The following is a 72,089-nucleotide window of genomic DNA, read 5'->3' as shown; positions in this document are numbered from 1 at the left end:
ATTTTTCCGTCATTGATAAAAAAAATCAGTCAATGACAGAGAATTTTCAGTTAACGCGACCTCTGATCGTGATATATAAGCTTGCAATTGAGAGATCAGAATTCTAATATATAAGCTAAGAACTGTGAAATAAAACGCACAATTTTGAAGAAAAAGCAATTGTGAGATATAAATTCACAATTGTGAGAAAAAATTCTGAATTTTGAGATTTTTCAATTGAGAAAAAAGTCAGAATTCTGAGAACTAAGATGAGAATTGTGAGATATAAACTCGCAATTGCAAGGGAAAGTCAGAATTTTGAGATGTAGGCTGAGAACTGAGATAAAAGTCAGAATTCTAATATATAAGCTGAGAACTGTAAAATAAAACTCGCAATTTTGAAGAAAAAACTCGCAACTGTGAGAAAATATTTTTAAATTGAGAAAAAATCAGAATTCTGAGATTTAAGATAAGAACTGATATAAAACTTCTAAAAAAAAAACATAATCGTGAGATATAAACTCCCAATTGTGAGGAAAAAGTCAGAATTCTGAGGTATAAGCTGAGAATGTGAAATAAACTCACAATTCTGAAGAAAAAAACGTAATTGTGAGATATAAACTCGCAATTATGAGAAAAAAAATCTAAATTTTGAGATTTAAAAAAAAATTGCAATTCTGAAGAAAAAATTGGAACGGTGATATATAAGCTTGCAATTGAGAGATAAAAGTCAGAATTCTAATATATAAACTAAAAACTGTGAAATAAAACTCACAATTTTGAAGAAAAAAACAATTGTGAGATATAAATTCACAATTGTGAGGGGAAAAAAATCAGAAATTTTAGATTTTTAAATTGAGAAAAAAGTCAGAATTCTGAGATTTAAGCTGAGAACTGAGATAAAACTTGCAATTCTAAAAAAAACAGAATTGTGAGATATAAACTCGCAATTGTGAGAAAATGTCAGAATTTTGAGATGTAAGCTGAGAACTGAGATAAGTCACAATTCTAATATATAAGCTGAGAACTGTAAAATAAAACTCGCAATTTTGAAGAAAAAACAGATATAAACTCACAACTGTGAGAAAATATTTTTAAATTGAGAAAAAAGTCAGAATTCTGAGATTTAAGCTGAGAACTGAGATAAAACTTGCAATTCTAAAAAAAAAAAAACTGAACTGTGAGATATAAACTGGCAATTGTGAGAAAACGTCAGAATTTTGAGATGTAAGCTGAGAACTGAGATAAAAGTCACAATCCTAATATATAAGCTGAAAACTGAATTCTGAAAAATCTGAATTTTGTGATTTTAAAATTGAGAAAAAAGTCAGAATTTGTCAATCAAGATCAAGATGAGAACTGTGAGATAAAACTGTCAATTCTAAAAAAAAAAAAACCTGAATTGTAAGATATAAACTCCCAATTGTGAGAAAAAAAAAATCTGAATCTGATTTTTAAATTGAGAAAAAAAGTCAGAATTATGAGGTATAAGCTAAGAATTGTAAAATAACACTCACAATTCTAAAAAAAAAAAAACGTAATTGTGAGATATAAACTCCCAATTGTGAGAGAAAAGTTATAATTTTGAGATATAAGATGAGAACTGAGATAAAATGTCCAATTCTGAAGAAAAAATTGGAATTGTGATATATAAGCTCGCAATTGTGAGAAAAAAGTCAGAATTTTGAGATTAAAAAGCCACAATTACCGTTTTTACATTTTTAATTCCATGACAGAAACAACTAAAAGAATTGCAAGATGTTAGAATTGCAAAAAAAATTCAGAATTGCAAGACAAAAAGTAAATTAAGGTTGTAAATTCCCATTGCAGAAACAGACTTCCATGGTAAAGACTGTTTGTGAAACTGTTTCATACATATACATGATATTTGCTGTCTCTGATTCATTGCAGCGTGAACATATTTGAATGTTCCGTTGTGATCGCACTAATCAAAGGTTTAATAGACATAGCCAAATTATTACAGAGTAATTGTGCTGCTCTAATCTGAGCATGAAGTGTAGTGATTTGTTCTTATTCTTTTGTTTTTCCAAAATTTCCTTCATAATTTAATTAAACCATTACTTGTTTTAAGGATGAGGATTGAAATTCATTTCTCTTATTTCTCTCTCTCTCTCTCTCTCTGTCTGTGTTTGACTGAGGGATGTTGGGGGGTGGGGCAGGGAAAGGTAATTGGACATATTGGTTTTTTCACTGTGGATCCGTCAAAGTCCGGGAGGATTTTAGGCTGTCAGAGATGGTTCCGTGTTGGGTTTTAATTATCCTCCTTGGAGCTTTGTCAGGGACAACAGTGTCAGCAGCCCAAACTGTTTTCCAAACAGAGCTTTAAGATCTCAGAGTCCATCTAGCTCAGACAGGGTCATCTGCCATCACAGCCACTGGCTTGTTTGGTATTCATACACACCACCAGAGACACTCGCTAGTCTGGAAATCAAACCCTGCAGATAAAGGATACAGTTTAATGTGGAATTCTCCTCACTGCTCACTTCATAGTTTGAAAACCCCCAAAATTGGTCAGAACTGGACTTTTGTGGCTTTTAGTCCCTGTCTATTAAGTTTGAGGCTCTGTGTTCCTCATTAAGTTTTTTGGATAACAGCGTCTGCTAAATAAATATGTAAATCTGTATTCTAGTGTTCTAGTCCCCCTAAAAATTGACAAAATTGATTTGTTCTTTCATATGCCAGTCTTTTTGCTTCATTAGGGAAATTTTATTGTTCACATGTCTTCATGGGGATTAGACATTTTGAGATTTTGAATGAGTTTAATTGCTACAATCACAGGTGCCGTGTCATGCTATTATAACATATTGTTATCAGCTGATATTAAAGTTTTTTTTTATTTTTGTAATTTATATACCATCCGTTTATATTAGATATTTCATTGTTGCATCCCCATTTCCCTTAGTTTTACATTTACACTACCTTATTACATTATTTGCAATAATCAGAAATTTAATCTTTAAAAATAGTAATATTTTAATAAGACTGTTAGATGTAATCTCAGAATAAATATACATTCTTATTACTGTACATTGTGATATTGTGATGCATAAATTCACTTGTTATTTTAAAATAGTTTATTTTAATTAATTTATTATTTATTAAAGAAATACTTTTATTAAATTGATCAAGTGACATAAAAAACTTTTACCTTATTTTACATAGTAAAAAAAGTCATAATTTTTAATAAAACAGATTATTTGTGAGTTTCACATGAAAATGCTATTTTACGTTTTTCTCCTTAACTGTTTTCAACATTGGTAATAATACAATATTTTTCTTGAGCAGCAAATCAGCATATTAGAATGATTTCTAAAGAATCATGTGACACTAAAGACTGGAGTAATGATCCTGAAAAATCAGCTTTGCATCACAGGAATAAAATACATTTTACATTACATTGAAATAGAAAACAGTTATTTTATATTGTAAAAATATTTCACAGTATTACTGTTTTTACTGTATTTCTGATCAAAAAAGTACAGCATTGGTGAGTGTAAGAGTGCTCTGTGTTCTGCTATATATAGTGTAGATGGTATATGTGTTTGTGTCAGTGACACCAGTCATTATATCTGCTGCATGAGGGACCTATATTTATCTTTACTCGAACCTTCTCACGCTCTTAGTTTTCTTTGACCTTGATATGCCCAAATGTGTGTGTATCTGATGTGCATGAGCCGCTTGTAGATATTCACACACATGCACTGATCTAGTAAGAACAATACACTTCCTCAACTCTTTTTCTCTCTTTCCTCTCTAGAGCAAAAACTCTTATTATAGCCTATTTATCTTATTATAATGCACACAGACCTAATTATTTATTATGCAATCTGACACTAATTATCTTTAGGGATAGTGCACCCAAAAATGAAATTCACCCATCATCTACTCACCCTCATGTCATTCCAAACCAATATGACCTCACTTAACTTTTACAATATAATGGAACTGAAATGCATACCAAAAGCAAGATTCCTCACGGGATTTCTGCATCACTTTCACTAATAAAAACTTTGTATTTGCTCTCCTTCGTTTTCTGATACAACCAGTCAATAAGCTCTTTGCTTTAGTATTCCATGTGTTAAATTTGTGTCATTTACATGTTGTTGATGTTTTAAAATTCACATTTTTTTAACCATTTGGCCTGCCGTATGTGTGACGTGTCATGCTAATATAACGCTCGAGTTTAAATTTTTAAACTTGCACAGAAAAGGTTTGAGGTTAATATCATATGCTGGTGGCAATCATGTTGCCCAATTCACGTCATTCGCGTCTATTCGTGTCTTTGCATTGGCTTTTTGTGCACACCAAAAACAAAATGAATATTTGCTACTCTAGATTCTTTGTTGAACCTTTCCTGATTCACTTGTCCTTGCGCGACAACACGTCATGCACATTCCCGTTCAAGTTGAAATTGTTCAGATTGTTCAACTGTTGCACAGAAGAGATGCAAGTCTCAATTGTGTCACCCAGTTTGCGTCATTTGCATCTATTTGCGTCTAATCGTATCTATTCGCGTCTTTGCATTGACTTTTGGTGTGTGCACACTAAAATCAAAGCGAATATTTGCTACTCACTCACTCTAGATTCCTTGCAGGATGTTTTCCACGTCACTCGCATAAATTAAAACATTGCACATGCTCTCCTCTATTTTCTGATACAACCAGACAGGTCAATAAGCTCTTTGCTGATTTGCTCATCTTGTGCAACAACGCATTGTAAATTTCAACTTGTTCGGTAGAGGCAAATATCGCACGTTTGTAGCAATCGGGTCACCCAATTTGCGTCATTCATGTCTATTCACATCTTTGCATTTACTTTTGGTCTGTGCACACCAAAATCAAAGCGAATATTTGCTACTCTAGATTCTAGCTCCTCGCTGATTCACTTGTCCTTGCGTGACAATGCATCAAGCAAATTTCCTGCTTAAGTTGAAATTGATCAACTTGCACAGAAGTGGCATTTGAGGCCAATATCACATTTGCGCCTATTGCAATGCTCCATTTGAATCATTCGCATCTATTCACTTTTGATGTGTGCACACTAAAAGTGTCCATGCACGACAACACATCATGTGAATTTCCAGATCTAGAAATTGTTTAATTTCTGCGGAAGAGGCGTTTGAGGTGAATATCACTTAGCAATACCGTCACCCAATTCGCATCATTTTGCATCTTTCCAATGACATTTTGTGCGTGTGCACCAAAAGCAAAGCAAATATTTGCTATTAGCTCTAGATTCATAGCAGGATGTTTTCTGCGTCACTCGCTTGAGCTCTTCTTCATTTTTTGTTACAACTGGATGTGTCAAATCGGACGTGTCAATAAGCTCTTCGCTGATTCGCTTGTCCTTGCACGAAAACGTGTCATGTGAATTTCCTGCTCAAGTTTAAATGGTTCAACTTGCGCAGAAGAGGCATTTGAGGCGAATATCACACGTTTGCGGCAATAGCATCACCCAGTTCGCATCAGTTTGCGTCTTTGCATTGACTTTTGTTGTGTGCACACCAGAAGTAACGTAAATATTTGCTACAAGCTCTAGATTCTTTGTGTTTTATTGATGTTTTCCACGTCAATAAGCTCCTCGCTGATTCGCTTATCCTTGTGTGGCATCATGCAAATTTCCCGCTTGAGTTGAAATTGTTCAACTTGCATGGCGTTTGACTCAAATATTGCATGTTTGCGCCAATCACGTTGCCCAATTCGTGCTATTTCCATCTTTGCATTGACTTTTGGTGTATGCACTCCAAAAGCAAAGCAAATTTTTGCTAATCGCTCTAGATTCATCCCGGGATGTTTTCCGTGTCACTCGCGCAAGCTCTCCTTTGTTTTCTGATACAACTGGATGTCTCAAACCAGATGTGTCAATGAGTTCTTTGCTAATTTGCTTATCCTCACACGACACTGTGTCATGCAAATTTCCCTCTTGAGTTTAAATTGATTAACTTCCGCGGAATAGGCGTTTGAGACAAAAGTGCATTTGTGGCAAATGTGTTGCCCAATTTGCATCATTCGCGTATATTTGCACCACAAATTCTCATCTGTTTGCGTCTTTGCACTGGCCTTTGGTGTGTGCACCAAAAGCGAAGCGAATATTTGCTACTACTAGATTCCTCGCGGGATGTTTGCCACGTCACTTGCACATAAAATCATTGTGTGTCCTCTCCATTTTCAACCCGATGTGTCAGAAAGCTCCTTGATGATCTGTCGTTCTTGCAACGCATCATGCAAATTTCCTACTCGAGTTGAAATTGTTGAAAAATCACATTTGAGGCAAATATCGTGTATTTGCAATCACGTCACCCAATTTGTGAATTTGCATTGACTTTGTGTGTAATCTAGTCGAGCTAATAATTTAAATTCACTTTTGGTATGCACAAGCATGAGAATATGAATATGAAGCTCTTTTTTTTACAGCTGAATCATGTGATGTCCTGTTATTGGTGTGATACTCTCACTCTTACGATATATAAGATAAAATCTGAAGATGGATTTAGAGCTCGGTGAACTTCAGCTGAAATACTGGCTCGAATCTTGTTTGTGATCCGCAATAAGTAGCACAACATGCCAGTATTATGAATGTCCTGTAGCTATAACGGCTCTCAGAAATGAACAATACAGATTGATTTTGCCTCTCCTCCTCCGGTCCGCAGGCCTACGATCGTCCAATTCCTTTTACTAGCACTGCTAGATAAATGATACACAATGTATTCCCTCAGCATTTTTATCAATTTGTATTGAATTTCGTCCTAGAGACTCTCTTTCTCTCTTTCTCTCCCAGTAATGACACCCATGGGTCCCGTACAACACTCTGTGTGTCATATTTCAGTTGAGACTTCTTATTCATTACAAAATATACAGTGTTGTGCTTTAAAACCGTATTTAAGATTCACAGTGTTTCTCATCAAAAGATGCAGACTCTTTATGATCAGGCATGGTTTATTCCTACTCCCAAAAATTCTGACAAGGCTATTTTTATCGTCATGCCAGATCTCTCATACGCATATTCGCATACCGACGCCTAGAAAGAGAAAAATACGAGAGCGAGGAAGTAGGATGAGGTTTTCTGGGCCAACACACCAGAGTGACTAGGACAAAGCGGAGCAGCGTATTTAAACTCACAAAGCATTCGAGGGAAACTCAGGACAGCTTTAAAGATTCCTTAAGATCCAGTCAAACAATTTTAGCTTCGGCCCCATGAGTGCGTGGAACAAACCTCCAGTCAAGCCTGATGTTTTTTATGTCTCAATGCTTCTTGAAGAAGAAGATCTGATGGCAGCGGTTTGCGGGGACCGACGCAGGGCATCGTATGTATGAGGAGCGACCACGTCTGAAGTGAGAGGATGACCTTTCATAGTGGTGCAATTTTATTTAGTGTTTGCATAATTAGCTCATAAACTGTGCACTTGGGTTTTGTACAGACCCATAAATTCATATCAAGCGTTCATATTTACACTGGTCCACCTGTGAGAGGATTTGTGTCAATATAATGTCTGCAGTCTGTGAAGATTTATAGTTTGAATTTGTAGTATGGGATTATTTTCTTTGGTTAGCTTTTATTGCATTTTATATATAATTAGTTGAATTATATTTTATTTATTTTGTAACAATATTAGTAGTTAACTAAAAATGTTAATCATTTTAAATAAAATTTAAAAATAAATATAAAAAAGCAGTTTTATTTTTTAAATGATTTTTATATATTTATATTTTGTCAAATACACACAAATGTCTATAATAGTGTAATTAAAAATATGTAAATATAAATAAAAAATATATGTTATAATTTTATATTTTTACAGTATTATTATATTTTATAGTATTATTAATGTTAAAATGTTAATAGTAATGTGAAAATATATAATTAAAAATATAAAATATGTAAATATAAAATAAGAAATCATATATTTTATAATAAAATAAAAATCTAAATATTGTTATATTTGATTTTTAAAAATGATATAATTTTGTTATTATATTGATATATCATATCATTGATACTTTGATAATTCACTCTGAATTGTTGACCACACCACTTTCTTACAAAATATATGTATCACAATAAAATAATAAATTCTATAAGTATAAAATTTGTGTGTATATATAATATTTAAGTATAAAATAAGCACTATTTTAAAATAGAAGTATAAATATTTTTTTAAATATAAAACATGTAAATATAACATAAGAAATAATATATTTTATAATAAAATAAAAATATAAATATTTATGTATTTTATTTTAAGAAAATTATATAATTTTCTTATTATATTGATAAATTATACTGTGATAATTAATTCTGAACGGTTGACCACACTCCACTTTCTTAAAAAAAAAAAAAATGTATCACAATAAAATAATTATATGAATATAACATTAAAAAATATTTTTTATCATTATGTATATCATAACATATATTAAAATATATTTTGTAATAAACACAGTAGTTAGAATTGTTAACAATAATGTTAAAATACATAATAAAAAATATAAAATATGCTAATATAAAATAAGAAATAATATATTTTATATTAAAATTCTATTTTTAAAAAATGATATTTTCTTTTTATACTGATATATTATACTGTGATAATTCATTCTCAATGGCTGACCACACTCCACTTTCTTTCCTAAAAAAAAAAAAAATATATTACAATAAAATAATTATATAAATTTAAAATAAAAAATATATTTGTTATCATTATATATCAAAATATATATTGTTCTTTTTTTGTAATAAACACACAATAGTTAGAAATGTTAATAATAATGTTAACACATATAATTAAAAATATATATAATATATAAAATATATATAAAAATAAGTAAATATAAAATAAGAATTAATATATTTTATAGTCAAATAAAAAGATAAGAAAATGTATTTATATTTTACTTTAAAAAAGATCTATTTTTTTTATATATATTTTATACTTTTATGGTTCATTCTTAACAGTTGACCACACTCCACTTTCTTACAAAAAATGTAAATCACAATAAAGTAATATTATAATACAATATAATAAAATATAACAAACATAATACATATATATATATATATATATATATATATATATATATATATATTAATAATATTAATATTAATTATAATAATAATATGACATTATATATATATACATATATATATATATATATAATGTCATATTATTATTATAATTAATATTAATATTTATAATAATATTTATAATTTATATATTTTTTGTTTTTATATATATATATATGTATATATATATATATATATATATATATATATATATATATATATATATGATATCATTTTATTAATATATTATTACTATTATACTGTGATTCTATTGACCACACCCCCACTTCCCTAAAGCCAATGGCTGCTTCTCTGACTATTAGACCTTTGTGAATTAGTTCTACAGTGAAATATATATTTAATTATAAAAACGCTGTGGTCGGCTGACATCTTTTCCAGCAGAGAGACGAATCCACCATAAACGTTTGTGACATGTTATGCATGTCTAATTAGATGAGCGCGATGCGTTTGGAAATCTCTTCACGTCGTCTGGTCCTGAGGACAGTATCGTGGGTGAAAGGTGACTGATGTTGAGTGATGTGTCCGTCGTGGTCGCCCTGTGAACGGACTGAACAGGTGGCGTCTTGGACAGGGTTCCTCGTGATGAATGACATCCGTTCAGGGGCACAAGAAAAAGATTTTGTTTAGTCACATAAAGAGGGAAAAAAATGGTGTGGCTCTTGGCCTTGGTCTGCAGTTGGATGAGAAACTGACCCTGTACAAATCCTCTGAGCCCTGGATCACGATTCACAACATGTTACTCAGTGACCTCTGAAGCTGAGCGCGCACAAGAGCTGATAGAAGCGGATTAGTTCTTTCTAAATGTCTTTATTTATCACATCCGTAAATATTTGCGGATGATTTGTGAAATAAGGTTAGAGTAAATCCTCTCACTTTATAAACAACTTCATAAATAGAGGAAAAACTATGTATGGAAATGTAGTATACTATAAGATGCCAGACTCATATATATATATATATATATATACACACACATTTTTTTTTACAGTGCATTATGTTCACATTAAAAAATATTTTTAACATAATTGTGAATTTTCGTAACAATTACTCATAATTTTTTTGCATGATTAATTACTGAGTTTTGGTTAATTATTACTATTATTATTATTATTAATTATGATTATCATTATATTATTGTTCCTGAAATTCAGTACATTGTTACAATATTACAGAAGAAATACTGAAAAGCAGTGTTTTTTTTAATAGCTTTTTTATATACATATATTTCATAATATTTGGGGAAAAACTGAAGTTGATGATATTTTTAGGGCCGTCTTTTTTATTTTGTGCTTATGTCTTTAAAAAGTGTCAATACAAAAGAAAAACTAAAGAAAAAATTTAATGGTTCTAAAAATAAACTTTATTGTCTCTTCATATTTGAGGGAAAAAAAGAAGAGCGTATTTGTCATGTTAATAGTAATGTTAAAATATATAATTAAAACTATAAAATATTTAAATATAAAATAAGCAATAATCAATTTTATAATAAAATAAAATTTTGTATATTTTACTTAAATTATATAATTTTGTACTGTGATAATGCACTCTGAACTGACCACACTCCACTTTCTTACAAAAAATAAGTATCAATAAAATAATTATATATATATATATATATATAATATTTAAATATTAATATCTTTAATAATATTTATTGTTTATACATGTAATTATATGTTAAATAAAAATAAAAAAATTTATTTTGTATTTTAAAACATGACATCATTTTATTAATGTACATTATATTATATTAATTAATTACGACTATTTTTATAACACTTATGCATACTTCACTGGATTTTTCTGGACAATATATGTTTGAGTTTTGATTATTATAATATTATTATTATTATTATTATTAATTATGATTATCATTAGATTATTTTTCCTAAAACATTTTTTTTATTATTATTTTTTTTCTTATAAAGAACTGCAAGACTTTTTTTCATATTGCATAATATTTGGGAAAAATTGAAGTTCTTTTTTTTAATATATTTTTAGGGCCAGTTTTCATTTATTTATTTTTGTTTTTTAATTTCTTTTTTATTTTGGGAATTGTAGTGCTTATGTCATTAAAATGACATTACAGAATATTTGAAGAAAAACAGAAGATATAATTTATTTTATAATAAAATACAAATATAAAAATGCTGTAATGCACTGTTTTTATATAAATAAAGAATTTTAAGGGTTTTTTTTTTTAATATTGCAAAATATTTGGAGAAAAACAAGTTCTTTAAAAATGAAGCCTATTTCAGGGCCTTTTGTTGTTTTTGTTATTACTGAAAAATTTAGGAATATGTCATCAAAATGTGTCAATACACCAACAACAATTACAGAATATTTGAAGAAAAAAGGAAAATAATTTATGGTCCTAAAAAATGTTGTCTCTTCATATTTGAGGGAAAAAGAAGGACTTATTTGTCAAAGGAAAAAAAACCTTCATTGTCGTTGCACCAAAAAAAAAAAACAAAAAACAAAAAAAAACAGAATATGGTCCTAAATGGACTATTTGAGCATATTAATTTTTTAATGGCTTTGAATTTTTTTCTTTTAATTTAGAAGTGTATAAGCGGAAAAGGAAAGTGAAATAAAGAGGAAGAAAGAGGGTGAGCTCATTATAAAAGGCTGTCTTTATGTCAGGGATCTTTATGGTTGGTGAATGTTTTACACAGAGCTTTGACTCCTGTTTGACCCCTCACTGATTGGCCCGGTCACACACGCACTTCCAATGAAATAAAACTTGATGCATGAATAGAAATGTGTGCAATTGTTTCACATCAACTTGGAGAGAGCAATGCATATACTCCACCAAACATCCGTCTCGATTACTGAGATGCGTCCAGTACCTCTTTGACATTATTAAAGGACTGAATTCATCTGGAGTGATTCATTTTGGTTCATTCACAGCTGCAGAGGCCAGAGCTCCATCTGGAGTGTGTGAGCGAGTCCTCCATCTGACCTTCACCATCCACCATCAAAATTTTAATCTAAGAAGGACCACATAAAGCCCAAACAGACTCACCGGACTTGGAGAAACAAACATCTTCCATTTGAGTTTGATAGAAGGTAAAAACATTTACTAGCATACAGGAACCGTTTATAAACTCTGGTGTTTGGAGATTCACTCAGTCCTGCAATGAAACTTTCATACGCTCCTAAAAATAAAGGTTTCAAAAGGTAATTTCCAAACCATTTTTTTCCGATTTTGAACCATTCTTTCTTAGTGTGAAGAACATTTAGAAAAAAATCTAAAGACCCTTATTCCACAGTATAGAACCTTTTGTGTGATGTAAAGGTTGAAAGGGATGCAAAAATCACTTTTAAACAAAACCACCTTACACCTTTTTTATTCGCCAAAAAACCTAAACAGTCTCAATTAAAAAAAGCGTTTTGATTTTTGTTTCGATGATGTCATATTTCCCGCCCACCGCCAGTTGTACGCGGTCTGCCATTTTCTCCGCGCTCGAACAGCTGTGGTGACAACAAAGTCTCATAAGCAATACAGGTGTTTTATAATAAAAGTGAACATAAGAGTCTTCACTTTCTCCCGACATCAGAGCCACTGAGGACGCAGTGGATTAGTTTTGTTTCTGATGATAATGCGTCGCCGAATATACAAAAAACGGACGAGAGAGGGTGGAGTGAGCAGTAGCTCATTATCATTTAAAGAGACATGCACCAAAATGGAACGCTGTATGAACAGAGCTGTTTCTGACCAGGTAAGAAAGTGTTGTTTTACATGACCACTGAGGGATTTTAACCAAAGTATGTTACAGACCTATAATGAAGACCTTAAAGAATTATATTAACTTGTGGACCTTTATGAAAATTAATCATGGTTTTATTATAGTAAAAGTGTAGTAACCGTGGTTTTGATTACCGTTTGTGTAACCACCACGGTTAAACCAAAGCCAATAGAAGGCAAGCCTGCATATCGGCTAAAGCTAACGCTTCCGGTTTGCCGGTTTCCAGCTTTTTAGATGAAACAGCTTATCATTTAATGAATTGACTGCCTATCGGCTAATTTTCAACGTGTTTTACACTAATAAATACTTTTGGATTTAACTATTTTTAGAGTTTACGCTGAAAAAAATGTTGTTTTATAAGAGAACTCACTGACTTTTTAAGACAGGTGGGATTCAACTTACAGCAACTAATTATTTCTGTAAATGGTGATTGAGTGTCGCAAAACTAACATTAAGGCTGTAATGTGATTGGTTATCAATTCCAGGGTTGCCAGGTTTTCAGAACAAAACCTGCCCAAATGCTACTCAAAACTAGCCCAATTACATTAAAATTTGCATTCTGAGGGATAAACTACAAGTTTTTTGTTTTAGTTCCCCTGTTAAATTTGCATTTCAGGGGCTAAATATCACGTTATTGGGGTCGATTCAACCTGTGGACATCAAAAACAACCTGCGGCAATTAGTATTAAAGTAGCCCGGTTTTTGGCAACACTGATCAAGGCACACATGATCCAAGTTGACTGTATTCTCCAATAGCAAGTAATACAGACCCTTTCATCTCCCATTAGTAAGAAAATCTCTGGTTAAACTATGGTTAGTGTAGCAAAACCATGGTTAATTTGTAGATGTCATGGTTTAACTATAGTAACCATCGTATTTGTAGTAAAACCATGGTTCATTTTCATAATTTTCTTTATAGGTTCCTTGTGGAACCATCAACACTAATCAAGAAGAATCTTAATTTTAAGAGTGTAGCATTGAAATTGTGAGTGAAATTAAACTTAAGTATAGACAGCAATGCAACTGACACGTTCAAGGCCCAGAAAGGTAGTAACGACATCATTAAAATAATCCATTTGACATTAGTGTTTCAGCTGTAATGTTATAAAGCTATGAGAATACTTTTTGTGCACAAAAAAATAAATAAATAAATAACTTTATTCAACAATCAAGAACCTTCATTTTTAAGTGTAGCATTGAAATTGTGAGTGAAATTGAACTTGAGTATGGGTTTTTTTGTGAATGATTCATCAGTGCATGTTTCAAACCTAGATCACACTGTGGCCTCCACTAATCAATTCCCGCTGGATAAAATCCCTGTAAAATGGGTTGCGTATCCATAAATGCATCACAAGCTAAAGACCAAATCAGGAACAGCAGGTGAACCAGAAGGAAGGCCTAACTAACACTAATCACACACTCTTAGAAAAAAGGTACAAAGCTATCATTGGGGGTGTTTCCTAAGGTGCAAAAGCTAAAAGGTACATATTTTTATCCCAAAATGACTTTTCATGCACTTCTTTTTTGATTTTCAAGGACTTCAATCAGAGATCTCACTTATCAAACAATGTCTTCTATTTCAAATTCAAAAAAAGGACAGGAAAGGACGTGACATGTGACCCATACTCAGAATTTGTGCTCTGCATTTAACCCATCCAAGTGCACACACACACACACAGTAGTGAGTAGTGAACAAACACACAGTGGGCAGTGGGCAGCGATGCTGCTATTGCTGCGGTGCCCGGGGAGCAGCTGGGGGGGATCGGTGTCTTGCTCAAGGGACTCACCTCAGTCGTGGTATTGAGGGTGGAGAGAGCATTGTTTATTCACTCCCACCACCTTCAATCCCTGCCGGATCTAGGACTCAAACCCGCAACCTTCCGGTTACAAGCCAGACTCCCTAACCATTAGGCCACGGCTGCCCCTTAATGGTTAGATATTTTCTATTGTTTAAAAAAATAAATCAGAAAAAAAGATTCACGAAATCGCTCCGAAATCCTGATCTGAAACAAACGATTCGCGACCCGTGTTCCGAAGTTCCGATCTAAAGCAAAAGATTCGCTATCTACGCTCAGAAGAACCACATTTCAGATTAGGACTCCGAGTGTAGAATGCGAATCATTTGACTTAGATCAAAACTTTGTGTATTGTGAATCATTTCATTTAGATCGGGACATCAAATCACGAATAATTTGATTTGAATCATTCAATTCGCAAAATGATTCATGAACCCATTCCGATCTAGATCAAATGATTAGCGAAACGCTCTGAAGTCCTGATCTAAATCAAATGATTCACAATACGCAATTTAAAGTCCTGACCTGAATCAAATGATTCACAGTACGCAATCCAATTGGAGAGCTTCGAAAGAGTGAATCATTTTGCGACACGATGGTTTAAATGATTCAGAGTTTCGAAAAAGCTCTGTTTCACCCATCACTACGTGCTTTTAAAAATCATTGAAGATGAATGGCTCTTTTAATTTGATCTGGTTTTTGCAAGTGAATCACTTGAAATGAATGATCAAGTCACAAGTTTGAATCAACCAAAGTGGTTCCAGCGTAAACAACTTAATTTATTCGGTTTGCCTGTTCCTTGTTTCACGTCTTCAGCCATGATTAGACAACTCTGGCAATACTACTACTGACCTTGCTTGATTGTTTTCTGACATTAACTAATATAAGTGAAAAAGGTGTGATGTTTTTTTGTACATTTTGGGTGAAAAGATATGTTCTCATTGACAAAAATAAACACTTATTTCTAATATACATGTCTTTCAATAATTTAAGCACTTTTCAAGTGCCTCTTCATGAATATTGCTATTTTTTTAAGGGTTTTCCAGACCTTAAATTTCCAAAAGTCAAATTCAAGTACTTCAAGGACTTTAAGCAGCTTGTATGAACCCTGATATTAGTATCTTAAAGGGACAGTTCACCCAGAAATGAAAATTCTGTCATTAATTACCCTCATGTCGTTCTAAACCCTTTGGAACACAAATTAAGATATTTTTGATAAAATTCAAGAGCTTTCTGACCCTGTAATTACCATATTCAAGGCCCAGAAGGGTAGCTAGGACATGGTTAAAATAGTCCATGTGACATCAGTGATTCAACCGTAATTTTGGAATGTTGAAAACTTACACGGAAGAGAAGAAACTGTTGAATAAAGTAATTATTTCTGTGTTCTTTTCATGCAAAAAGTATTCTCGTAGCTTCATAAATTTAAGGTTGAACCACTGATGTCACATGGACTATTTTAACGATGTCCTTACTACCTTTCTGGGCCTTGAACATGTCAGTTGCGTTTCTGTTTATGCAGGGTCAGAAAGCTCTCAGATTTAATCAAAAATGTCTAAATTTGTGTGCTGCAGATGAACAAAAGTCTTACAGGTTTGGAACGACATGAAGGTGAGTAATTAATGACAGAATTTTCATTTTTGGACAAACTATCCCTTTAAAACTACAGCTCTTTCACTAATTTATGGTTTCACAGAGATAACCCCCTACTAGTAAACCAATGAAATTTTGAAATATTTTTAAATAGTTATGACGTAACAAAGCCAAAATGTAACCCTGGGCCACAAAACCAGTCAGAAGGGTCATTTTTTGACACTGAGATTTATACATCATCTGAAAGCTGCATAAATAAGCTTTCTATTGTTATGATAGGACAATACTTGGCTGAGATTCAACAATTTGAAAATCTGGAATCTGAGGGTGCAAAAAAATCTAAATATTGAGAAAATCACCTTTAAAGTTGCCCAAATGAAGTTCTTAGCAATGCATATTACTAATCAAAAATTAAGTTTTTATATTTTTACAAAATATCTTCATGAAACATGATCTTTACTTAATATCCTAATGATTTTTGGCATTAAAAAAGTATCATTTTGACCCATACAGTGTATTTTTGGCTATTGCTACAAATATACCCGTGCTACTTATGACTGGTTTTGTGGCCTTTGTCACAAATCATGTTGAATCACTGGTTCGAATCAAATGATTCATAAAGGTTTCGAAGCTTCACAAAGCACATAAGAACACAGACCAGTTTCTTAATTAATATGCATATACAAACGGAATCATTGATAAAGCAAGGAAAATGCACAAATCTGATCAAATTTCCATTTAATGGAAAATGTGTTTGAATGGTTGTAGATGTGAATGAGAATTACAGCAGCAGGACAGGAAAAGAAAAATAATCCTTGGATAATAATTCATCACACACATTCCCTGCCATCCCAACCTGGAGATGAGAGTGACACAGATACATAACGCTCACCTGATGCTCTTTCATATTAAAACAAAACGAAAAAAAGAAATCCATTACCATATTTACACTAAAAATAAGATGCAATATTATTTATCACATTCTGGAAATCTCTGAAGATAGATACACATTTACATATTAACACCCATACTCTGCATAGTGCTCTAAATATCACAAGAAACATATTCCTTCTCGGTCTAGTACGTCTGTGTGCAATAAAAGATGCCGGCTAACATTACACACCGAAAACAAAAAAAAAACAGGGTTTTTGACACCCTGACACTGCAGACTAAAAGTAAAACGCTGAAGCGATTCTGGAATATAATTTCACGGCAAGCCATTACCACCAAAGGTATATTGTTTTGTTTTATGTCCCTAATTCATAATTAGCACTCACAAACAGTCAGGGAATAAATATCTGCGGCGATTTAGCAGATATATAGAGATTTAGCAGAGATTTAGCAACACAAAAGGATCATTTTGGTCAGGTTACACTGGATGATGAAGATGATGATGATGAAATTTGGGCTAATGCTTCATGATGTGCAACTCATTCAGGCATCTTTGAATAACAAATATCGTAGTTACGTTATTGCACATATAGCCGATTATGTCAGGTTACATATTAGAAAACATCTCACAGGCTTCTTTGATGGCCACAGACATAGAAAGACACACGGTAAACTCCTCGGTAGCTTCGTTTCCTCGGTACATCTTTCCTCTGTGATGAAGTGCTTCTTTTCTTTCTCCGGGCCTTTTTATTTTATTTTTTATTTTTTTGGTTCTTTCTTGATTTTTGGATTGCAGGGCAAAGAGTTCTGCCTTCAAACCCACATCTACAGACTAATGATGAGGGGTGTTTGAGCAGGTCTGTCTGCTTGCCCTGGGCCCAAAGGAAAATTATGCATAAAAAAAAAAAAAAAAAAGGAAGAAAGGAAGAGGAATAGCAGAGGGGGACGAGATAGACCGTCTGGAGGAGGTGCGTATGTCCTAATCGGCGTATATAATAAAACCAGAGAAGGTGCTGTACTTGTTGTTGTTGCCCCCGTGGGCTTTACCCCCGTCTAGTTTGATGTAGACTTCGTCTCCGGGCTCCAGATGAAGAACGGCGCTGTTGCTGGCGTAGTCGTAGTTTTGATCTGCGTCCTGGGCGATGGCGCTGGCACGGACCTGCGGGAGGAGACGAACATTTAGTGCAATGTTTCAGCTGTCAGATGGAGGAATTGCATAAGATATACAAGCTTTCCATGCATATATTAGGTCTCAAAAAAGAATTGAGTCTTTACTCAAGAAATATATCAATTGTTATCACATTATGGTAACAACTGTATATATAAGTTAATATTTAATGGATAACACATTACATAAAAACATACATTTGTATTATCATAGTGGCCACACCCACAAACCTTTTGTATCAATGAAAAGTGAAGACTTGTTTCTTTAAGAGACACCAGGACATAAAACAGTGGCATGTTTCGTAATGGTATTGCAACTATTGTGCTTTATTGCAATGTATGAATTATTTATAGTATGTAAATGCATAATTTGTATGTATGTGTATATAAAGTATTTATATAATGTATATGATGGCATGATTTATAAGAAAATTATTTATTATATATCTTAGACATATATATATATATATATATATATAGTGATGTATTTAATGCAAACATATATGCCCAAATTATGTATTTACAGGAAAAATAAATCTATATATATATATATATATATATATATATATATATATGGTGGTTTAAGTATGACAAAAATGTAGATTTATATAGGGAGAGATATATATTATTTTTCATATGAGCAAAAACTCTAACCTGCAGTTTCAGCAACGTTTACCTTTTAATGAGACTTAAAATCTAATTAATTTAATGCTCTTAATATATGTCATGCTGGATACTGGTGTTGCATGAAACATGAAAAATTGCTTTGACTCACTCAAGCTGTTGCATCTGTTAACACAGTTTATTTAAGTTTTCAATTTAGGTGTGAATTCATTCAAGTCATTAATTTTCACCTTGTGAAACTGCATCCAACACAAAATAAATTTTTAAGCGCTCTATCCAAATTTCTACTTGAACTATTTGAAGTTACTTAATACTATTTAATGGGAAAAAATAGATGTAAATCTGTAATTTGATTAGACAAATTCACTATATATATATATATATATATATATATATATATACATACAATTAAATTAGTAAAAGGTGCTGACTATTTGAAAAATTTTTCCACAAGCACAACATCTGGGGAAAAATATTTTTTGGTGTAAAATTACATTTTTCAAACATTTAATTAGAATATGAAAAAAATGTAATATAATTTAAGCGAATAATAATGATACTGAAAATGTATTACAATTTGTATTACTTCCTGCCTGAACAATAATACAAAGAGGAATAATGAATAAATAATAAGTAATAACTTTCATTGATTTCTTTTTCATGGTTTGATGGTGTGATCATTTTATCCTATATATATATAAATTTGTATATTTGTAGCAACAGCCAAAAATACATTGTACGGGTCAACATTGTCAATAGTTCTTTTATCCCAAAAAATTAAAAAAAAAAGGATATTAAGTAAAGATCATGTACTGTACTGTAAATTTCCTACCATAAACATATCAAAACTTCATTTGCACAACTTTAAAGCGATTTTCTCACTATTTGGATTTTTTGCAACCTCAGATTGCAGATTTTCAAATAGTTGCATCTCGGCCAAACATCATCATGTCCTAACAAACCATATATCAATGGAAATCTTATTCATTCAGCTTTCTGATGATGTCTGAAAGCTTATGACTGTTTTTGTGGTCCAGGGTCACATATATTACACCCAGATACGATGAGATGCTATGTTTATAAAAATCGTTCATTTGGAACTCAACAGAAAGTGTCTGACTGGAAACAAACTTTTACGCGTGATCTTGTCAATAAATCTTTTATGTTTAAAATATAGGTTGCTAGGTTTAAAACAATATTTTTATATGTTTTATGTCAAATGCAGATGTAGAGTATTTTAGTGCTTCGAGCTGAGTTTGTGTGTCACCTGATTGTTCTTGCACAGATCAGCCCACATGCTGGTTCCGTCTCCTCCTCGCATGAGCACATGGTACGTAAAGAAGTATATTCCCGGTATGGAGCAGGTGAATTTGCCCGTGGAGGGGTCGTAATGATTCCCGAGATTCGTGACCACGTCGTCAAACTTGAGCAGCTCGTAGCCCTCGTGTTGCTTTTTGAGCCCTGCGTAAAAGGCGATTTTGGGTACGGTGCTGTAGGTGGCCGCGCTGATGGCACCGGTTGCCATGTTTGGTCCCGGCTGCCCGGGTAATCCAGGTCGTCCCGGTTCCCCCTTCTCTCCGGGAGGTCCAGGAGGTCCGGGTGGTCCGGGTTCACCGGGAGGCCCCCTCGGCCCCACTTTCCCCGGGCGTCCCGGTTCACCTTTCGGACCTTGTATAAAAGTTGGCAAAGACTGCATAAGGTTGCTGTCCCGGACCGGGTCTGCTGAGACCGTGCTGGTCGGGGATTTGGTACCGTAAGGATCGCAAACCATCCTGCAGGTGCCGAGCATCTCGTAGTGCGCGGCGGATGTCCCGGCAGAGCTCACCAAAACCGGGATGAGGATCACCAGCACCAGGACCATGACCACACCGAGCACCCCAGCCGCGATCAGCCGCTTCCTGCCGACGAGTCGCGTCAGCACCGGCCGATCCTCCTGTCTGCTTTTGGGCGAAATTTTGAAGGTTGGTGAGGCACCTCTACAGATGAGAAAAAAAAGTCCGATTGGTTTTTGTTAATGAACTTCTGGCTCGGGCCCCAACAGCTTTTCTTTTTTTCTTCTTCCCCCTCTTGTATTCTTCTCTCACTTAACTTCTTTTCTGCTGATGTTGGCTCACTCACAGCCCTGCTTCAGCATCAGCATCTCTCCAGATGCGTCTCTCCACATGTGGACGCGCAAAGGAAAAACTCCACTGATGGACGAGAAAAGCTGCCTGAGATCCTCGAGCACACCCTGATATCCTTGCCCTCGCTTTTAAAGTCTTTCCTCTGTGCACAGAAGACGGGATGAGCTGGATAAAGCTGGATGTCATGAAGATCTGGAGAACTGAGACGCTCTGCCTGAGTGTGAGCGCAGCGCAGCGCAGGACACGAGAGAGAAAGAGGGAGGGAGAGATCCAGCGCTCCTATAACACACCAAAATCACACATCAAACATCTACACAGGACAGACGCAGACAAAAAACAGCATTTTAACCCAAATATAGACTGTTCAACACACTTGGAGTATAACGGGACAAGCTGTCGCACTCTTTAGGGAACCTGGTGTTCAATAACGGTGATTTGAGATGAATAGCTTTTTTAAAACATGACACAGACCTACTTTCTCAAGTTAAAAATCCATTAAATCTAATTCAAACGATTTATTTGAAACTACTATTTATTATCACAAGATTTAATCATCAAACCGTATTTATATATTTAAATAAATACAGTATTCTAATCGTAATTTTAAAAAGTTACAATAAGGTGTCATTTGTTAACATTAGTTATTGTACTAAACAATAAACAATATCTTTATTACAGTATTTATTAATCTTTAATGTAAGTTAATAAAAATCACAGTGCATTAACTAATGTTAACAAACACAACTTGTGATTTTAATAATGCAAATGTTAAAATTAATATTAACTAAGATTAATAAAAGTGGTAGAAGTACTGTTTATTCTTAGTTCTTGTTAACTAATGTAGTTAACTAATGTTAACTAATGAACCTTATTGTAAACCAAAAAATGAATAAAATGTAATAAAATATCAAAATAACGTTTGGGTAACATACATTTTAATCAATGAAGAGTATAAATCAAATATATAACTTATTGTACATGCTGAATGTATTATTTGGAAGTGTGTGTATATATATATATAAAATTATATTATTATATAGTTATATACTTAAATACACATTTGATGAAGATTATAAATCAAATATATAACCTTTATATGTCATTGTGCTATAATATGAGGTTGTGCATTATTTATTTATATGCTCACCAAGACTGCATTTATTTGATCCGCAGAACCACAAAAACAGTAAAATTCTGAAATATTTTTACTATTTAAAATAACTGTTTTCTATTGAAATATATTTAAAAATTAATTTATTCCTGTGATTTCAAATTTGTAGCATCATTACTCCAGTCACACAATCCTTCAGAAATCATTTTAATATTCAGATTTGTTGCTCAAAAAACATTTATAATTATTATTATTATTATTAAGTTGAAAACAGCTGAGTAGATTTTTTTCAGGTTTCTTTGAGGAATATAAAGTTCAGAAGAACTGCATTTATCTGAAATAGATTTTTTTGTAACATTATAAATGTGTATCATCACTTGTAATTAATTTAAAGCATCCTTGCTAAATAAAAGTATTAATTTCTAAATATTTACAAAAAAATAAAAAAATAAATTATACTGACTCCAAGCTTTTAAACAATATAGTGTAATTTTACAAAAGCTTTTCTTTGAAAATTCTCTTCTTTGCTGATATTTGGATCTTTCTATTCATCGAAGAATCCTGAAAAAAATGTACTCAACTGTTTTAAATAGTGATAATAATAATAAGAAAAAAAATGTTTCTTGAACAGCAAATCATCATATTAGAATGATTTCTGAAGGATCATGTGACACTGAAGACTGGAGTAATGCTGAAAATTTTGCTTTGAACACAGGAATAAATTACATTTTAAAATATATTCAAATAGAAAGCAGTTATTTAAAATAGTAAAAATATTTCACAATATTACTGCTTTTGCTGTATTTTGGATCAAATAAATGCAGGCTTGGTGAGCAGAAGAGAATTATACAAATTACAAATATAATTTGTATGTATGTATATATAAAATGTTATGCTCTGTTAAAAATATTTTTGAATTTTAATCATTTTACTTTGATAATTTTTTAATGCACATGGACTTTTGAATATTTTTACATCATTGAAATGTTTTGTTTTTTAACTTTTAGACATGCAACCAAACTTCTGCATTCGAACAGTCCCCTTTTTAGTCAAGCTGATGTTCTAGGTCACTGCACAGTGAAAAATTAAGCTATTGGAAATGTTTATTCACGTATCCCTGAGAATGAGCTTTGAAGGTAACGGCGCAACCACTAAACGACACGTATGCCAATAGTATAGACCTGCCAGTGATGCACTGCCACTACAGGATGCAGGAACAAATCATTCATTTAACTCAATCTGGCAATCGACCACCTTGCAGTTGCACAACTCTGTGCCACTGAACAGTTGAGATGCATCTCTGAAGATTTCAACAGCTTAGTTGGTTACTAACCTCTATTTCGCATGGTTATCGGTTGCACGGTTGGCACCGAATCTGTTGTATTGTTCTCAGTTTTGACTCAGCGAGGTCTCGAACACATCCAATTAGCTTCGGACAACACAATGGGCCACTATCCATACTGTTTACCCTGAGCGCTTGATGAAAGTCTAGGTTCAACAGCGTCTCTGACGCCGCCATTTCATTGGTCGGCATGGGACCTGCTCTCCAGAGGAGTTTCCCTCGCCCCATAAATCAAGTGGCAAAAATCAATGACCTCGGTTAGCGAGGGCCGTAATGCCCTTCAGCGTATGAGCTGCATACGGCACGAGAAATCGTTTTAAACAGGGTGATAAAACAAACTAAACAAACAAAAAAAGTAATCAAGCCAAGCAAAATCGCTGCAAGTCTGTAACTCAAGGAAAAGAAAAAGACATTCAAGGATTCCTCTGAAAGGTCAGTGAGTAATTGTCGGCGCACGGTGATCCATCGCCATTCAGCCTCATTTTTAAACTTCAACGTCCCACTTCCTATCGACGCTGGCAGAAGGATGGGACAGGCTCGGGTCGGGATCTGAAGAACCGCTTCTCCGCGGAGCAAGAGATTGATCGGCCGAAGACTTTGGACCGTAATGAATGTCCAACAGTTTGCAGAAAACTTTCACAAACCACACCTCTCATCGTTTTGAAAACTTTCCAAAGTGGATGAAGAATTTAGAGGGTCACAAGACAGTGTAGACTTTGCCATGGACAGATGTTCCTGCTGAGCACAAGAGGAAAGTGTATCGGGACGAACGCGCGCTGGGACAAACTCGCAATTCTGACTTTTTTTCTGAATTGTGTGATACAAACTTGCAGTTTTGACTTTTTTCAGAATTGCGTGAGACAAACGTTTTTTTCTCAGAATTGTGATAGAAACGTGCAATTATGATGGTTTTTTCTTCAAATCGTGATAAAAATGTGCAATTCTAACATTTTTTTCTCAGAACTGCTTGATACTAACTCTCAGTTCTGATGTTTTTTCTCAGAATTGATAAACTTACAATTCTGACATTTTTTCTATGAATTGTGACAGAAACATGCAATTCTGATGTTTTTATCTCAAAATTGCGTGATATTTTCGTGCAATTCTGACTTTTTTTTTGAGAATTGTGATAGAAACTTGCAATTCTGATGTTTTTTCTATGAATTGTGATACAAACGTGCAATTCTGACTTTTTTTTCTCCGAATTGTGATGGAAACATGCAATTTTTTTTTTCTCCGACTTAAAAACTTGCAATTATGACATTTTGTTTTCTCCGAATTGTGACAGAAACTTGCAATTCTGACGTTTTTATCTCGGAATTGCATGATACAAACGTGCAATTCTGATTTTTTTTTTTCAGAATTGTGAAGGAAACATGCAATTATAACGGGGTTTTTTTCATAATTGTGATAGAAACTTGAAGTTCTGATGTGTTTTTTTAGAATTGATAAAAACTTGCAATTATGACATTTTGTTTTCTCAGAATTGTGATAGAAACTTGCAATTATGACATTTTGTTTTCTCAGAATTGTGATAGAAACTTGAAATTCTGACGTTTTTATCTTGGAATTGCGTGATAAACGTGCAATTCTGACTTTTTTTTCCAGAATTGTGACAGAAACTTGCAGTTCTGATGGGTTTTTTTCCTCAGAACTTTCTGTTAACATGCTTGGATGCAGCACTCTGTGAACAGCCAGCTTCTTTGGCAATGAATGTTTGTGGCTTACCCTACTTGTGAAGGGTGTCAATGATTATCTTCTGGACAACTGTCAGATCAGCAGTCTTCCCCATGATTGTGTAGCCTAGTGAACCAAAGTGAGAGACCATTTTGAAGGCTCAGGAAACCTTTGCAGGTGTTTTGAGTTGATTAGCTGATTGGCATGTCACCATATTCTAATTTGTTGAGATAGTGAATTTGTGGGTTTTTGTTAAATGTGAGCCAAAACCATCACAATTAAAAGAACCAAAGACAAACTACTTCAGTCTGTGTGCATTGAATTTATTTAATACACAATTTCACAATTTGAGTTGAATTACTGAAATAAATGAACTTTTCCACAACATTCTAATTTATTGAGATGCACCTGTACTGTCTAAGAATTGCTTGATACAATCTAGCAATTCTGATTTTTTTCTGAATTGCGTGAAACTACCTCTCAATTCTGATGTTTTTTCTCTGAATTGACTTTGGGCCGTAATGAATGTCTAACAGTTTGCGGAAAACTTTTACAAACCACACCTCTCCTCATTTGGAAAACTTTCCAAAGTGGATGAAGAATTGGGAGGGTCACAAGACACGGTGTGGACTTTGCCATGGACAGATGTTCCTGCTGAGCACAAGAGGAAAGTGTATCGGGGCGAACGTGCGCTGGACAGATGTGCCTGCTGAGAGTGTGAACGAGGAGGACAGTGGCGTCTGGACGGGGTAATAATAATGTGAGCACAATATTAGCAAAGAGAGACAGGAAATCCCACGTGGCTATCATGGACCTTCTACAAACACATGCACACCCCATCATCATCTGACTCACAGCATTGAAAGGTCAGCTCCTTTACCCCTGATCTGCTGTCATGGAGGTGGTCCGGACCATGACAGGGCCTCCGATGGGAAGATCGTTTTTAGATGTGATGATCCTCTGTAGCTGTTTCAGATCACACCCTCCAAATCAAGCATCCGCTTTAGAACTTTCTTGCAAGGAGGTTTAAACTTTAACTTATCTTGCAAGCACTTAATAAGACTTCAGATTGTTGAAGAATCCTAAAAATAGCAAATGCATGCTTCTAATTTTTAGTCTTCAGTGTCACAGTAAAGACTTAAACACTGTTAGAAAAAAAATCAAATACATACTGTTCTTTTGAAAGAGTCCTGGAGAAAAATGGTTTACAGAAAAGTACTGAGCAGAAAAACTGTTTTCAACTTTGATAATAAGAAATATTTCCTGAGCAGCAAATTAGCATATTAGAACGATTTCTGAAGAATGTGGCACTAAAGACTGGAGTAATGATGCTGCAAATTCAGTTTTGCATCACAGGAATAAATCACATTTCACAAAATATATTTAAATAGATAACAGTATTGAATAACATTTCCACTACTAAATAAATAATAAAAAGAAGGTAAATGTGACTTTTTATCTTGCAATTCTTAAGTTTTTTCTTAGAATTGTGAGATACAAACTCACAATTCTGACTTTTTTCCTGAATTGCGTGATACGAACTTGCAATTCTGTTTTTGTCTGAATTGATTCAAACTTGCAATTAAGACTTTTTTCTGAACTGTGATACAAACTCACAATTCTGATGTTTTTTCTCAGAATTGCGTGATACAAACTTGCAATTCGAAATTTTTTTTTTTGAGTTGCATGATACAAACGTGCAATTCAGGCATTTTTTCTTAGAATCTCAATACAAACTCGCGATTTAGATGTTTTTTTTTTCTGAATTGCATGATACAAACTTGCAATTCACACATTGTTTCTTAGACCTTTTTTTCTTAACTGCATGATACAAACTTGCAATTCAGACATTTTTCTTAGAATCTCAATACAAACTCGTGATTTAGATGTTTTTTTTTTCAGAATTGCATGTTACAAACTTGCAATTCGAACTTGCAATTCAAACTTTTTTTCTGAATTGCAAGATACAAACTTGCAATTCACACATTGTTTCTTAGAAGTGTGCGATACAAACTTGCAATTCTGGCATTTTTTTCTCTGAATTACGTGATACAAACTTGTAATTCTAATTCGCAATGCTGAATTGCATGATACAAACTCGCAATTCACACAATATTTCTTAGAACTGTGTGATACAAACTTGCAACTGTAACGTTTTTTTTCCTTAGAGTTGCATGACACTAACTCGCAATTCAAATTTTTTTTTTGGAATTGACAAACTCACAATTCAGACATTTTTTCTCAGAACTGATACACTTGCAACTTTTTTTTCTCAGAATTGAGTTTCTGACTTTTTTCTAAAGTTGCATGACACAAGCTTGCAATTTTAACTTTTTCTGAATTGCGAAACAAACTTGCAAGTCAGACATTTTTTCTTAGAATCGCACGACAAACTCACAATTCTAAATTTTCCTTCTTGAATTGAGTAACACAAACTCGCAATTCTGATGTTTTTTGTCAGAACTGTTACAAACTTGCAGTTCTGACTTTTTCTGAATTGTGTTATACAAACTTGCAATTCTGACATTTTTTCTCACAATTTTGTGATACAAACTCAATTCTGACATTATTTCACAGAATCCCATGATACAAAACTCAGAATTGCTTGCTACAAACTTGCAATTCAGATATTTTTCTCAGAATCACGTAAAACAAACTCACAATTCTTGCTTTTTCTCAGATTTGCGTAATACAAACACACAACTCTGACTTTTTATCTGAACTGCATGATACAAACTTGCAATTCTGATGTTTTTTCTTTGAATTGATACATATATGCAATTGATAAAATATCAGTCTTTGTGTAGAATTGGACATTGTAACTCGCAATTGAGTGTATATCTCATGATTCTGAAAAAAGGTCAGACTTGTGAGAAAAACTTGCAATTGCATAATCATAAGAGATTTCTTTCAAACAGTAAAAAATAAAAATTTTACCAACCTGAACTTTTAAACATTTAGACTTTCTTGCCTTGTCATTCCAAGTTCTTTCGAACATATGATCAACTGCTGAAAGAAAAAAACGGAATCGTCCAACAAAATGGTGACTTTATTTCAATGTCAAAAATTTAGTACATAGCACACTGCATTGTGTGCACATGATAAAACATTAAAACATTACAAATATAAATGTGATTGCAATGAAATAGCTTGTGACATTTAAAAAAAAAACAATGATGCATCCATAAAAAAAGTAAAACTTCAAATTCAGCTAAGCTTTGCAGAATTAGAAGATGTTAGTGTACGCAACCTAAAGCTGTAGTGACGGCAGAAAAGACAATATTTTTGAATGATTAACCGGTTCAAGAAACTGGTTCTTTACAAACACTGTATATTGTTCTGTAAAAAGTTGCACCGTCATGTTAACTAGTATACACAGTAAGAAACAATGGCCAACCGCTTCAAAGAACACCATCTGCGATATCTTGTTGACCCTCTCAAATGGCCACCGGGGTGTTTCTGTCTGGTATCTGCTGTGTACCATCTGAAACTCCCGTTTGCAGCCATTCATATCTGTCATTAAGAGGCAGAAGAAGCAGTCAGCGGTTTCCCCTTGGAGACCTGACACAATCCTGCTCAGACTGCACTAAGACCCCGAAACTCCTGCTAAATCCCCGTACGGTTACAAATGCTCGTCACCACCTCCCAAAATTCACTGCTCTCCTCGTCTGGATGCTCGAATAGGACAAAACTCCCGCCGCCTCTCGAGAGACACAACAAACACGTTCAGAAAGCTGATTAGCACCCAACGCAGGTCTGACTTGACAGAAGCGGCACTTTGAAGGCAAAAAGTGGCTTTGGACAAGAAGGACACTTGGAAAAAAATGGCTGAGTGGAGTCATTTGGAGGTTACATGATTAACGTAATACTGAAGCAATAAAAAACATAATTTCTGAATAAATATCAAATGGAAAGGCACATGCAGTGAGGTTCATCATCTCGGATGGTCGGATCAGCTCGCCGTCGCTCTCTTCTCTACTTGTTCTTGGCCGCCAGCGGCTTGCGGCTGATCTTCTTGGATTTGTCGGCGTTCTTTTTGGGCGCTTCTGGATTGGCCTGCATGTGTCGCCCGTAAAGACTGCAAAACACAAACAGACATTGTGTGATCACACCTGGCCGCTCGTAGTTTCTGCAAAAGGCTTGAATACAGAGTAGCGTGGAAGCGGAGTTATATTTTTAGTGTTAACCAGCTGAAAGAGGATTAATTGAGTCCAACACACTGACGGGTCCCCCACTGGGACACTGAACTCTCTGTGCTGTCCAACACCCCTCGGCTACAGCTGTGTATGGCACAGAGAGACAATTATCCACAACCACCCTACACACAGAGCCCAGAGAGAGAGAGAGGACATGTAGGGAGAGCAATTTCCAGTCCAGTGGTCCCTCTCTATTTCAGCAGCACTCAAAGGCTGGGTTCAGTGATACGAGGGAAAAGACAAAGAGAGAGAGAGGAGTAAGGAAGAGACTTAAAGTGAAGGAGAGTGACCAAGTGTATTATGGAGGCAGGATTCGTTGGCTCTGTACCTCATGAGGCAGTTTGCTATACACTGCCTAAATAAGTAGCATCCTGAAATGAATCAGATTCAGAATTTTTTACCAAAATCTCTCAGGTCAGTTTATGTAGCAAGAGTCTTGGGAAAGTCCCTAGGCAGCTACTTTCTAGGCATACTGTACTTCTTCCCATCAACTTTATTGGAGAAAGGGCAATAAAGTAAACATTTAATATTAAACATTTTGTTCCTCTTTCACAAAAAAGGCTACAAACTCAAAAAGATGATTGGCTCTCCTTTAACTGAAAGGCAGGACTTCCAATCCTTTAATAAAAAATTATTAAAAACACAAATATTAAATAATTAAAGACACTGGCAAGGAAGCTAATTTCTGTCAAGTCAGAAAACAGGAGAAAAAAGTACAAAATCATAATTATGAGATGAAAAGACAAAATTATGAGATAAAAACACTGAGAAGACAATTATGAGATAAAAGACAATTATAAAATGTATAAATAATGAGATATCAATCATAGCATAAAAAGTTATTATATCGAAATTATGATATCCAAATTATGAGATAAATATCAAATTATGAGATTAAAAACAAAGAGAAGAGACAAAATCATGAGATAAAAAGACAAAATTATGAGACAAAAAGACAATTATGAAATGTATAAATTATGAAATAGCAATTTTGGCATAAGAAGTCAAAATTATTATATTAAAATTGTGAGATAAATTCCAAAATATGAGATAAAAGACAAAATTATGAGATAAAATTATTGATGTCAAAATTATTGACATCAAAACTATGAGATAACAATGAGACAAAGACAAAATTATAAGGACAAAAATACTGAGACAAAAAGACAAATTTACGAGAAAAAAACAATGAGATAAGAAGAAAATTATGAGAAAAATGATGTCAAAATTATAAGATAATGAGATGAAGGCAAAATTATGACATAAAAACAATGAGATAAGACAAAATGATGAGATGAAAGACAATTATCAAATGTATAAATTATGAGATACCAATTATAGCACTAAAAGTCAAAATTATGAGATAATGAGAAAAAGACAAAATTCTGAGATATTCAACAAGATAAAAAGACAAAATTATGAGCTAAAAACAATGAAATAAAAAATGAAATTAGATAAAAAGACAAAATTATGACAAAAAGTCAAAATTATGAGATAAAATCAGGCTACAAAGCTGTTGCTTTAACTGACAAGATCTTCCAGACCTTACAGTGGGAATGAACTTGAAATTGTGACTGACTTTTTTCCCTGTTGTCTTCCCTGTATTACTTACTTTCTTCTGTGGAACACAAAATAATATTTGTCTCAGTTGTCCATAAAATTTTGGTCTACAATTATAGGCAATGAAGCCCATTTCTGCCACATAAGAAAAAGAAGTGGAAATTCTAAAATACAAAAAAAAAAAAAAAAAAATCTAATTTATGAGATAAAAAGCAATTATGAGAGAAGTCATAATTGTGACAAAATTTGGACTTTTTATGTCATAATAGACATTTTTATTTTATAATAATTAAAATAATTAGTTATAATTACTTTCCATGTCATAATTTCACAGTTTCAACTTTCACATAATTATGACTCTGGAAATGGGCTTCCATATGGGCTCCAGCATTCTTCAGAATTGTTCTGTAGGTTTGGAACAACAATAGAATGTGTAAAAAGATAACGGAATTTTCTGTTTTTAGTGAAGTAAAAATGCTGTCTATGTAAGCAGCTCGCTAGGATTTGGTACACAGCCTTCATCTTCACAGCCGTCGTGACTTCTGCTTCCAATACCTCATTAATATATATCCCTGATTGGATGTTGACATAGCGGCTGGTGATTGCAGAGTTAGCGGCTCTACACCTAGCATGCGTGGACCATAACTATGACATTCCCAAGTGTAATTAAAGAATACTATTTGAGGGAGAATTCTAATTGCAGTGCAGTGAAATGTCAAGCGGCAGCTCAGATTCATGACTAAAGTTCATATCAAATATTTACAAAGGACCACACACGGCCCGAGCTGAGAGAGCAGTCGTTCTCAGCCCAGCTCTCAACGTTTGAGTCACTTTAATTACATCGTAAGAGGAAGACGTTAAATATTCTTTCTGTAAGCAGTTGCTTTATGCAAAGTGACCTATGGTATACTTATAACATCTTTGATGTCAGACGAACTGAACCCACAACCTTTCAGCAACAAACTCAGATCTTCTAACAAGTTTGCCACAATCCAAGAACAGAGCAGTTTTGCAAAACCAAAACCTATTCTCCTACTAAGTATGATCAGTTTTTGGCTTCTATAGTTTTGTGACTTGTCTGGGCAGACAACGAGATCAACGAGTCAGTCAGTCTCTCTCGTTCATTCTGTCTCTTCGTATCTTTCTTAAGCACTAAGCTGCCGATCTGTCTGTGCGGTCCTGTCTGAGGTTCTTCCCTTGGGGTCTGGAGGTTCCCGTTCTTTCCCGCCTCCTCTGGAGCTGCCCAGCCAGGCGCAGAGGCAAGAGCCCAGCAGGGAGGCACTACTTAAGCCCCTACGGACTCTCAAAGTACAGAAATATCAGAAACCTCCACTACAGCTTTTTATCTCACACATGCAAGGAAAAAAACACACTACATGTCCAAAAAACTGCTCTGTTCACAAAATTAGCACTGACTGTGAAGTGTGTGCATGTGCTGGTTTGAAAAGCATGTCTTCATATGTTTAATTCAGTGTTTGGTGATCAAGATATATGGAATGTGAAACCACATATAGGAGAAGGAGAGTACTGCAAAAAAGAAAAAGACAACCATATTAACCATCTAGACTGTTTGACAGGGGCAATACACATTAATTAACACATCAAACTAAAGCAAATGTGCCCGATTTAGCCAAGGTGGCTAATTTTCATCTGCTGTCCCATAATGATGCCATTGTATTGGTAATAAAAATAACACTAATTAAATTATAATGAAATAAAATACAATAAAATTAAGAGATACTAAAATTAAGAGATAAGTCAAGATTATGAGATAAAAAACAATTATGAAATGTGTAAGTTATAAAAGCAATTGTGGCATAAAAAGTCAAAGTATGATGACACAATTATGAGATAAAAGACAATTATGAAATTTATAACTTATGAGATTGCAATTATGGCATAAAAAGTCAAAAGTATGATATCAAAACTATGAGATAATGTGATTAAAAACTAAATAATGAGCTAAAAACAACGAGATAAAAAAGACAATTATGAAATATATAAATTATAAGACCAATTATGGCATAAAAAGTCAAAAGCATAGTGTCAAAATTATGAGATTAAAAACAATGAGATAAAAGGACAATTATGAAATGTATAAATTATGAGATTGCAATAATGGCACAAAAAGTTAAAAATATGATATCAATTATGAGATAATGAGATAAAAACTAAATAATCAGATAAAAGCAATGAGATAAAAAGACAGTTATGAAATGTATAAATTATAAGACGAGTTATGGCATAAAATGTCAAAAGTATGATGTTGCAATTATGAGATAATAAAGACAAATTTATGAGATAATGAGATAAAAAGACAAAATTATGAGATAAAAAGTCAATTATGAAATATACAAATTATAAGAGCAATTATGGCATAAAAAGTCAAAAGTATGATGTCACAATTATGAGATAAATACAATGAAATAAAAAATGATAATGAGATAGGAAGAAAATTATGAAATGCATTAATTATGAGATAGCAATTATGGCATAAAGTCAAAAGTATTATGTCAAAATTATGAGATGCAATAAAAACTAAATAATGAGATGAAAACTGAGATAAAAACAAAATTATGAGATAAAAAGACTTATGAAATGTACAAATTATGAGAGAAATTATGCCATCAAATTTCAAAAGTATGATATCAAAACTATGAGATAATGATAAAAACTACATAATGAGATAAAAACTGAGATAAAAAGAAAATTATGAGATAAGAATTATGAAATGTACAAATAATGAGATAAAAATGATGGCATAAAAGTCAAAACTATGATGTCAAAATTATGATAATGACATAAAGACAAACATATGAGCTAAAACTAAAAAGAGCTAAAAGACAACAAAATACTCTAAAAATAAAATAAAATAACTCAATAATTCACATAATTTAAATTGTACTCAATCACATAAATAGAGACTGGAGGATTATGGGCTTCCATAAACATAAATAAATCTACATATCAAAATATATAATAATAAACATTTAATTTTATGTGTTTTTATTCTTTTTATCTCTTTAATAAATACGATGTAAAGACAGGAAATGATGAGCAAAATAATGTTAAACACTAATCACACTTGTGGTAATTAATCAGTGTGTCACTATGCATTAACACTGCACTGGCTCCCTATTAAACATCATATAGATTTTAAAATCTTGCTAATTACTTCCCTCACGTCCGCTGCGTTCTCAAAACTCTGGCAATTTGATAATACTTAGAATATCCAAATCAACCGCGGGCGGCAGATCATTTTCTTATTTAGCACCCAAACTTTGGAACAATCTACCCAACACTGTTCGGGACGCAGACACACTCTGTCAGTTTAAATCTAGATTAAAGACCCATCTTTTTAACCTTGCTTACACATAACACATTAACACATTTCTATTATTCAAATCCGTTAAAGTATTGTTAGGGTGCACTAATTAGGTCTACCGGAACCGGGAACACTTCCCATAACACCCAATGTACTCAGTGCATCGTCAGAAGAATATTAGTCTGTTTCTTTCTTATGCCGAGGTCACCCTAACCACCAGATCCAGTCCGTATCCAGATCAGATGGTCATTGCAGTCCTCTGGATCCAGTCCATACCCAGCCCAGACGGTGGATCAGCACCTAGAGACGACCTCTACAGCACTGAATGTCATCGGAGACCACATCGACTAGATGAGCCCCAGAGTCGGATCTCCAGTGAAGACCTCGTCACCTAGACAGCTATCGGCACAGGACCACGGGACCTGGCAAGTCCTCTGTGTCTGGCCAGAGGAGAACTGGCCCCCCGACTGAGCCTGGTTTCTCCCAAGGTTTTTTTCTCCATTTGTCACCGATGGAGTTTTGGTTCCCTGCCGCTGTCGCCTCTGGCTTGCTTAGTTGGGCACACTTTATCTTCACTTTATCTTCACACAATATTGTATTTTATTTTGTTGTATTTGATTAACTACCTTTTACCTGAAAATTTAGTGTTTACTGTTGCCTTTTGCATTGTTGATGTACTATTTCCTATTTAATACTGTACAGCCGCCTTGTCACAATTCTGTATTGTTAAAGGCGGTATATAAATAAAGGTTTAAATATTTAAATATTCAAGTATTTTAAAGAAGTTCACTTCCAGAGCAAAAATGAACTTTTTTTTGTAAAGGGCATTTGACCTTCTTTGCATGTTCACTTTGTAAACACTGGGTCGGTTCTTCTGTAGCAATGTACGATTTTGAAGTTGGAGGAGAAAATGAGATGGGAGTTTTTCGACATACCGTAACTGTCATAAACCGGAATACACCAAGTTTATGCAGAGCTAGACAAGACGAGCATTTGAGGTTAGAAAGTATAAAAATTGTCAATTTAGAAAAATAACCGATCGTTTCGCTAGATAAGACCCTTCTTCCTCGGCTGGGATCGTTTAGAGCCCTTTGAAGCTGCATTTAAACTGTTCTCGGGCTCCATTGAAGTTCACTATATGGAGAGAAATCCTGAAATGTTTTTCTCAAAAAACTATTTCTTTATGACTGAAGAAAGAAAGACATGAACGTCTTGGATAACAAGAGGGTGTGTAAATTATCTGTAAATATTTGTTCTGGAAGTGAACTATTCCTTTAATGAAACATATGTAACTGTCAGAACCAAACAAAGGGGTCATTTAAAGATCAAGTGACTTTAAAAGTGTTGATCATCTTTATTTTCATGACACGATCATGTATGCAGAAGTCGAGAGCATGTTAGTGAGCTCACACGTCCATGTAAGAAAGCTGTGTATGTATGTGCGCAGACTGCGAGCTGTTTCGGAGCTGACTGAAGGAATCAGTGTTGACAGATGCACGTAGATGTTTGCGCTGGTGTCAGGGCTAAATTGGGCTGTTTTACAGGAGGCTGATATGCAGGGGGGTGTGAGCTGAATCCGAAAGCCGTTCTCTCTCTGTCAGTGTCCCGCAGCCTTGACGGACCCTCTGGCAGGAAGACAACGCTGAGAGAAACTCCCACCGCATCTAACACAATGTCTGAAGATCAACCCGTGAAGGGTTCGTAATGCTGTCATCAACTGACCAAAGAGCGCGTCAGAATCCAGTCCAAAAATTGAAGGATATATTTTTTAATATATATTCAAATTAATTTATGAGTCAAAAGGAACTGAAATGAACCAATTCACTGTCTAGTGTTACTCCTCAGCTTATAAAACATATTAGTATCATCTAAATGCAGGACTAATGTTGCAATTACACATCTTGAAAAGGGAAACTGTGACATGAAGCTGTGATTTGATTCTTTATATATTCATATAACTGCATACCTTTAAATCTGTAGTCTGGAAATGATGGTAAAATCTTGCCCCTGGTCTGTGGGACCATGTTAATACAGCAGCATTGCAGTGCTGAGCGGCTACAGAGTAAACACAAAGATTTATCCCCCATTTATCTGCTTTCCTCATCATTTACAGCCAATTAAAAGTGGACCGGGACAGCAAAATCTACAGAAGCTGCTCGCCGACGCTGCCAGAGACGGTCTTTTTCCCTCTGAGTGCTCCAGTTCCACATGGGATAATTAATCTCAGTTACAGTCAAGAGTGTCTAACACAGTCAGGGCGGCCGGTCATAAGTGTGTGTGTCAGAGACGGTGTGTTTCCGCACAGTGGCTTTCAAAGCATGTTCAGGTGTGTCAGAGGTGAGCGGGAATGAATTAATGATAAATGTGCGGGTGACTTGTGGATCATTGATCGGTCATTGAGGTTGGAGGTAATTTGTAAATGATGCTCCCGCTGCTATTGCATTACGGGAGATCTGAGATTGGAGAGAATGAGATCAGGTAAATGAGCCTCAAACAAATTACAAAATGGCTCTGACAAACGGGAATTATAAATAAAATATCTAATATGTAACATATATATATATATTATTTATATATATATATATATATATATATATATATATATATATATATACACACACACATACACACACACAATTAGATAATTATGTACATATAAAATAATATATTTAATTTAATTTACAGTTTTATATATATATATATATATATATATGTATCCTTAAGCATTATATATACATATACATACATACATACACACACACCAGATATACATTTCAGATTATTGTTATATATAAATTACGTAAAAAAGTTCTATATAACTTTCTACTATTTACTTTCTAAACTAGTACATATATAACGTAAATATATATAAAAATATATCTTAAAAATATTATATATATATATATTATATACACACACACATTATATATATATATATATATATATATATATATATATAAAATGTATACACACACTACATATACAGTTGAGACTATTGTAATATATAAATCACGTAAAAATGATATATACAGCTTACTAATATGTACCCTCTAAAGTACATATGTATCGTAAATATATCTAAAAAATTAATAAATAGAATAAAATAATGGAATAAATACAGGGTATAATTAATTTTAAAACGTTAAAAATACTATATATACACACACAGACACACACACATATATATATATATATATATATATATATCCATATATACATACATACATACATACATACATATATATATATATATATATATATATATATATATATATATATATATGTATGTATGTATGTATGTATGTATATATATACACATAATAAATATACAGTTGAGATTATTAGAATATACAAATTATTTAAAAATATAATTTCTAGCTTATCTAAAATTACATATAATAAATACAGGGTATAATTTAATTTAAAAATGTAATAATATGATTATTTTATATTGTGCAAAAAATACAAAAATAAAAAAATATACAGCATATATATAAAATATAAAACACACACACTTAGATAAGTATGTAATTTATATAATACAATAAAACAATAATTACTAGTGCTGGGCAACGATTAATCGTGATTAATCACATCAAAAATAAAAGTTTTTGTTTACATAATATATCTGTGTATACTGTGCATATTATATATATATATATATATATATATATATATATATATATAAAATATTTACACGTATTTACATGTATATATTCATATTCATATGATTTATATTTTATATAAATATATTTAATATACAAACATAACATTTCTCTTAAATATGCACATGCATGTGAGTATTAATATATACATAACAAGTATACACAGTACACACAAATATATTACGTACACAAAAACCTTTATTTCGTAAGCGATTAATCGTTGCCCAGCACTAATAATTACACGTGAATGATATCAGATCTTTTATTTCATCTGAGTAGCAAAATATAACCCAGGTCTAAATCGCAAATAAAACTGATTCACTAAAAGATTTCAAGATTTTCAAATTATTACGTTAACAAACCGATTTACTCAAGTGAATCATACTTTCAGATTCTTCTCCCCAACATTTGTTAATTATTTCCCAACGTTGACACTCCGCAACTAAAGAGCAGGGTTTATGAGATTTTACTTATAGAAAAGTGCAAGAAAAAGTACTTTTAAAGCATGTAGGGAGAGAGACACAGAGAAAAAGGATGAGAAAGCACATCACCAGCACACGACAGATCGTTTCTTCTACCCTTAACTACTGTTTAACACAAAGAACCCTACAGCTAAACTTCTTTCAGCACAAATACACAATCACTACACTCATCTCAGTATAAAACACTATCCATGCTGACAGGCTCAACGGAAATCCATGCACCGGCTAAATGAGAGTAAATGACAATAATGAAGACGGATGGTGAACGTGCGGCAGAGCGGCTCATAACTGATCTCTCCCCTGACGCCCCCATTATCAACAAGATCTGCAGGACCGAACGGCCCCATTACCGCACAAGACACGAGACAGCCAATCACAGCAGGCTTTGCCGCCACTTTTGTACCCTGTTTGTACATGTACAGTCATGCTACACTGGATCATCTACAAGATGAATGTTTTATGAATCATTCATCGTTCGTCTGAGAGGTTACCCAGCACTGTCTGAGTCGGGATGAACAGTAAGCAGAAGGCTATGCTGAGTTTGGGCTGTTAACGTGGCCTTTTATTGATAAACTCTAGCAGGAGTTCCTGTCTGTGAGCCCAAACTAATGAGGAGTGATGGAACTCCGCTCAACCTTTAAAACCTCCAGAACCTAGAAATGAAGAACACAAATACAGACTAGAAAGCACAACACACACACAGACTGAACTAAACTCTTAAAGTTAGTCAAAGCACTGCTGGTTTCTAGTTGGCTTCCCAACTTGACTGGATCAAACGAGCTTCACTACACTTCACTGTTTGTGCTATGGCTGGATAAGCCATATATATGTACACTACCAGTCAAACGTTTTTGAACAGTAAAATTTGTAATTTTTTTTTTTTTTTTTAAGTCTCACCAAGCATGCATTTATTTGATTCTGAGTACAGCAAAAAGAGTAAAATTTTGAAATATTTTTACTATTTAAAATAACTGTTTTCTATTTGAATATATTTTAAAATGTAATTTATTCCTGTGATTTCAAAGCTGGATTTTTAGCATCGTTACTCCAGTCACATGATCATTCAGAAATCATTTTAATATTCTGATTTGCTGCTCAAAAAATATTTACTATTATTATGTTAAAAACAGCCAAGTAGAATTTTTTCAGGTTTCTTTGATGAATAGAAAGTACAGACATGTGTGTGTGTGTGTGTGTGTGTGTATACACATGCATGTGTGTATATATATATATATATATATATATATATATATATAGGGCACTATGTATATTTATTATGTATATATAAATATACATACATGCAAATTAATATAATGACATTAATATGTTATGTTTATATATTAAAAAATATATTTACATATAATATCAATTATACGAGTGTAAATACACATGGAAATATTTTCAAATTATATACTGTATGTGTGTGTGTATTTATATACATATAAATATACACAGTATACACACACACACACACACTTACATATACATATATATATATATATATATATATATATATATATAGACAAAAACTTTTATTTTGTTTTTTTGATTAATCATGATTACAGATAAATGCTGATCTTGGGATCTAATCCTGAAAAAAATGTACTCAACTGTTTCAAATATTAATAATAATAATAATAATAATATTAATAATAATAATAATAATAATAATTTGAACAGCAAATCAGCATATTTGAATGATTTCTGAAGGATCATGTGACACTGAAGACTGGAGTAATGATGCTGAAAAAGTAGCTTTGATCACAGGAATAAATTACATTTTAAAATATATTCAAATAGAAAGCAGTTATTTTAAATAATAAAAATATTTCACATTATTACTGCTTTTGCTGTATTTTGGATCAAATAAATGCAGGCTTGGCGAGTAGAATTCTTTAAAAAACATTAAAAATCTTACTGTTCAAAAACTTTTGACTGGTAGTGTAGATGCATTTACTGTACACAGACTACAGTTACAAATGGATAAAAAAAAATCTTTTGATGTTTTATAAACAAAAGTTAAGTTTTGGGTGGAAAAAATTACCAGTAGGTGGGGGCAAATGAATGCATGAGTGAGTCATTGAGTCATTCACTCAACTGATTCATTCAAAAACCACCGTGTGTCGCTCAGAGATGCAAAACTCTGCTGTGGCTTTGTTTGAAACAATTTTCTTTGAGCAAAAACAGGAACATGTGTCTAAAATGTGTCAATTAATATTAACTTCTTGTTTATTGTACTGTTTTATAAAATCAGTATTACATTTGCAATCATACTGATGTTTGGAGAAAGCACTAGTTGTGCTCTATTTACAGGTAAACAATTGCTGGTACTCAGTCAAACTCATGTTGATGATACAAACACAGAGCTTCAGAGATACTACCAAACATAAACACTCCCTGTCTAGTTCATATGAAAAGTAGCCACTTTTTAGACCATAAACAAACCAGTTTTGTTTATAAAATATTGTACATATGAACATATGAGCACAGTTTTGCATATAATTTTGGGCTCACAAACACAACACAAAACAGTCATTAGGTCAAGCTGATCCAGAGACACAAAAGTGGGCATTATGGGAAACCTGGTGTCAGTTCTATTGCAGCAGGGCTCGGATTGAGGAAGCAGCAATGCATGAATATAATTAGAGAGAATATGGAAAGGAAAGAGTCTGTCTGTGGAAATATGCAGGATTTAACTCAAAGAAACTCACTGCATTAGTGTTCAGAACATATACAGCGCACACTACCACCACACTTCCCCTGGAGTAACTTACGGGCGAAAGAAATGGTTCACGCATGAAATAAAAATCCTTGTTAACTCACAATCATGTCATTCCAAACTCACAGAACTTTTCCATATTCAAACTAATTGCAATTGAGATTTGGGGGCTACGACGGCCTGGAATCATTTCAGTGCATAACGATTTGTGTCAGAATGGATCACTATTTGGTTATTTTTTGGCTCCTGGTCATTTTTATAAAATATTTTTATGCACATCCCCCAAAATTTTGGATTCACTGAGTAAAAACAAATCAGAAAGTAGAGAATCAAAAGCTTCAGATAAAAATACAAGAAGTCACAACTGTGTGTTAGTGAAACTGCAGTGGAAAGTAAAGTGGCTTCATGGTTTAGTATAATCAGTCCATCTCGAGAGTATTTCAGAGTTGATATATCTAATAAGCTTTAATCCTGTTATGCTAACAGATCTTTTATATCACATTAGCGGCAGTGTGCTGTCATGTTCTCCGTTTATACTCGGAGTAAAATTATCAGCGCTCTCAGCAGAGTTAATCTCATCAATAAAATTACTGACGAAAATGTTTTTTTATCTATGATAAAAAAAAATGATTCTAAACTTTTTTCGTGAATTAAAATAAAGCTGAAAAAACTGCAGTATAAATTTACTAAAACAGAAATAAAAATACATTTATATAAATATATCTAAATAGAACAAATAAAAACTAATAAAATGACAAAAGCACATCACAAGAAAAAAAAATTAAATTAAAATGAAAACTGAAGATATAAAAGTACACACAAATTCAATATATTAATAAATTATGTAACATTTCATAATTAATACTAAAACTAGACTGATTTATGAGAGGCAAATACAAATGTAACAATTAAGTTTTCTAATGCTATTTTGTTTAAGCTGTTAAATTGGTTTGTTACAATTAATAAATTGATAAATGTTTATACATGAACAAAAATATTAATTAATTAACAATAATCAAATTACAATATTTAATAAATAAAATAATGTATTAAATATTTTAAAATTAAATTAAACTGAAATGAAATCTGAAGATATAAAAGTACATGCTAATTTAATATATTAATAAATTATGTAATATTATATAATTAATACAAAATCTACACTGATTTATGAGGCAAATACAAATGTAACAATTAAGTTTTCTAGTGTTATTTTTTTTATGCTGTTAAAGCTGTTGTTTGTTTGTTACAATTAATAAATTGATAAATCTTTCTACATGAACAAAAAAATAATTAATTAATATTACATTTAAATAAATAATTAATTATTCTTAATTTATTATATATTATACGTTTTTATTATTTATTATAATTTATTAAATTAATTAATTATTATAATTTTGGATATTTCCATCAACAAAAATGTAGAATTTTACAAAAATATGCCTATGGCTTTATATATTAAAATGACATACTATTATTAAAATTATAAAATGATATATATATTTCAATTAGAGTAAAATGAAAAAAAAAAAAAAATATGAATGAATGAATGAATGTTATATTAAACTTTTTTTTTTTTTTTTTTTTTTAAATAAAAAACCTAAATTAAAATGGCCAAAAAAAACTGCAAATGTGACCTCTGACCCCAGTGGTCACAGAGCTGGGCATCTCTGAATCTCTTCATCAAAAATACACATGCAGTAATTCCCAGTCTGTGACCTGTCCTTCCCGCTGACTCATACAAACGGCCCACGACTGGATAGATGCGGGACTTCCTGCACGTGTGCGTGTCAGGGTCTGTGCCGCTGGGAAGTTAATTGCGGTTGGTTTTTCAGTCAGCCCTGGACAGCTGTGAAGAGAGCTGCTGCGGTTGTACCGCGGTCAACAAGCGTTTAGAGTTAGCAATGAATAAAAGATGGCGGGAAGGCGGCTTTACGATATGTTAATGCATTATGAGCACGAAGAGTCTCCCCAATGCTGTCAGTCAGATATAAGATCCTTCTGTCAGGTTAACAAGCCTCCCCATGAAATATGCATGACAGGTTACACCCCTCCTCCTCCTCTGCCCGTGGTTCATGCTACGACCAAACCTACTGACAGAAGAGCAGGAAACGAGAGGAGGGTAAAGACTCATTGTCAACCATTTTAATTCCAAACATCTGTGTGATTTCAAGATAAATGACTAGAATATTCGACAAAACGTCAGCACGAGAAACAGCATGACTCATGATCTTAACGGCCATCAAATGAACAACAAAACTAAAAAATAATATCCTAAATCTGAAAAGGATCTGAAAGGATGGGTGGCACATTATAAATTGGATTTAGCAGATGAGCTTGGCTTGTGAATATTAAAGGAACAGTTCACCTAAAAATGAAAATTTGCTGTTAATTTACTCACCATCAGCCTATTTGTGATGAGCCACGCATACATTATGAGCATAAGCATGCAGGATTGTTGGGTTATAAGTTATAATATTGTAAATAATGTTCAGTTCCGTACACAGAACAATCGTTTTGCTTCGAAACCAGGGAGCATTGCTTCAGCTAAATATCTTCCATCCTGTTCAACTGAAGAAAGACAGCCATCTACATGTTGGATATCATGAGGGTGAGTAAATTAACAGCAAATTTTCATTTTTGGGTAATCTAGGGAATTAGAATTATGACTTAATGTGTTTATATTACGAAATTCTGAAAAAAAGTCAGAATTGTGAGAAAAATTCACAATTCTGATGAAAAAAAGTCTGAATTCTGAGTTTATAGAATTCTGACATTATTTCTCAGAACTTCAACTTGATTTCACACAATTGTGAGTTTATATCAATTCTGAGAAAAAAAGTCATAATTGTGAGAAATAAACTAGGAATTTGTGAGAAAAAGTCAGAATTATGAATTTATATGTCACAGTTCAGACTTTACTTCACGCAATTGCGAGTTTATATCTCGATTCTAAGAAAAAAAAGTCAGATTTGCGAGACGTAAACTTGCAATTGCGAGAATATCTGAGTAATATCTCGAAATTCTGACTTTATTTCTCAGAATTCTGACTTTATTTCACGCAATTGCAAGATTATATATCTCTTTTTTTGAAAAAAAAAGTCAGATTTGCGAGACGTAAACTTGCAATTGCGAGAAAAAGTCAGAATTATGAAAAAAAGTTGCAATTCTGAGAAAAAAGTCAGCATTTTGAATTTATATCCCACAATTCTGACTTTATTTCTCAGAATTATGACTTTATTTCACACAATTGCGAGTTTATATCTCAGTTCTAAGAAAAAAAGTCAGAATTGTGAGATGAAAAGTTAGAATTCAGAGTTTACATCTCGAAATTCTGACTTTATTTCTCAGAATTCTGACTTTATTTAATGCAATTGCGAGTTTATATCTCAATTCTGAGAAAAAATTCAGAACTGTTAGATATAACCTCGCAATTGTGAGAAAGTCAGAATTGTGAGATAAAAAGCTGCAATTGTGAGAAAAAAAGGCGTAATTCTGAGTTTATATCTCCCAATTCTGACTTTATTTCTCAGAATTCTGACTTTATTTCATGCAATTGTGAGTTTATGTCTCAATTCTTAGAAAAAAAGTCAGAATTGCAAGTTTATGTCAGGCAATTCTGAGAGAAAATTCAGAACTGTGAGTTGTAACCTCACAATAGTGAAAAAAAGTCAGAATTGTAAGAACAAAAGTCAGAAATATGAGAAAAAAGTCACAATTCTAAGAAAACATCTAAGACTTTACATCTCGCAATTCTGACTTTTTTTCTCAGAATTTCCATTTTATTTCACACAACTGAGAGTTTATAGCTCAATTCTAAGAAAAAAAATCAGAACTGTTAGATGTAACCTCACAATTGCGAGAAAAAAAATCAGAATTGTGAGATAAAAAAAAGTTGCAATTGTGAGAAAAAAATTACTGAGTTTATATCTGCCAATTATGACTTTATTTCTCAGAATTCTGACTTTATTTCACGTAATTCTGAGTTTATATCTCAATTCTGAGAAAAAAGGTCAGAATTGCGAGTTTATGTCAGGCAATTCTGAGAGAAAATTCAGAACTGTGAGTTGTAACCTCACAATTGTGGAAAAAAAGTCAGAATTGCGAGATGTAAACTTGCAATTGCGAGAGTCAGAATCAAAATTATGAGGAAAAAAAGTTGTAATTCTATGAAAAAGTCAGAACTTTGAATTTATATCTCAATTCTGACTTTATTCTCAGAATTGTGAGTTTATATTTCTGAGAATTTTATACAATTCCAAAAAAAAGTTTAGAAGTGTGAGATGTAACCTCGCAAAAGTCAGAACTGTGAGATTAAAAATTACCTTTTTGAATTTTTTATTCAGTGACAGAAACAGGCTTCCATAATTTTTTAAAATTTTATATAAGTATTTATTCATTTTTTGATTTTTGCTTTTTAGCAAAAATAAACACACACACAGTATACACACACACAGAGACACACACAAAATATAGAATATAGTACACCCCCATTTAAAACAGACAGAGCATGCCCACTTATAATGGTACGGCCTTGCCAATTAAAAATGAAAGCAGCCTGGATGTGGCTGTCTTCTGCTGTTTTAACGTTCTGGTATTTCGAAACGCTGGATCAGTGAACTTAAATGAGAAAATGTCCATCAGGAGTGAAAACTGGATGAGGTGAGGAATAGTGAAAGGAAGAGAGCGAGAGAGGGAGAGAGAGGTGTGAGTCTTGTGATTTCTTAGCTGAAGGACATTTAGGCAGGTGAGAATGAAACTGTTGAACCGTGGACACACACCTACTGAGAATTACACACCGTTAACACTTGTCTAATGTGAGACAACCTAGTTGTCTCTCTCTCGCGCGCTTTCGCAGGCACATAAACAAACAGAGGAACGAACACACAAACATCTTTGCTTTGACAATACAGATGAATACAGAAGACTATGGACTGACTTACTTTGTGTGCTTTCATTCAATGTCAATGTCTTATTCAAGTCCAAAAACAATTTCTGCTCAGAATGTCAATAAGCAACATGTCGTCAACATGACGACAAAACTGACCACATTTCGTTTTTAAATGCATTTTCTCGGTCTATCAATACACACCTCTTTAGGCATTGTTTTAGATAAGTTTTACCAATAGTTACTGTACTAAGCTATAATAATAATAGCAAACTAGATGAGTTTGAACAAACTTTGAAGATGGCTTGAGAAAGCCTAGCCTGAAAGTTGTAAGTAGTAAAAACTTGATTAAAGTTTAGACAGATTAGATAAATTTTGATAGTGTATTGCTAGCACATTACTAACATGATTTATCATGTTGTTAGCATGATTTGCATGTTGCTTACAATTTTTAACATTATTAACTAATTGCTAGCATGTCATTACCATAATCAACATGCTGCTAGGACATTTAACATGTTGCTAGCCAGTTTCTAGTATGATTAACATGTTGCTACTATGTTTTAGCATGATTAGCATGTTGCTAGCATGTTTTTAGCACGCTTAGCATGTTGGTAACATGTATATAACACGATTGTCTTGCTAATCTGATGTGATTAGAAACAAGATTAGCATGTTGTCATGTTACTAGGATGATAGCATGTTGTTAACATGTTGCTAACATACTGCTAATATGTATCTAACATGATTAGCATGTTAACAGTTTGTTAGCATATTTGTTACATGATTAGAATGGTGCTAGCATGTTGTTAACATGATTACCATGTTGATGTCATGGTTAAAACGTTAACATGTTTTAGCATGATTAGCATATTGTCATGTTACTAGGATGATTAGCATGTTGTTAACATTTTGCTAACATATTGCTAATGTGTATCTAACATGATTAGCATGTTAGCATTTTGTTAGCATATTTATTACATGATTAGAATGGTGCTAGCATTTTAACATGTTGCTAGCATGTTGTTAACATGATTAACATGTTGACAACATGTTTCTAGCATGGTTAGAATGTTGTTAAAATGTTTTTAACATGATTAGCATGTTTTTAACATGTTTTTAACATGCTTAGCATGTTGGTAACACGTATGTAACATGATTACCATGTTGCTATCATTTTGCTGGCATGTCTCTAATGTGATTATAACATGTTAACGTGTTTAACATGATTAACATTTTTGCTAACATGTTTTTAGCATTATTAGCATGTTGTTAACATGTTGCTAATATGTATTTAGCATAACTAGCATGTTAACATTTTGTTAGCATATTTACTACATGATTAGAATGGTGCTAGCTTGTTGTTAACATGTTGCTAACATGATTAGAATGTTGCTAGCATGATTAACATGTCGATAGCATGTTTCTAGCATGCCTACAATGTTAACTTGTTTTTAACATGATTAAGATGTTGCTGGCCTTTTTTTTAATATGGTTAACATGTTATTAACATAATGCTAACATTTTCTTAACATGATTAGCATGGCATGTTTCTCGCATGATTGGCATGGTAATAGCACTTTGCTAGCAAATTTCTACGGTAATTAGCATGTCAACATGTTTTCAACATAACTAACATGCTGCTAATATGTTGTTAGCATGTTTTTAACGTAATCAGCATGTTAACATATTTTAACATAATTGCCATGTTGTTAACATGTTTCTTCCAATGATTAACATGTTGTTAGCATATTTTTAGCATGTTCTCAGCATGATTAACATGTTGCTTGCATTTTGCTAGCATATTTCTAATGTGATTAGCATGTGGTTAACGTTTTTAACATGATTAGCATGTTGCTAGCATTTTCTAGCATGATTAGCATGTTACAAGCATATTGCTAGCATGTTACAAGCATGATTAGCATGGCATGTTGCTAATTTTTTCTAGCATTATTAGCAATCTGCTAGCATTTTTAACATGTTTTAACATCGCTAACATGAATGAAAAAAATCAAGTAAAAGCAACTAAAATCCAGCTAAGTAAAGTAAAAAACATCTTAAATCCAGCTAAAGCCAACTTTTTTTCTCAAGCAAACTTAATAAAGACGTATTAGTAAAGAAAAATAATAAATATGAATATTAAATATGAAATTAAAAATTTTTCCTCAAAAATGCTAAAAAGTAAAATGGGATTTAATGCTTTTTCTTGATATGATTGGGTTGACCTTAGTGGGGTTCAAACCTGCAACTTTTGGGTTACCAGACTAGATGTTTCACCACAAAGCAACACTTCTGAGTCATTGTGGATGGAGAACTCCTTCCTAAAACTTGAGGAGCAATTACTATCGAAAGATAACTATGGAAAGACAAATGGTGGTCAGAACTGCTTAGACTCAGATATTGGACTCAAAAATCTAACGCATGCGGCAGTTTTGATGACTGCTTGACACAAAATGGATGACAGCTTCAAACAGCATTGATTCACTCAAAAATTCCCATTTATCAAACCGAATATGCAATGTCAGCTCTCAACGACGTAACCTTCAAACCTCGTGGACTTTAATTCGATACAAAGGAGCGTATAGGAAGTATCCGATGCGCAAACTATTGAGTTGAGTTGAGTTTCGCAAAACACGAGAGCATTAGAGCAGATGATACGCAGTCAACATATCGAAATTATTCAAAACGTTTCAAGCAGCAGTATCTGATTATTACGCACCGCACAGACACGCACTCGCACACACACACACGGTCACGGTGTCAGCACACACTGAGATGCGCGGTGGTTCTGACTGTGCCCGTAGGGGAAGATCAGTTCCGGTAAGTGGGTTACGACGGTCCTCTCCAGACAGCGGCACAGCAAGCAGCTAAATGATCAAACAGAGGGGGATTTGCCTCCTGTTCAGGGGGATTGGTAAGTGGAACAGGGCCGTGAAACATATACTACAATTAGTCTGGAAACTTCCTTCCCTTAGGTCAAAAGGATTACGTCAGGTTTTTTTGTCAGGTTTGAGCCATATTAGTAAAACCCTATTGAAATGCTGCAATAACATAGTACATTTTATAGAAGCATGCATAGTATATTATATATAGTACAACTATATATAATAACATTAAAAGTATTATATTTTTATAGAAATAATATAAATATTATGATAAAACATACTACCATATTTTGCTATATTATATACATCTATATAAATATATATATTTTGTTATATATATATATATATATATATATATATAAATCTTTTTATTATTATTCTGTATTTTGTATCCTTTTATATTATATATTTTTGTTGCTATATTCTATATAATATATAATGCAACTATATCTTAACATTAATTATATAAATACAAATATAAATATGATAAAATTAGAATTTATTGTAATCTATAGAATTTGTTATATTTTATTACACTATTTATTACACATATTTTATTTCAATATGTTAATATTTTACAAATTTGCTATATTATATACTATATAATAACATAAAATTTATTATTTGTGTAAATGCTTCAACAAAATAAATGATAACACACTACTATATCTTGCTATATTATGTACTAGTGCTTTTACAAAATTTAAATTGTTTTAACATATTTTTATTTATATATTTACTGTTATTAAAGTATATTTTGTAGCATTTTATATTATATATTTTTGTTGCTATATTACATACAATATGCAACTTGCAACTATATTTAATAACATTAAATATATAAATACAAATATAAATATATTAAAATAAGAATAGATTATAATTTATAGTATTTACTTTATTATTTTATTTTTTTTATTTATAGATTATGTTATTATAGCATATTTTGTATCATTTTATATTATATAGATATTTTTGCTATATTATATACAGTACATAGTGCAACTATATTTAATAACATTAAATATATAAATACAAATATAAATATATTTAAATTAGAACTGATTATAATTTACAGTATTTATTCTCATTTATTATTTAATATATTACTGTTTTGTACTGTTGCTATATTATATACTATTATAGTGCCACCATATATAATAACAAAATAATAAAATACAAAAATACATTAAAACTATATTAAAATTAAGTATACTGTAATATATTTTTTATAAACTATATATAATAACATTAATTGCTTGCTATATCTTGCTAATATATTTTATTAAATACTAGTGCTCATACAAAATGTCTGTTGTTTTTAACTTTTTTCATTTATATATTTAAAATGTTATTACGGCATATTTTGGATGTCATTTTATATGACATATTTTTGTTGCTATATTAAATACAATATATAGAGCAACTATATTTTAACTTTAATTATATAAATACAAGTACAAACATAAATATTAAAATCTAAGAATATATTATTAAAATGAAATATATTTTAGATTTTATTATAAATATTATATATATATATATATATATATACACGCACAGTACTATTACTATTAAACAGTAAAAAGAGGTTACAATATTTACAAGTTTGTTTGTTTGTTTTTTTAAAGAGACAATGAGAATTGAGACATTTGAGACATTGAAACAATGATGGCGACATTAACGGAGATAAAGGTAAGAAACTCATGCAGACCACATGTGCAAAAACACAAACGTTCTATACTCTGTCATTTCTACACTGTGGTCAGCGCTACTGGCACCCGATGCTAAAAAAGTCACAGTTTAAATTAACGCAGATTAAAGACTTTCTGCAGAACATTTTATAGTATGTAAAGGGAAAGCAAAAGATAAAGAAAGAGAGAGAGAGCAACGAGACTTTTAGGGTAACGCCTCCAGCTTTCATTTTAATTAGTTTGATTGTGCATTAAATCATCAGATCCTGAAATAATAAGAGAACTGCACCTTTCCTCTCTTTCATCACCATCCTAAGGGTTGTTCCAGAAAAATATGTGCCACAATAAAACTGGCCTGTATAGAGGGACTAAATTTATACCTTGTATTTAGCAAGACATTTCAGGACGTTTCTCTTAGTTAAAGACCCAGGGAGGGCGTTAGTTGTAGCATCCAATCCATTATGGGCCAAGCAGGTTTGCATGCTGGCTGGACGATACATCAAGCAAACACTTCAGTGATTCTTCAGTGACTGATACCAGTGTTTGTATAACGTTTTGTTGACTACTAGTAGGGATCGAACCTGCAACCTTTGTGCAAGCAGCTTGTATCCCTCCCTATCTCTTCTGTGTCACTCAGATTCACGGCACACGCTCCTGGGCGTTTAACAACACAAAGGGATGGAGAGATTCACTTACTACTTATAGGTCTCCGAGCGGATGTATTCAAAGACATGAGAGACGCCCAACTGGAACTGGTCTGCGATGGGAGTCACCCAGGAGTTATTCTCAGCCTTAAACACCTGCTTTGGGCCTGTCAGGTCCAGGTTACCTACAGACAGAGAGAGAAAAAGGAGAAATTAGTGATTTTCAAAAATAAAAAGGTAAGATCAGACAGGAGAGGAGGGGAGACAAAATGAGCAAAGAGAAGAGATGATACAAGCAAAGAATAGACAATGAGATGAGACCAGGTCGAGAAAGAAAAACTGAGAAGAGACAAGATCAGACAAAATAAAAAGAAGCAATAAGAAAAGAAAAATTAGATTAAGGAATAAGACATAAGAGAGAAGAGACAACATGAGATGAGGTATAAAGAGACAAGATGAAATAAAAAAAGACAAATCAAGAACAAACAAGGCATTAAAGACAAAATACCAGATGAGATGAGACGAAACAAGGCAAAACATACACTATCAGTCAAAAGTTTTTGAACAGTAAGATTTGTCATTTTTTCAAAGAAGTCTTTTCTGCTCATCAAGCCTTTATTTGATCCAAAGTACACCAAGAACAGTAAAACTTTGAAATATTTTTACCATTTAAAATAACTTTTCTATTTGAATATATTTCAAAATGTAATTTACTCCTGTGATTTCAAAGCTGCATTTTTATCATTCTAATCATTCTAATATTCTGATTTGCTGCTAAAAAAAACATTTATTATTACTGTTGTTGAAAACAGCTGAGTAGATTTTTTTCAGGTTTCTTTGATGAATAGAAAGAATAGAAGAGCAGCGTTTATCTGAAGTAGAAACCTTTTGTAACATAAATGCCTTTATTATCACTTTTGATCAATTTAAAGCATCCTTGCTAAATAAAAGCATTAATTTCTATAATTAACAAACAAGAGACAAGTTGTTGACACTAAAGAGAGGGAAAAAGTTAACAGAATAAAAGGGAAGAGACAGATGAGAAAAAAAAAATAAATGAGAGAAAGAGAAGAGAAGGCATAAGAGATGAAGAGATGAGATGAGACCAGTTGAGATGAGATGAGAAAAGAAACAAGACATGAGATGGGGAAAAAAGAGAGAATGGACAGACCAGAAAAAGACGGGATCATACAGAACAAGTAAATTACACACACACAAAAAAAACAACAACAAACAAAAGGGAAGAGACTAGATGAGAAGAAGAGACGAGACAAGTCAGGTGAGAAGAGGCCAGTTGGGTTGAAATGGGGGGGGAGAGAAAAACAAGAATATATTAGGGGTCGACTGATGTGTGTTTTTCAGGGTCGATGCTGATACCGATTATTACAGATCAAGTAGACCAATAACCAGTATTTTGAATCAGCATACATGTCTAGTGTAAAAATGAAAATTGATACAATTTAGAATAACAAGTGCTCTGACAAAAACTTTCTTTAAATGCTTTTAAATTATTTTTATCAGCAAATCAGTTTTGAAAATGACCGATACCGATAACCTTAAAAATGCACAATATTGGCGCCAATAACCGATAATCAGTCGACCCCTACTTGTTATTCTTAATTTTGACACTTTCATTATTACACCAAACATATAAGTCAGTTCAAAATAACAGTTATCGGTCTACTTGATCTGTAATAACCAGTTACGGCATTGGAACTGAAAAACACATATATGTAAACTGACATATAAGTCAGTTCACATACAAGATATGAAATGAGAGAAAAGAAGAAAATTAACAGACAAGACAAAAGATTAGAAGAGACCAGATTAGATGTGAGAAAAGACAAAAAATAAAAAAGAGAAGATACTAAAAAAAAGAGAAGATACTAGAAAAGAAACTAAATGAGTCAACAGAACAGACATAACAAAAGAGGACAAGAAGTGAAGAGACGAGACGAGAAGAGATGATGTGTGACGACACGAGACCAGAGGAGAACCAGTTCACAGTGTGCAGATGAAACAGTCCAGGTCAAAGTGCTAATGTGGCTCATCTCAGCTCACAAGGGGGCTAATTAAATAGTTTCTGATTAGCAAGTGTTGAGCGGCCTGTCAAAGAGGGGGTGAAATTAAACCTGGACCCCGGCACACAATGACACACCTCACAAACGCAGTCAGACACGACCGATAGTGTAAGTCAGCCTTGAACCTAAAAGACCTAGACGGCAGACCTAAATGTACAACTATTTTAGATCTCAGCCCTCGACCAGACGTCTGCTCCGTTCAGTTTCCACCCTCCTCTTCTACTTTTCATATAACAGTTTAAAGCATCAGCTTTACACATGAGATATTCTGAATGGTAAAGACTGTCTATCTGTCCTCTTTGCACACTCTCGTTCACATCGCTCGCTTTTTTCTCTTTCTCTCCTTTTCCCTTCCTGCTTTTGGCATGTGCGCTTGGTTGCTCCTTGTTAGCCGGGCTCCTCTCTCTCACACATACACACTGCGGCGGTGGTCTTAACGAGGCCGGTCTGTGGAGTGGGATTACAGGGACATGACAGAGGGGTCCTAATAAGCTACACACAGGAAGAGTCTCCCCTACAGAGTGCACAGGACAAAGACCTGCTGACCAGAGCGTTCACACACACACCTAGAACGCCAGTAAACAATTGCCAATTGCTAAAACACTACAGAACTCATAAAACTAAAATTTGTAAACAATATAAGTCCTGTTCACCCATGCAAAACTCTGTCATGCTGATGGTGAGTACTTGAGGGCACTGCTATGTGCTTGCTAAACAGTTCTGAGTGGTTTTTGAAGTGTTCCGATGCAGTTGCTATCCTGTTGCTAGGGTGTTGCTAGGGTATACTATATACTATATGGGTATACTATAGTGGTTGCATGAGCATGTCGTTATGCAGTTGTTGATTTTCACCTGAAGCAACACTTTAAATAACACTCAGTCAAAAGTTTCAGGCATGTTGCTATGCGGTTGCTAGCATTTTTGCTACAGTGTTTGATTTGAACAAAACTTCTTAGCAAATGCAGAGCAATGCAATAAATAACACTCAGTCAAAACTCTACAGTCAAGGTTCTAGTGAGTGTTTGAGGTTGTCGCTAGGGTAGGACCCTATGATTTCTGCGATGCAGAAAAAGCAGACGGAAACGCGGAATCCAGTCATAAAAACAGAATTTACTGAATAGCGCAGAATATCACGGAATTTGTCAAAATTTGAATGAATTAATCAAAAGTAGGTTATTACACTTAAATTAAACTACAATATGGACTAGTATCTGTAAATATTACATTGCAAAAATACCATTTATATTTGAATTCCGCTTGTTCCGCGTGTCTCTGTTTTAATGAATGGAGCAGACGAGCGGTTTTGTTTACTACACACACTGAAGCGTGCGTGACGCTCGCGGTGATTTCAGCATTTTACCGTTCCATTTTAGGAAAACTAGTGTCATATCATATACACACAGAAATATAAACGTAGACACGGCAACCCATCAAAATAAAAGCCTGGTTTAACTTGAAGACACTGTGCCATAAATACATTACTACTATTACTACTACTACTAAAATAAAACAAACATTAATTTTTAGGGTATAATCACACACCATTTCTTCCATGTTTTAATTTTAATAGTAAATTCCCCCTTGGTTGCCAAAAAACTTTTTTTTTTTTTTTTGCTTAATTTTCAATTAAAAGATAAATAAAATGAATTTTATATGGCTTCATTTGATAACCAGAAAATTTTAAATACACAACACAGAATTTGTGTAAAAAAATATTTTAAGTATACATTTGAATAAATTAAGTATGCTTTTAAATAATTAGACATGCTAAAACACAGAATTTGCTAACAATAAAACATGGTAAGAAAAAATAAAACATTTCATAGGGCCCTAAACGTGTAATTTTTGTTAAACCTTTATTAAATTGATGTGAAATTGTATACGTTTCATGATTTTATTTCATGATTAGACATGCTCTTTGATTAATAAAATTTAATTTACCATTAAAAAGGAGCTGAGAAAAATTAAAACAGAAAAAAATGGAATTCAGATAAATTAAAACGGAAAAAACGGAATTTGGGAAAAAATAAAACAGAATTTGGGAAAAAAATAAGGGCCCTATTTGTGGCAAGAAGCCTCCGCTTAGCGTCGAGCTGCTAATAAGCCTCTCTGAATTTATTCTGCAATAGCAACCGGCTGGATGTACATTATCCCTTACTTACCACTTCTGTTTGTCTGCGTCTCAATAAACCACTTGAGCATGACATCGTTTCCAACTTCTGAGGTAAATCGAACGCAACATAAGTGGTTGCTTGCAACAGGCTGAAATCACACCGTATACACCCATCCGCTGTGCAGGACCACTGATTTGGTATAGAAGGACATTTATATGACACTTGAGGTGAGTCTTGACATAATGCTGGAATACCAGTACACTAGAATCATAGATTAAATTGTTCAAATGGAACAAGACAGGGGGAAAAACTACTGTCAGAAGGGCAGTCAGTGTGTGTGCGTATATGTGTGGAGGTTTTCCCAAAGTGAAAGTACTCGGGTAGAGAGGAGTTTGACCTCGGTTGACCCCATCAGTAACACACTGTTGGTCAGTGAGGTGTGATCCAACCCAGAGCCTCCAGCCAATCACACAAGATATGACAAATCTGCAGCCAACTGCAGTGCTAGTCTGCATCTGATGTGTAAGTGTGGATTTTTTTTTTTCATGTTTGAGGAATGTATGTATAGTTTGCATTCCTATCAACCAATAATTGCCCTCTTGTTTTAAAGTCATCCACTTCCAAAACAAAGATTCACATATAATGTACTCACCCCTTATCATCCAAGATGTTCATGTCTTTCTTTCTTCAATCGTAAAGAAATTGTTTTTTGAGGAAAACATTTCAGCATTTTTCTCCATATAATGGACTGATATGGTGCCCCGATTTTGAACTTCCAAAATGCAGTTTAAATGCGGCTTCAAACAATCCAAAATGCAGTTGTAAACGATCCCAGCAGAGAAAGAAGGGTCTTATCTAGCATAACAATCGGTTATTTTCATAAAAATAATACAATTTATATACTTCTTAATGTCAAGCTCATCTTGTCTTGGCAAAAATGCTGAAATGTTTTCCTCAAAAAACATAATTTCTTTACAACTGAAGAAAGAAAGACATGAACATCTTGGATGACAAGGGGGTGAGTACATTATATGTGAATCTTTGTTTTGGACTTCTTTAAGGTCAGGCTTTGATTGGCTGATAGGAATATGCAAAGAATGTTGATTCATGTCTTACCAAGTTCAGGAGGCAGTACAGTGAGTCTGTTCCCTTGAATGTGAAGTTCCTTCAGCTGAGCCAGATCTCCGATCTCTTTAGGTAGAGAGATGAGATCATTGTCCCTCAAACTCAACTGAAAAGAGAGAGACAAAGTATTGAATATGACATGAAATCAAAATAATCAATCTTATGTACTTATTTACTTATAAACATCTGTGGCATTATCAAGCATTACTTATTAATTTACTGCACATGCAATTTTTGATTGCTTTTACAAACTGTGGGCCAAGTCGAAATAACTTTCAGTGGTAACTGACAGCATCTCATAACACTTGTATTCTAAAAATCCTGGGTGTAATTACACCCATATTTTAACGCAACACCAAACCAAAATAGTTGAATATTATTTTCAAGTTTAAAGTTGTAATTATCAGCTGTTTTATGTGTCTGTGACCCCGCATTGAGTCCGATCTTAGCGAGCACAGGGGTGAAGATCAGCCTCTAAATCACCTCTCACCGCATCTGATAAAGAACACACGCTGCAGAGAATAAATCCAACACACACGGCACAGAGCGCCGCCACAAAAGCAATTGATTTCAGAGGGAATTTAGATAAATTACTCACTATCTGTAGCTTGGCCAGCTTGCCGATGTCTGGGGGCAAAATCTCAAAATCGTTGTCACTGAGATAGAGCGCGCGGAGGGTGGCTGAAATGAGAGAGGGAGAAGTATTGCAAACACTGATCAATAGAAACGGTCATCTCTGATTGATACAGCACGGCTACAATATTACACTCAAGTACACACGCAATATCAACAAATCGACAAACAGCAACAAACACACACTCGCACTGTCTAACTGAGCACCACATGGGATAAACACATGGGCATACATTCAGAAAGCAATAAACAATTACATCTTAAAGTCCTACACAAATAACATGTATTTTGATAATCTACAATTTGGATTTTTTTTTAAGTCCCACCCAATTTCTGTCCATCTGATGTTCTGATTGGTTAAAGCAACAGCTACAGCCAATCATATCCATTTCTACTTGCTTTAGAAGTCAATATCACCGCTGATATGACAGCCACTCCAAACAGCGGTGATAAATGGAGGTTTGAGAGCGTGTATGAGTGTGAGTGTGTGTGGTTAGACATCAGAGACCTTGATTAATGTTAAGATGGTGCTTTCATTATGTGGCTGCCATTAAAATAACAGGTTATTAGAGCCCATCACTGCTCATCAGTGTCCTCTAACAGGACCAGCTGATTGGACTGATGAGGATTATGATGATGAAGATGAAGTTAGCAGTTATTTTGTTTGCATATTGTTAGTAGGTTGTCTGGTTCTCACTGCAGTTTATTCTGCTAAAGAACCAGAGCCTGTAATGTAAACGCTCAACCAGAGTTTGTTCGTGTTTAAGTGGATAAATCTGAAATCAATAATTCCACAAGAATAAACAAATGGATATTTTGTGACTTTGTGGTCACAATTTCAGGCTGTATAAAAAGTAATCAAGCACCGACACAAAACCCACTACGACAAAAGTTTACCTGAATAGCCATTTTCATTTCTTATATTGAAATAAGGAAAGTCATAAGTCTCCAAAAATGTAAGTCAATGTTTTTTTAAAGTTTTACATAAATCAATATCATGAATGTTGCTTCAGTAGATCAAATCATGTTAACAAAAAAGATAAAGAGTGGGAAGCGCAACTGATTTATTTCTTTATTGATTTACATTTATTTTTAGGATTCTTTGATGAAAAGAAATTTTAAAAGAACTGCATTTAGGAATATTTTGAAATACTATAAAAGTCTTTACTCTCTCTTTTGATCAATTTCATGCATCCTTGTTGAATAAAAGTATTCATTTTTAAAATCTTACTGACCCCAAACAGTAATGTAATTTAACTATGTAAATGTAAAAATTTAGCAGCATAGTTAAAATTTCAATAATCAAAACATCTGATCCAAAATTAGCCTTCCCATTAAGAGGTGATATTTGACTCCTTAAAGTGGTTTACAGGGGATTTTTACTTTTCTAATGGCATTTTTCTAACTTTATTAAAAGTATGCCATCTTTTATGTCAAATTTTAAAAAATATATACTTTATAAGCTTTTTCAAATTTCTAATTAAAACAGAATAAGAATGAGTAGAATAAGAATAAGTTCACGGTCAAATGAAATCAGTATTATTAAAATGAATTTGTACTACAGAGGTGGCACAGAAGAACACAAAAGTGGCTTGTAGGTGTATTTTCATATTTTTAAAGAGGCTCAGAGGTGGCATGAGTGCAATCAAATCATAAATTCTTGTTGAGATTAAAGTTTTAAATGTAAAATTTTGAATATAGAAATATTAAATGATTTAAATAACTGAAAAGATACTTTAAAAATGGAACTAAAACTGCCAGTAGGTGGCGGCAAGTCACTGATTTAATTTCTGAATCATTCATTCATTTGATTCGTTTGAACAACTGATTCATTCAGGAATAAAGCAAGACTGTCTTTATGAATGGGAAATTGAATCAATGACTCATTCATTCATAAACGAAGCAACTTGGTGTTTGAATGGAGATGCGGAGCAGCTCAGTTGTGACTTGTTTGAAACTATTTTTGATGACTAAAATCAGGCAATAGTATTATAGTCAGACAATGTAAGTCACTTAATATTAACTTATTGTTTATTTAACTGTTGTATTAAGCCAATATCTCATTTAAACTCCCTTAAAAATCATTAAAAGCTGTCATTCATCTTAGTTCATCACAATCTCACATAGTTCCATTATAATCAACGAAGCTCTCTGCACTGCACAATGAATCTCTTATTTACATTCTCTCTACACTTTGTTTATGAAAGGATTTGTGAGATATGTCTGTGATACATTACTTAACGTTGCAAAAACACATAGAAACCTTTGAAGCTCCCCTCAATGCAAACACAAATATGGCGATCGGGTCAGTCACTGGTGCTTCTAAAAAAAATTTCATAGTTGCACGTAGTAGTTTTCAGTAGCAAATGCAAATTAAATAGTCGCAGTGTAGAGCTCTGCCTATGGATGAGACTTCCAGTTCGTTAGCCGATATAGGGAAATAGCGAGAAGAATAACAAAGTGCAGAAAACAGTAAAACTGTTTGCACTACAAATCAGTGTGTTCATAATTAAGCTAATACATTAAAATAATATGGCAAGACACCACTTTGCAATATCAAGAAGCAAAATGAGCTAAAAATAGCTGGACGCACATGAGACCGGAAGCCAGACCCATAAAATGTACAAATGGCCGCATCCACTCTTACAGGAAGAAAAAGGTAGAAAGCAGTAATACATTGTGTGTTGCAGACTTACTGAGGTAAAAGAAATTCCCAGGCAGTGAGGACTCGTTCAGGTTGTTGTACGTCAGATCCAGAACCTCCAGCGCCGGAAGAGATCCGAACCCTCGCGGAAGAGTGCTCAACCTGTTCATCCTATACATGGAGACAATAACACACCATTTTAACCAAATCATCAGCTTCAAACACAAACTCACAGACACACATACAGTTATAAAACACCCGTCAATTCTAGACACAGGGGAACCCATTGAAAATCCATAGCAGACCGACATGAGACAGAGACCGAGACAAGCAGTCCGCGCAGATACATCTCACTGATTATGATTGATATTTCAAACGCAGCACAAATTTATAACACAGCTCAACAGATCTACTCACATTTATAACTTCAAAGTTGAAAACAGAGGAGTCTGAAAGTCTAAGATCACTAGTGAAAATTTTACTTATTTAATTTAACATTTTTAAATTGCAAATTATCTAACCATTTGAGTGAAATATTTCTTACATTCATTAAAGCAAATTGATTTTTTTGTCATTTCATCTCACTTGGTTTCAATTACACTACCTTCCAATTTGTTTTTTAAAATAATACTTTTATTCCGTCCACAGAAAGACATTCATAATGTTACAAAAGATTTACATTTAAATAAATGCTGTTCTTTTTTACTTTCTATTCATCAAAGAATAATTAAAAGAGAAATGTATCCGTTTCTACAAAATATTAAAGCAGCCCAACTCTTTTCAATATTTATAATAATACATGTTATCATATTATATTATTACATCGTATTAAAGTGATTTCCGAAAGATCATGTGACAGTAATGATGCTGAAAATTCCACTTTTCATCACATGAACAAATTCATTTTAAAATATATTAAAATAGAAAACAGATATGTTAAATTGTAATATTATTTTACAACATTACCGTTTTACTGTATTTTTGATCTAATAAATGCAGCCTTTTTTGAGAATAAGTGACATCAGACTTCAAAATTAACACAAACTTTTAATCAGTAGTTTAAGTATTTGAATCCTGGATTTTCAATATGGTTTTAGACTTTCACACAACACTGTTTATATATATAAAAAAAGTTAATTCACTAAGTTCACCAATATTAAAAATGTGTTGTGTCTGTAAATGTTAAAATCATATTCGCCCTTGAAAGCTAACGGATTAAATTTTAGCTGGAAAACTTTCGACAGAGAACATGGAATCTGAAATTAGAAGTGCTCAAGGTGCCCGACGATGTGGATAAAGCGCGAGACAGAGCAAGAGAGAGAGGGGCACCCAAATCAGATGCTGATTAACTCTTGCTTATTTAAGCGTCTGTCCTCCGTCTCTTTCTTTCTTTCTTTCAAATGACACTTGGTTGCCGTGAAGACACTGAAACTTTAGCAACGGATTTCAAAGAAACAAACAAATTGATTCCACCACATGTTTGTGAAGCAATTACCAGAGAAAGGGAATTGTTTTGACAAATGAGATCAGGATAACTGGCGGCCACACGCTCGCACGCACATCCGTGCATTTGAGTCGGGAGTAGCGGCCGGGAATACAACAAGCCGGCTTATGTTTTCAAGATTATGTGTAGAAATGGTGCGTCTGACAGCAAATCGATAAAAATGTGCGGTGTCAGACACGGGGCAGATTGTGCTGCGCTTTAATCCTGCGTGACATTGTGGCGGCTCCGCCCTCGGTGGAAAAGGAGAACCTTTGGGATTCAGGTGGGCTCAGGTGGGACAGGGAATGACCAGATGACCAGGGATGAAGAGAGTCAGAGAGGAACAAGAACAAAGCAAGAAAGCAGCGCTGCTACTGTCAAGGCTTCTGAACCGCACAAAGAAGGATTGACGAACCTTCCACTGTCTCTAAACCAGATACACTTTGATAACCAGGAGATAATGGTGTCTGATCCACAAAACATACTAGAATGATGCTACAACTGGAGATAAACTTCAGCAGTTTATGCAGTCAGTGACATTTGGGGAGGTTTTATGACCCAGAAATCTGTAGATTTTTGGTTCAGAAAACCAGAAGAGACAGTACTATGCTGTACTATGCGGTCACAAACAGCAAAGCATTGCTGTTTAAAAACAAATAATTGTAAGCCATTAAAACGCAATCAGCAGCGAAAGAGAACTAATTTCACTATATGCACACTGTCTGAGAAACTGTTTCTGAGCGCACGCACGTGAAGACGGTGCTCATAAAGCGCGGGAGCCTTTTTTGCCGATTTATAGGCCTTGAATGGTTAAAAACACAAACTTGTATGTGTCAAAATGCCCGTCTTTGCAAGTGTCCTTGTAAACAGTAATTTAGTCTTAAAGGGGTCATCAGATGCAAAACTCACTTTTACATGTTGTTTAAACATAAATGTATGCTGGCAGTGTGTGTACACAACCACCCTATAATGATAAAATCCAGTGGTATTTTTTTAATTTTTATAAGTAATATCCCCTTTTTCAAATCAAGCCATTTTCAGTATCTTGTCTGTGCGATGTCACAAAACCCAGGCCGCTCCCACGATAGTTGATTAACAGGGCCGTCTTACCTTAGACCCGCCCTGAGTGAGCTGAGTGAGCTGTGAACAGTTCGACCACTATTGTTTCGATGCCGGAGCACGGAAAGACAAGAATGTCTCCGATTGAGCGACTGAGGTGTTTTGTTGTTGGATGTAATAATGAACATAGCAGTCATCATTTACTCCCAACATCTGAGCCGCTGAAGACACAGTGGATCAACATTACTTTTGTTTTTTAAGGAAATGCACCCGGCAATCTACCTAAATGTGTCTATGTTCGCGTGAATCATTTGTGATCCAGCTTCACCTACAGCATAAGTGAGTATAAGGGTTTTTTATGCATCTTTGCAAATCGCCTTTCTTAATAATGTGCTAGTTAGCAAGTTTCGCGGTTAAAGCAGATAAAGTAAACAGAACGGCTCGTCACCCCACAGAAAAGAGAGGCGGGGTGAGCAGAGCTCATTAGAATTTAAAGCCAAATGCAACAAAATGGCTCAAAACTAAAACGACAAGATGAAAAGAAGCAAGATGTCAAAAAAAATTGAGACAAGAAAGAAGATGAAAGGAGAGAAGAAAAGAGGAGACAAGAAGAGAAATGAGGAGACAAGACAAAAAAATACTGAATTAAAACAACAAAAACAAAATGAAAATAAGGTGCAAAAAGTAGACAAAACAAGTTGAGTAGAGACGAGAAAAGAAGAAATGAGACATCAGACTAACCCAAGGTACAGACGTTTACGTTTTTGAAGACTACTGATCTGGGTTGGTCTGATTTGGGAAGCAAAAAGCAAATCAAGGGAAAAGTATAGAAGAGACAAGACTATCAGAAAAACTATTATTTATGGGTAAAAAAAAATATTAGAAGGAATGAGAAAAGAAGAAATGAGACAAGAGGAGGGAAAAAAACATAACAAAAAGATGCAAAGAGACATCCAACGGGAAAAAGAGGAGGGAAAAAAAGACAAGAGGACAGATGAGACAAGAAGAGATGAAAACTGAAGAGATTAAATAAAGAGAATAGAATAGAATAGAATAGAATAGAATAGAATAGAATAGAGGAGAAGAGAAGAGAAGAGAAGAGAAGAGAAGAGAAGAGAAGAGAAGAGAAGAGAGAAAAACCAAGACAAAAAGATGAAAAAAGACGAGACATCAGGAAAATGAGAAAAAAGGAGAAATTAGAAAAGAAGAGACAAGAAGAGAAATGATCAGACGAGACAAAACACGAAACAGAATAAAGCAAAAACAAAACAAAACGAAAATAAAAAGCGAAAAGTAGACAGAACTAGACTAGAAAAGAAGCAATGAGACATCAGACTAACCCAAGGTTCAGATGTTTAAGTTTTTGCAGGCTACTGATTTGGGTCGGAAGCTCCTCAATCTGGTTATTGAACATGTTCAAAACTTCCAAGTTCTTCAGTTCTGCAACATTTGGAGGCACAGCTAAAAAAAAAAAGAGAGAGAGGGAGAATAAATAAATTAAGAAATAAACAAGAACAACTTCAGTTCTGCAGGTATCATCAGTCTCATCAATCAAACATTTCAATTGACTGTATTTTAATCCTCAAGGTAAAGCATTCCCAAACGAGCGACGAGGTCTAATGATCAGAGACCGAAGGTTTTCTCATGACCTGCAGAGGTTTAACGACTAATTATCAGAGTCTGCGGACAGACGTCCCGTCTTTGATGGCTCAATTATGGGTCACTCCCCCAGCGATAAATTTGACATTGTAATGATGGAGGCCTTAACATAACGGATCTGCAGCACCCCTCCCTCCCTCCCCTCCCGCAAGGCCATCCTGCCCCCTTTCTGCTGTCGACAGAGATCGATGGGCCGAACAGGCGCTCTATCCGATTACTGGCTGATCAATGGCCCCTCATTACGGAGGAGGGGAGGTGGGAGAGGTTTACACAAACAGCATGACACGAATACCTCCAGAGAGATCAACGAGAGCTGCTCCGCCCCAGACACAGAGGAACAAATGATTCAGCCGTCACGCAAACAATTCAAAACTCCAACAACGAAACGCACACATTCTCACAGCTCTCTTCAGCACACATGCTTGCTAAGAAACATCATATATCATAAACATATATCAATTTATAAAATACATTTGCCAATAGGAAATTAAGTTGTAAAATAATAGTAAAAAAAAAAGTATAGTAAAATAATATGTATTATTAGCAAATGCTGTGACTAAATTAATAGTTTAATAATTAATTATTATTATTAGTAGTAGTAGTAGTAGTAGTAGTATTATCATCATCATCATCATCAATAATGTATCATTTATTTAAAAATAAACAATAATAATGACAATAAATTATTAATTTTATATACTAAATAGATACTATATAGACTATACACATTCAGTACATCTGCTTGTTCATAAATGTATATATTAATAATAATAATAATAATAATTATTATTATTATTATTATTATGAACAATAGTAATAATAATGCTAATAGTGACTAAATAATTTTTTAATTAAACAATAATAAAAGCTGTTAACGAATGTTATATAATAATAATAATAATAATAAATATTATTATCATCATCAATAATAATATATAATTTATTTAATAATAAACAATAATAGAGAAAATAAATTATTCATAAATTATTCATAGCACTTGCACTTGTTAATTAAAATGATAAATAATAATAATAATAATAATAATAATTATTATTATTATTATTATTATTATTTTCATCAATAGCAATAATGTATTAATGAAATATACATATAACAGTAATAATAATGCTAATAGTGACTAAATTAATTTACTAAACAATAATAAAAGCTGTTAACAAATGTTTTATAATTATAATATTATTATTATTATTGACATTATTTATTATTGAATTCAATTATTAATGTTATATACTCAGTAAACTGTGCACGTGTATTATGAATTATTATGAATTATCATCAATTCGAATAATAACAAGAATATACAAATAATTTATTTAATATTAAACAATAATAATGAAAAGATGTTACCAGTGTTATATACAAAGCAGACTGTTTACATTCAGCACATAAACTTAATTAAAACAAATAATATTAAATAATAACATTAATAATGATGATAATAACAATAATTATTATTATTATTAACAATAATAATAATGTATGTGACAATGAAAAGCCATTTTCAAATGTTGTGCAATTAGTAGATCAAGTACAATGAAATAAGAGACTAATTGTCTGATATTATATTTATATCCAACTATTTTAATGCAACTTTAAAAGCTATAACAGTGAAAGTGTTACATAAATGTCCATTTTTGACACAAAAATACTCTAACACGTTGTTGTGTCCTTGCTTGTCTGACCATCCAATTCCCAACTTTTGCATCTATCCTCTGACCTTTTACCCTTTAAAACAGATACTTCGTCTCAACCCATTGTCTCAACGGAACTGTAAACGCACCAAGAGACACTGCAGAACACTGAACCCCGCGCCCCATGTCAGGGTCCCTGTACTCGTCTCCAAATGACACACAAGATTGATCTCAGTTCCGCCTTCTCCATCCTTAAGACACACGCCTCCACTAGACATCTACACTTTATCATCTTAAAGCACAGACTTGGCTCTAAAGCACTATAGGCTGTCTTTGTATCCACAAGTTGCAAGTACAAAATCTGCTTGTAAATACATTGTTGTAAATGTGTGTGCGCCTTATTGGAGCCGTTAAAACAGGCAGAAAAGGCTGATGGTAATAGAACAAAGAGTCTATGGCTATATAGAGCAGGAAGGTTTGGCCCTCTCTCCTCTGTCTCATTACCTGAGCCGCTGCCTGCCCGGGCCGAACAGCAGCCCTGCTTTACTCATGAGCCACTAATGAAAGGGTTCCAAATGTCACTGTAATTCCTGACTACCCTGAAAAGTTCAAAAGATGGCAGATTCCCTGTCTCTGCTCTTTAACCAGGCAGGATGAGAGAGCGGAGAAGAACAGAGAAAGGGGAAATGCAGAGTGGTGAGGCCAAAAAAAAAAAAATCTAAAGAGAGGAGCCCAGGAACAAACTGAAACTGTGATTTTTTTTTGTTTTTTACTATTAAAAAAAAAAAAGGGATAAAAATGTATACTCCCTTTTTTTAACAATTAATTAATTTTAAAATTAAGAATAAATATTTTAAATTTATATTTATGACTATACACAATCAATTTCAGATTTCAACATAATTTTTTTTATAACATAACATTATTAATTTCACACCATTCTGACCATTGTTTATCCAAACAATTTTGGAAAAGAAAGATTTTTAATGTTTTTTAAAGAAGTCTCTTCTGCTCACCAAGCCTGCATTTATTTGATCTAAAGTACTGCAAAAATAGTCAAATTTTGAAATATTTTTACTAACTGTTTTGTATTTTAATATATTTACAAAAATTGTATTTATTCCTAAACTGAATTTTTAGCATCATTCCTCCAGTTGTGTATCCTTCAGAAATCATTCTAATATTCTAATATTCTAATAACATGTATTATTATTATTATGCTGAAAACAAAATAATAATAGTTTTTTTAGATTTCTTTGATGAATAGAAACAGAAATCTTTGGTAACATTATAAATGTCTTTATCATCAGTTTTAATCAATTTAAAGCATCCATGCTAAATAAAAGTATTAATTTCTGTAATTTATTTCACCCCCAAAAAATACTTTACTTTTATACTTTTGAAAAATCTAATGTATAATTTTGCAAAAGCTTTTTATTTCAGATAAATGCAGATCTTTCTATACATCCCATGTACTCAACTGTTTTAAATATTGATGATGATAATAATAATAATTGTATTAAACAGCAAATTAGCATATTAAAATGATTTCTAATGGATCATGTGACACTACTTTGATCACAGAAATAAATTACATTTTAAAATATATTCAAATAGAAAGCAGTCATTTTAAATAGTACAAATATTTCACAATATTAATGCCTTTGCTGTATTTTGGATCAAATAGATGCAGACTTCTTTAAAAAAAAAAATAAAAGTCTTACGTTAAAAAACTTTTGACTGGTAGTGTATATATTTAATTTCACATTTACTGTTTAATACAATTATTATTATTATCATCAAGTACTTTTAATACATATTTGTAAAATAATTTATAGTAATATTTATAATAATAAACATATATAATAATACATATTTATTTCAAATGATTTACAATCAAGGTGACTGTGCCAAATATTATAATAAATAAAAATATATATAATATAATAGAATATAATAGAATAGAATAGAATAGAATAGAATAGAATAGAATAGAATATTTTTAATAAGAAAAAAGCAAAATAGAAGCAATTTGCTAGTGGTCTCAGTCTTCTGGACCCCATAAAGTTTCTTTTTCTCCCTCATTTAAACCAGCTACAGACAAACATTGTGACCCATAACGGAGTCATTTCCTCATCTTCAAATCTTATAAATCGTATTAAAAGGCTTTGATCATTACTACAGACGCTACCTGACTGAAATGTGCATTATCACACCAAGATCTTCATGGAGATTAAGGGAAAAGATTCCTGCATAAACAAACAAATCCCCGACTAAACACTTCCTGTATAGATCAGATGAGAGTGAACATGGCTCAGAGCGGTTAACATGGACCCAAAGATTAGGTGGGAGGGAAAAACAAGCTGCACAAACTACACTGACAAACATATATCTCCTAATAATAACTCTCTGAATAACTCTCAGCTTACAAAGATTATCTTTACACTCACATCTAAAAAAAAAAAAAAAAAAAAAAGGAAAGGAATTCACGGATTGCTCTAAAGATGTTACTAACTACTCATCTTCACTCTTTATTATTACGGTACTTGAACTGAGCAGAATACGAAATCAAACAAGCAGTGATCAGTAAGGGCAAGACAGCCATCTAGTGGAAATAACAAGTTTTTTAACAACCCTCATGAACCTGCAGTCTCAATATAATATTAAACGTGTGCTATAAGTTAAATATAATGCAATAAACCACTGAAATAAATTACAAATAAAAGCATCTAATTATTTTAAAATATTATTAATTTATTTACCTTCCACTTGGTTGTTTACTAAACTAGATTCCTATTTTGGATATAAGCATGCAAAAAAAAAAAATCACATCTGAGATTCATGAAATTCCCTTTTTGACAATTATTTGCCTTTTAAGTAACAATCACCATCTTCAAACCTAGGGAAAGCTATACTATAAAACTTACAGAATGTTTATCATTTCTCAAAGACGTACTGCATTAACTTTAGATTGTAAATATCATTTTATAACATTAAAATTAAAAGAAAAAATGCAAAAAGACGTTTCTCGAGACATGAAGAACTTACCACTCAGCTTGTTGTGGCTCAGCACCAATTGGGTTATGTTGGACAAGGTAACTACAAAACAAAAATATTGACACGTTTAGTTGATGATGTCATTGCATGATGACGTTAACGTGATGACGCCACCAATCATAGTGTAAATAGAAACAACTTACTATAACAGCTATTTGGTTACAATGTAAACATATAAGATTCATTACCCACGCTTTAATTAACATAAACACATCATGACACTTTAAACTAGCATAGTAACTATGAGCAGACTCACATAGTCCAGGAATATCCAGTAGGTTTGATATTCCTCTGTCACACATGTCCACCTCCGGTAGGTTCTTCTCCCGGCTCTCCTCCACTATCTTCTTCAGTGACTTTGACATTTTCTGCAAGAAAATTAGGAGATACAAGACCCGAATCAGGCAGAGAATCGTAGGAAGAGAGTTTTGCCACTTTTGCCTCAAACAGTGGTTCAAATCTAGTCGTTACAACCATATGAAGAACTCACTCAGTATTTACCTAACTGTCCGGAAAATACGCTAACATGCAAGAAAAACAGAAAACAAATATCCCGGCCCTGCGGGCAGTAAAACCAGATATTTTTGAAGCAAGACACTCGCTCACACCCAACCGGAAGTTGATAGTATGTCTGTAAAAGTCTCGCATTCCTTCCATAAAAGGGTATTTCCGGGGTCCAGAGTAAGGAAAAGAATGTCAGGCAGAATTCTGTTCCGTCGTCCAATCAGCGGCTAAAAAAGTCGGTGGGATCGTTGAAAAAAGGCACATATTTGTCCAATCAGAACGCGCGCCGCTGCAGCAGTGCGTATCCTTCGACCAATCAATGAAAATGTGCGAGACGTGTGGAAAAGCATTCTACCAATGCGCTTTCAAAGGTAACATCCACCACAGTGATGTGTACATATGATTACTGAAGCAGAAAATAATGATTAACATGTTTTTGGTTGTATTTTAGCAGTTAATCTAGTTGATTAAAACAACAATTTACTTACAATATTATAGGAAATTGTATAGGCATATCTGTCATAAGTCATGAAATCCTTTTAGTCCCATTTTTGTCAGTTTTATGATTTTTTTTTTTGTGTGTGTGTGTGTGTTTGTTTGTAAATTGGTAGATTTTTTTCTTTCTGAGAAAAAGATAACGCTGGTTGAACATTCTCGAAAATTAATATATATTATTATTATATATTTATATATTATTAATATATATTTCATCCATCTTCAATATTCTAATAATATAACCTGAATATATTTAGTTACCATATTGGTTTGTTACATTGCATATTTCATAATTATTGTAAATAAAAGTAGTGTTATAAAAGGGTAAATTGCAAACATTCTTGAAAATTAATATATATATTTTTTTTTTGTATTTTATATGTTTTTTGTATGATAATTTTTTGTATGATAATAATAATATTACTTTTTGTATTTTTTTGGTATAATTAGTACATATTATTTTATCCATCTTCAGTATTCTAATTATATAAGCTGAATATATTTCATTACCATGTTGGTTTGTTACATCACATATTTCATAATTATTATAAATAAAAAGTGTTATAAAAGGGTAAATCTTGAACACTCTTGAATGTATTTTTTGTATGAGTATAATTTATATTTTTTTGTATAATACTACTATATGTTTGTATTTATATATATATATATATGTGTGTGTGTGTGTATTTTTTGTACAATATATATATATATATATATACTTGTATTTTTTGTATGAGTATAATTTATAATTTTTTGTATAATACTACTATATTACTTTTTTGTATGTATATATATATATATATATATATATATATATATATATGTATTTTTGTATGAGTATAATTTATAATTTATAATTTTTTGTATAAAACTACTATATTACTTTTTTTTTTTGGTATAATTAGTACACATTATTTTATCTATCTTCGATATTCTAATATATTTCATTAGCATATTGGTTTGTTACATCACATATTTCATAACTGTTATAAATAAAAGTTCAATAAATAAATTGAGTGCACGTTATTTTATCCATCTTTAGTATTCTAATACCTGAATATATTTAATCAGCACATTGGTTTATTACGTCATATATTTCATAATTATTATAAATAAAAGTTGTTGTGTAAAAGGGTAAACATCACAAAAAAGTTTTTACATTTTTTTAGTGCTGGACAATGATTAATCGCAGTTAATCGCATCCAAAATAAAAGTTTTTGTGTACATAATATATGTGTGTGAACTGTGTGTATTTATTAGGTATTATTATGCATTGTTATATAAATACACACACGTGCATATATATATATATATATATATATATAAAGACACAATACAATATATATATCTTTGTATTGTGTCTTTATATATACATAATAAATATACACAGTACACACACATATTATTTCCACAAAAACTTTTATTTTGGATGTGATTAATTGCGATTAATCATTGCTTAGCACTATTTTTTTAAATGTATTTTGTTTTTAAATCATTAATTACATACATTACCATAAACGAACATCCAACGTGTAAATACTTAACTATATAATGAATTTTTTTAATCCATTGCTTGTCCATTGTCCATCCAATACACTGTCTGAATAATATGACATTAGGGAATCCAGCAGGTGCTGGCAGCTGTTACCAACCAGCTCCTCCGCTGTTACTTACCTTCCATGGAAGACACATTGCTTAGATGTCTGCACAAGGTGGAAGAGCAATAGGAGTCTTCTCTGTCTCCTCCTTCTGGCACGGAGCAGAGGTACGGCGACACTTCTCCCTTCCTTTGGGTTCCTGTCGTCCCAGGTGGGACCATCCACAGACTGGATCTTGGTTGTTCCTTTGCCTGTCTCTCTCTGTCTATGTCTGGTTCTTACAGGGTTGATCATTTCTGTGGGGGACTGAAAAACAGTGGCTCTATTTATAGGCTTGATTATATTTGGTGAGTGGCAACAGATGCTTCAGCATGGTTGAACTTTGCTTTGCAGAGCGGGAGTTCTGGATTCCAGGGCCAAGGCTTGTTTATGTTGTAAAATCTTTAACCAACACCCTCGGGCCAGAAGCCAGTGGAGATCGGACACAGTCAGACATGGCATGAGGTGTGTACTTTATTAGAATCCACATAAAGAAGCTATAAGCACTTACAACTGAACAAAGTGAGTGCTGAGGTGAGAATGCTGTTTGATTTATGAGGCGTTCTCAAATTATGTGCCTGAGGAAATTACTGTACTACAAGTACAGCAGACCACCAGCAAAATAACTAAATATGTCATTTGACTATGATTATGTGATTATGGCTCGTCAGTTATTAGATTTATTGAGAACTAGAGAACGTTGGTTAAATGTTCTTGGAAATTAATATTT

The 72,089-nt window shown here is 33.1% G+C and overlaps 2 protein-coding genes across 4 annotated transcripts; both read right to left on the bottom strand.

Annotated features, from left to right (window-relative positions):
* Nucleotides 1-16,942: 16,942 nt before the first annotated feature.
* On the bottom strand, nt 16,943-21,349 carry c1ql3a (complement component 1, q subcomponent-like 3a). Its single transcript, XM_051097827.1, has 2 exons — nt 20,169-21,349; nt 16,943-18,269 (listed from the first exon to the last, which is right to left on the bottom strand). Exons 1-2 carry the CDS (start codon nt 20,760-20,762, stop codon nt 18,090-18,092), a joined length of 774 nt encoding a protein of 257 aa, XP_050953784.1. The 5' UTR covers nt 20,763-21,349; the 3' UTR covers nt 16,943-18,089.
* A 6,836-nt stretch (nt 21,350-28,185) lies between these two features.
* rsu1 (Ras suppressor protein 1) lies at nt 28,186-71,603 on the bottom strand. Of its 3 annotated transcripts, none has more exons than XM_051097824.1 (9): nt 71,397-71,603; nt 68,980-69,091; nt 68,715-68,765; nt 63,695-63,815; nt 59,865-59,983; nt 57,134-57,216; nt 56,527-56,641; nt 51,268-51,400; nt 28,186-29,232 (listed from the first exon to the last, which is right to left on the bottom strand). In XM_051097824.1, exons 1-9 carry the CDS (start codon nt 71,412-71,414, stop codon nt 29,130-29,132), a joined length of 855 nt encoding a protein of 284 aa, XP_050953781.1. In that variant the 5' UTR covers nt 71,415-71,603; the 3' UTR covers nt 28,186-29,129. The 3 variants fall into 3 exon arrangements, with proteins under 3 accessions (XP_050953781.1, XP_050953782.1, XP_050953783.1); XM_051097825.1 differs by lacking the exon at nt 71,397-71,603 and adding an exon at nt 69,225-69,387; XM_051097826.1 differs by lacking the exon at nt 71,397-71,603 and adding an exon at nt 69,214-69,381.
* Nucleotides 71,604-72,089: the final 486 nt, after the last annotated feature.

Source organism: Labeo rohita, chromosome 24 (genome assembly GCF_022985175.1).
Source record: "Labeo rohita strain BAU-BD-2019 chromosome 24, IGBB_LRoh.1.0, whole genome shotgun sequence".
In the NCBI taxonomy this organism is placed as follows: Eukaryota; Metazoa; Chordata; class Actinopteri; order Cypriniformes; family Cyprinidae; genus Labeo; species Labeo rohita.
The sequence above is the reverse complement of the archived record's forward strand: the minus strand, read 5'-3'. Positions and strand labels throughout refer to the sequence as shown.

Excerpts from the sequence above, each read along its gene's own strand:
- c1ql3a (XM_051097827.1), bottom strand. The coding sequence starts at position 20,762 with ATGGTCCTGGTGCTGGTGATCCTCATCCCGGTTTTGGTGAGCTCTGCC. Across the intron at positions 18,270-20,168 it reads ATCTGTGCAAGAACAATCAG|GTCCGTGCCAGCGCCATCGC; the intron begins GTGACACACAAA and ends CTCCTCCCGCAG.
- rsu1 (XM_051097824.1), bottom strand. Across the intron at positions 59,984-63,694 it reads CTTAAACATCTGAACCTTGG|GATGAACAGGTTGAGCACTC; the intron begins GTTAGTCTGATG and ends CTCCATGTATAG. Across the intron at positions 29,233-51,267 it reads CGCTCGGAGACCTATAAGTA|TCTTTACGGGCGACACATGC; the intron begins GTAAGTGAATCT and ends TGTGTTTTGCAG.